Genomic DNA, 72,089 nt, shown 5'->3' with positions numbered 1-72,089 from the left:
TCCTAATTACAATCTGATGATGAATTCCTTTCAACGGCACCATTTCCAACAACATTTTTGAATCCGAGCCCATCCATCAAGCTGATAAATGTAGCGAGGTCTGTTAGACCAGAGCTTGTCCAGTCTGGTCTCTTGTCCAGTCTCTAGTGTGCTACTGCAGGAAAGCAGCTGATGGAAGACAAAATAAAACTACACACATATGTCTGGGCCTTGACTGCATGTACAAAGTCCTGCTTTGAATGCATTTGACAACATGGCTTGCCTGTGTATGGATGCTTTTTACTAGCATTTCATTAATAATGTGGTATTAATAAATTCACAGTTGAGCCTCACAACTCTGTGTTTATTGTGTGAAACTATCTATAATTAACTAACTAGCTATTTATATTGTTTTATTTCTACAATTTATCAAAAAAATACATACTATGCTTGATAACATGGCACTATATCTTATTGAATGGCTAATGTGTGACAAATGTGGCAATTAACAGTATTTCTCTCTTGTGCTGATTTTGTTGCTGTTGTCCACGCTTCGACATCTTACTGTGCTGTTTGTATTTCTTTAACAAAAGAAGAAGAATCTTCAGGAATGTACATGTAGCATTTGGTTTATCTGAAGTATTCATACATAGATGGGTGGTTTAAGTGGTACTTAAGCAAGTAATTTTCACTAGACATTAATTCAAACAACATGTAATACCCGTCTGAGATTGTGTTTAAATTCAACCTGAAGATCACACTCTGACATATGAATTGATCCATCAACATCTACAACATTTAGCATCAATCAGCTGATGTCCGAACACATTGCATGAAGCTGAAGCATGAAATTGAACCTAGATGTCATGTTCAGGACGCAGAAAAGAGTTTCCACTGAGCCGCAGCCATCTAAACGCCTGCTCGCCTGTAGTTTGTTCGTGATCATTGCTGTTAAAAGAGATTGATGGGCGTCTGTCAGCACGTCGGCCTGCCTTTCTGTCATGCCGCTGCTGCTGCTGCTGCTCACATTCCACATGTGAATCAACTCTAAATCCCCGGTAACACAGAAGCTTTGACGGCCGCTGTCATGAAAACGTGATAAACATAAAAATGTGCCAGTCTTGTGTGTGAAAGTTGTTCAGTAGTGTGTGTTTTATTGTCAGGTATGAAGAAAGTGCCTAAAGGATGGGACGGCCTGTTATCATGATTAGTCATCACAGCCAGATGTCCGTCTCTCACTCCAGCAGCATGACCTGGGAATATCACTGGTTTTATCTGACCCAGTTTACATTCCTCAACACTTAACGGTTTTGCTACCATGAATCAGCACCTACTTATTTAAATAATCGAGTCTGTCTATTTATTTTCTGATAGCATATTTTAGTGTGGGGCATGGTTTCTTCTGTCTGCAGAGAATATGTAGTACATGTCCTATGTCTCATGATGCTGCCTCCAATAAATGGAAAGAAAAGTGTTTCTTATGGGGCACTACTGCCCCCTATTGACAGAACAAGAGTTTTCTGTCTGCAACTAGTTGTTCAGTTGCTTTTCTAGGTTTTTAATGCATTTTAAATCCTTAATTGTTGTACTTTATGTGTTTTGGTTTAACAGATCAGTTCTGTATCAGTTAATGTTTTAGGTCTGCCTCATTAACTGCAATATGAATGACACACTATAGCACAGAGTGCATTACTATATAATTCAGTCGTCTATACTTTGCATCATCTGTATGTCCTATTTTTACTGTTTTGCTGAATTTCTCTGCAGTGAAAATGAAGTCTAATCTGTACCTTGTAACAAGGGAGGCCATTTAAATAAAGGTCAGGTACATTTTTCTTTTCTTTTTTTAAACAAACACAACACCCAATCATGTCATCACCTAATGCTTCTGCTCAAGTAGACCAATTTAGAAAATGAAATGTCACACTACATTAGCGCTATGAGCACTGAATGTCTGAGGAACGAGCTTGCAGCAGAATTAAGAATTACAGTCATGTTCGGGACAAAAGGTCGGCCGTGTGGGTCGGCACGTAATGAGAAAGTAAAAATGTTAAGCCTTTAAAATCACATTCAAATGAAGCTATATGAACATGTGAGATGTGAAATGCGGTGATGTAGCTGAAGCAGTTGACAAGCTTCTTTTGAACTTCTTAGTGCGTGTTTTTTGGAGGGACACTGTATTATTCAGAAGTGTTTCATTTCAATTGAAGGGCTTGTGTCTTCATGTCCTTCCTAAACCTTTTAAGACTACATCCACACTAAGAATCAGAATCAGAATCAGAAACTGTTTATTGCCAGGAATGTTTGCACAAACAAGGAATTTAGTTAGGCGGAAGGTGCATACATTAGACATAAGACGAGACAAACAACAATCAACGACAGCAACAGTGCAATGATGTCTAAATCAGATAAGGATAAAGTGCTCAGACAACAGATAACATTAATATAAGTGTATGTTAAAGTGACGTGTGTGTTTAAGTTAAGGTTAAGTGTATGTGGCATGAGTGTTTAAATATGAATTGTGCAGTGGAGTGACCGGTAAGAGGAGAGAAAGGAATAAAAATAAAAATAAATGGTCCGAAAGAACGGTCCGAGAATAGTCCTGTGATGGTAGAGTCAGTCAGTGGGGAACCCGGGCTCTATTGATGAGCCCGACTGCCGACGGGAAGAAACTGTTAGTGTGGCGTGAGGTCTTAGTCCTGATGGACCTCAGCCTCCTGCCAGAGGGGAGGGACACGAACAGGTTGTGTCCAGGGTGAGAGGGGTCAGCTGCGATCTTTCTTGCCCGCTTCAGTGTCCTGGAAGTGGACAAGACCTGGAGGGATGGCAAATTGCAGCCAATCACCCTCTCAGCAGAGCGGATGATGCGCTGCAGCCTGGCCTTGTCCTTGGCAGTGGCTGCAGCATGCTAGACGGTGATGGAGGAGCAGAGAATGGACTCAACGATGGCAGTGTAGAACTGCACCATCATTGTCTTTGGCAGGTTGAATTTCCTCAGCTGCCTCAGAAAGAACATCCTCTGCTGGGCCTTCTTTGTGATGGAGCTGATGTTCAGCTCCCACTTGAGGACTTCACAGCGTCGACGGGGGAGTCACACAGGATGAGAGGAGCGGGTGGGGCTGTATTCTTTCCACAAGTCCACAAGCATCTCCACTGTCTTCAGAGCGTTGAGCTCCAGGTTGTTCTGGCTGCATCAGGTCACCAGGTGGTCAGTCTCCCACCTGTAGGCAGACTCGTCCCCACCAGAGATGAGTCCAATGAGGGTGGTGTTATCCGCAAACTTCAGGAGCTTGACGGACTGGTGACTGGAGGTGCAGCTGTTGGTGTACAGGGAGAAGAGCAGCGGGGAAAGAACGCAGCCTTGGGGGGAACCGGTGCTGATGGTCCGAGAGCCTGAGACGTGCTTCCCCAGCTTCACGTGCTGCTTCCTGTCAGTCAGGAAGTCTGTGATCCACCTGCAGGTGGAGTCGGGCACGTGGAGCTGGGAGAGCTTGTCCTGCAGCAGAGACGGGATGATGGTGTTGAAAGCAGAGCTGAAGTCCACAAACAGGATCCTGGCGTAGGTTCCTGGGGAGTCCAGATGCTGGAGGATGTGGTGGAGGGCCATGTTAACAGCATCGTCTACAGACCTGTTGGCCCTGTAAGCGAACTGCAGAGGGTCCAGGAGTGGGTCAGTCAGGGTTTTGAGGTGGGACAGGACCAGGTGCTCAAAGGACTTCATGACCACAGAGGTCAGGGCGACGGGCCTGTAGTCATTGAGTCCTGTGATCCTGGGTTTCTTGGGGACGGGGATGATGGTGGAGGCCTTGAAGCAGGCTGGAACGTGACATGTCTCCAGGGAGGTGTTGAAGATCCCTGTGAACACTGGAGACAGCTGATCAGCACAGTGCTTCAGGGTGGAGGGGGAGACTGAGTCCGGGCCCGCTGCTTTGCGGGGGTTTTGTTTTTCTGTCTGTTGACGTCCCTCTCCAGAATAGTGAGGGTCGTCACTGGGGAGGGCGGTGGTAGAGAGGCGTGAGCCCTTGATGGACTGGGGGAGGGTGGGCTGATGGTTTGTGGCTGGCTGATGGGCCTGTGGGGGATGGCGTCAGGACTGCTCCATTGTCTATCAAAGCGACAGTAGAACTTGTTCAGCTTGTCTGCCAGCAGGCACATTTTTAAAACAATGTTTGATCATAGATCTGGTAATGAAGTCCAACTGAAAATGGTTGCCTTCAGCAAACACCTCTTATGGTTTTGGTTTCTAGACATAGATCTTTAGAAGGCATGCTGCTTTTTAAGGCAACATGCCTTCTAAAGATCCTTCTAAAAAGCCGTCAATGACACTTAAATATGAGCTTCTCAAAATACATCTCCAGAATGGATAAATCTGGAAACACCAGCTCCGAGTGGACGGGTTGAAAACACATTTTTGGAAAATAGGGACGATAATGTCAACTTGGCTTAAGTCTGTGTGACAGTAAAGTTAAACCTACAAGATTCAACATTCGGCTTCTTGGGAGCAGCGGAAACAAGCCGTGAACACAACACCTCATATAGTTTATGGGGCAAATGTAGCAAACAATAGTCTATTTAAACATCTGGAAGTAATTGGAGTAATTGGATGTTTTTGGCCAACTTCTCTGTTTTGGGTTTCTCTGACTCCTGAGGGAAATATATTGCTCATTTACTGATTTTTTTAAAAGAAACCAGTGGGCTGAAATGTGCTAAAATGCTCCTCACATTTGAGAGGAACTGCAGAGTCTGACAATAATTCTCTGTCCACTCCTTTCACATTCCTCATAGTCATTTGTTTTTGTTGCATATGCATTGTTTATGTAAATCCATGTGAACAAACACAGGACTTTCACAGAGGAGACTACTGTCTCATGTCGAACCAAAATTAATAGCAGACTTTGCACCTGTTGCATAATATTACATAATATTACATAAGAAAGTCTGCGAAGGGCGGTTGTTATTTATTTATGCTAGTTGCATTGTGACACTAGTTACATTGGTACGCTAGCCTAGTTGCATTGTTATGCAAGTTACAATGTTACGCTAGTTGCATTGTTATGCTAGTTGCATTGTTATGATAGTTACATTGGTACGCTAGCCTAGTTGCATTGTTATGCGAGTTACAATGTTACGCTAGTTGCATTGCTATGCTAGTTACAATGTTGCACTAGTTGCATTGTTATGCTAGTTACAATGTTACGCTATGCATTGTTGTGCTAGTTGCATTGGTACGCAAGCCTAGTTACATTGTTATGCTAGTTACAATGTTACGCTATGCATTGTTGTGCTAGTTGCATTGGTATGCTAGCCTAGTTACATTGTTATGCTAGTTACAAAGTTACGCTAGTTACATTGGTACGCTACTATTTGAACACAATCCATGATGTATTTTCTAATCTTAACTATGTAGTTTTGTTGCCTAAACCTAACCAATCATTTCACATTGACAACCATGTGGCATTGTGCGTTTCTGGAATCGTGATACAAGGCTGTGGAAAACATATTTTTGATTAAACGTATCTGTATTTTTTTTAGCGACTATATTGCTCAAGGAAATAAAATGTAGCCCTCAGCATCACCGGATATTAATCTACTGACACTTTTGATAGTTGATTCTGTTCACCCTCTTGTTCAGTAGTTTATCACTTAAAGCAACACTTGAAGCAGGCTGGTGGTCGTGAGACCTCCAGACTTCTCATAGACTTAGGCACATGTTTCGCTGTCGTCGTTCCTGGAATTACCGGTCTGACACGAACCCCAGTGAGACCCAGAGAGCAGGAGACGCCTCGGGCAAACGCCGGACTCCCAGAGGGATGATGCTCTCTCTCCTAAACGCCTCTGACAGGCTAGGAATAGCTCAGGTTAGGCCCTGCCCTGCGCTCTCTCTATGTCTGTCTCTCACAGTTAAATAATGGTGACATTTCTTACACGTTTTAGCTGTGATCCCTTGATCAACAGGATATTTGAAATCAGTATTCCACACACAAATTTGAAATCAGATTTCCTGAGACATGAAGTGCAAACTGTGAGGCACCGGGAAAGAGGCGTGCATTCTCGCTGAATAATCGTACAGTAAAGATTTTCCAGATTACATAACAGGTCGGTCTATTCCTGCTTTCACCATCATCACCATTATTCTGAGAATTGGGGTAGAGGTTGCCATGGGGATATTTGCCCATCGCCGTTCACCAGCACAGGTTATTGTTCCTCTTCGCTGCCTCTCTCTCTCTCTCTCTCTCTCTCTCTCTCTCTCTCTCTCTCTCTCTCTCTCTCTCTCTCTTATGGCCTCCTCTGCACTCTCATTCACCACTTGACAGACAGTGGAGAGAGTTCTGACAAAACAGACAACAAAAGGTCCAATTTGTTTAGTTTGAACACAATGAACTAATCAAGAAAAAGATGTGTCTGTATCAACTTTTGCTGCATTATTTGTGATATTTATAATTTTTTTTTTGTGAACTAAAGTTGCAATAAAGATCCAGTGAATGTATTTGTTTTAGGACATCTCAGATGACCGACTTTTCCTAAAGCACATCAACGGATCAGCAAGATTTTTTCTGCCGATTTTCACTGCTATGGATTAACCATGCAACGCCGATATAAATCCACAGCATGTACACTGCATTGAACTGTAAATGGACTGCATTAATATAGTGCTAAGCTCAAAGGTTTTTCCAATAACTCAAATTCAGCCACACACTTACTATTGGTGGCATAGCTGCCATTCAAGGCGCTGACCTGCTCACTCAAGGTCGGGGTTTGTCTTGCTCAAGCAACCCTCACAATGCTGTTAGGAAGAGCTGGGAATCAAACTACCAACGTTGTGATTAATGTATGACTCCTTCAGCAGAATGGGAAGTTCAAGAAAACCATTCTGTATTCTAATTAGGGTTTGTTAATGTATTTTTCCAAGACGTTAACAGATGCAAACAGAAATAGTGTACCTCCATAAAATGAGCTGAATTGGTTCTATCAGTGTTAATATTGAATTCAAATTGATTTTATTATGATGATGGCTTTATTTTACCACTTTGTTTACAACGTTCTGTGTGGGACATATCGCAGCCATCAGAAATATGATGTGTGGCTTTGTCATATCCCTCTGTCTCCACAATATGTATTATCCTCTCTCTAAATAAAGAAATAATGCAAAAATAAATATCATCAAAAAAGGCAAGGGGCAATAAAAATAGAAACCAAAACCATAAGATATAAAATTTAGTGAGCAGATGTGTATGCTTGAGAGAATGTGTAGTTGGACTTTAGCCCCAGATACATTACAGGTATTCTCCTCTCATGCTTGGAAAGAAAGTGATTGGCCTTCCTATAATTGGACAGAAGATTAAAAAAGAAAGAAGTCCAAAGCAGATGAGCAACAAATACACTTAAAACAATATTTGAAATGTTTAACATATTCGTGTGTGCATTTGTCCTGCTTGTAGACCCTCTACTATATAAAAATGATGATCACGCTCAAGCTCTATTATCTTTGCTGTCGGCTAATTTGAATGTGCAGAAAACTTTCAACATCAAAAAGAAAAATGCCAGTGTCGAGGTGAACTGACACTAACAGTAATCACACCTGAAACACACATTGTTCACACCTGCACGTTTGCTCTCTCACACACACACACACACACACACACACACACACACACACACACACACACACACACATGATATGCTGCTAGTGTGTTTTTGTTGGGTAATTGTTTGACTTACTTAAACTCATGTGAAATCCCCAAAATCTGCAGAAGCACACGACTCTGGCTCGCTACGCTTTCTTTTCCGGGCTGTCAAGACAATGTGAGCGGAGCGGAGAAGAAAACGTGGGTCTCTCTGCCCTCGGGCACTCAAACAGCTTCCTTCAACCTGTCGGATAGGGCTGCAGGCAAGTGTGATATCACACAGACGTGTGACACCTGAGAGCTAAAGGTGTGTTGTCTCTGCCTGCTTTGGAGCAGACTGAAATATCTAATATCTAAACAACTATTTGCAATTTTGTGCAGACATTCATGTTATCCAGAGGATGAATCTTATCCTTATCTCAGTTGTCTCCTAATACCGCCATGAAGTTGATTGAAATGTCTCAACAACTATTTGACATGACATATGGTGCACGCATCTATACCCTTCTGGATGAGCTTGAATAATGTTGGCAATCCACTGTTTTTTTCATCTACCGCAATCATTGAGTGAACCATTTTGTATGTATAAAATAATTTGGTTTATAACCAAATACCTACAAAATGAGTGACATTCCCATCAGCCTCAGCTTTGTGTTTGGCATCATACCTGCTAAATATCAGCATGTCCACGTTGTCATTTTCAGCATGAGATTTGTTTCTCAGAACTGAATTGAATAAAAAATCACCAGAAAACAGAGAAAATGTCACGCTGGTTTTAGGAGAGGCTTGGTTGTATGGGGGGGAAACTGGTTTGCATAAAATGCCGTGGAGCCCTTAAAATGAACAGAGGGGGCTTTGCTTGCACTGAGTCACTCTACATCACACCATCATTATATATCATGTCCTTTGCCTCACACTTGAACTGTCCTCAGCTCTGTTTGAAGCCAGCAGAGAGGGAAAAACACAGTCGCTGCTATAGAACCTGCGCTAAAAAATCTGGGTTATCTGTTTCCTAGCAACCATGCTAATTAAATCAGGCTTCCAGTTATTACGACTAATGATTAACACAAAAACAAATTGTAGTTGTTAAAAAATCTTTCATGCATCTATAAGTCCAGTCAGTGAACTTATTGTTCATGAATGTATCCGTGCCGATATTTACTCAACTGTTCGGTAATTGACTTTCTCACATGAAAGTAAGCTTTGACGAGAGGTACCGTGTTTATTAATCATCACTATTATTGTGCATTTGAATGAACCAACCCAATGTTTTTCTGCACTGTTGTTTTCTATGATTCCCTGTTTGCTCACAGCCTTCAGCAGCTGGGAGGAACATTTCAATTTGTGTTTATGAATGTGGAAAAGATTGCGCGACACGTTAAGAAAGTAATCTGCAGATTAAGCCATAATTTAATTAATAATTTGTTTCAGTCCTATAGTTAAAAATGAAAAGTGAAATCCTGCTATAACATTAGTGCATAAGTAATAATAATGTGATAAACCATGCAATGGTATAGGCTATAAGTCACAGGGGCCATTTTACTTTTAGTACATTTTCCTCATTAAACAGACTTTAACTTGTAACAGAGTATTTTACCTGGTGGTATTAGTACTTTTAGTTCAGTAAAGGACCTGAATACTTTCTCCACCACTGGTTAAAGGAATTGGTCACAGTCATTTGTGAACATTTTTGAAGTTCCAGATGAATATTGAACACAGACAGATTCACGAGGACATAGATCTTGAAAAGTTGAGACTGTTCTCACCAGAATGACAACAATCTTGGTTGTTTGATCCCCTTTCTTTAGCAAGTTGCATTTTCTGTGGCAAGCGACCTCTGGTGGCTTTCATAGTGTTGTCCAAGGTGGAAGTAGCGTGATGTTGACCTGCAGTTGTCCATCCCTCAACGTTGACCTTAACCAAGCAATTGTTTCTTAACTTGAACTTTATTTTAATCCTCTTTGGTACATGACATTTGACCTCTGCATTCAACACATCCTAAGCATGTGAAGCCCCAAGGGAGCAATGTTTACAGGACGACCCGCTCTACCCACCGAGCCACATCCGCCGGATTAAAAGCTGGGTCTTAGTTAGAATAATGGACCAAAAATGATAAGAAAGTGTTGTTTTAAAGTTAAATTGAATTTGTGACTGTGAACTGACTGAATTCCTCATGAGGAGACGGCCCATCCTCAAACTGCACCCTAAATGGCAGAGAGCATACATAGCATCTGTTCTTATTCAAATGAGAAACATCCAAAGTGAAGTCTTTCCAGTTCCAATGCAGAGTGGATGGATTTGCATAAACTTTCGCATAAATACAATTAGGAACAAATCCACTGTGATGCATTTTTACAAGTTAGTCTGAAAAAGTAATATTTATGCAATATCTTTTATTTTTTTAGATCCTGTAGCTCAGTTAAAATAATGTGTTCATAAATGCATTAATTGTCCAAAATAAAACATGAATCCTATTGTAGAGGCCCTTTCAAGTCTTTTTGTGCATTACATTTTATTATTCCTAATTGCGGGACAATTTGTTCATGTCCCTTTAAATCCCGTCTCTTACTTGTTCCGTTTCTCTTATATTCCTTGATAACACCAGTGAGCCACCAGTGGCCACCAGTAACACAATACCATTTTCAATAGTGGACTTTCCATGGCCATGAGGACTGGGAGGGGGAAAAAACAAGGATGACGACAATTCTTGTTCAGATTACAATAAACCAAAGCTGACAACAAACAGAGACTTTGTTCTCCTGCTTCTGCTGCCCGAAAACCGCTCATGTGCTCCTTCTTACACAAACTGCAAAGCAGATTAAACTATACTTTTACAGTCTGAATTGCAGCTGCAAGAATTAGCTATAATATAAAATGTCGCAACCCTAATTTCTTCTGCCATTTGTACTAACGAGAGATATTTTCACGCTAATAAAAACAGTTTTTAGAGAAACTCTGACTAAATGTTATTGTTAACATACTGCTGGATGTCCAAACCCAGTGGTTACGCTGCTGACAGAATACATTAGAGCTTTTATTTAGGCATTTAGGCATTAAGCCTCTGATCTCTTATTAATACGTCTAGACGTTCATTAACCCATTCGGCGAAAAAAATGAGTGAAAACACAACAAAAACCATCGCTTTCTCAGAAAAGTTACTGGAGTTTTTCTCCCTGTGTACAGTGGTTTTGTAAGGATGGCTGCTATGGTGCATTATATTGGATGTTTTCACTGTAAATGTGGCAAATATGTGAAGCATACAAATTGACCACATGCTGTTTTCCCATCAGAAGTCATCCGTACACATACAATTCCACGACTGGTACAACTCTATACCTGCTGATGGAGATCATGTGATACGATCGAAAGCTCCAGAAAGAGCATTGACTTTGTGGTGAGATCAACTGCTGTTGTCACTGTCAAGAATGAACGTTGACTTTGTTCAACATTGGCATCTCACGATAATTCAGTTATAAAGTTACAGAAGACCCATGAAAAAAACGCTTAAAATCAAAATCATTGCTCTGTAATTAAATATCATATATAAATATTCCTGACTGAATAGGAGACATGGTTAAAGTTTGGAGTGTAAAAACACACCATGTTCCTACTGAGCCTCGCCCACTTCAAGTCAGAGAGAAAAACAAGGACAAAAATATATATCGGAAAAATAGGTGTGAAATGACCAAAACCAAGGATCCCATAGTTCATAGTCAGAAGCTGATTGAGAAGATAAGTTTAAGGGCCCTTAACATGTCACAGATTTTGTGCAAATGAATGTACAATGAGGTTCCTCTGTACACACATTACTGCATTAATGGTTCAAAGAGTTAGGGATTGTTTTAATAAGCCTTGAATCAAATCAGGGAGAAAATATGAGCAACGGTCAGAGTATTCCTAAACATTCACACCTGATACAAATCAATGATCTTCCTGCTTTTCGTGTAACCCTTTGAACCAGCAGCATTGTGGTCTCAGCGCTGTATATCTACCGTAGCAGCTACTGTATTCTTCAATAACATCCGAAATACAGTCATCAGCAACGCAGACGTAGAAGAATAAACATGTTACTCATCGCTTTGCTTTCAAGTAGCAGCAATGGACGCTGTTTCCAGTCAGGCATGACTGCACAATTTTGCCTGATAACAGCATGGGTAGGATGCAGCATGGATTCAGGTTCTTTGTGGACATAGCAAAGGGATTGTGGGTAGCCCCGAAGGGAGTTACGACTTGACAAATATTTGAAGTGCAGCCCAGCTCTGTTTACCTCAGCCGAAGCTTCAGGTTGAGGCTGCTGCTATTGAATTATGCACCACAAAGGAAACGAAAATACCAGGAAGTACCAGAGTCAGAGAAATTGAAAATTTCATTTCACAGACTGTTTGATGATATACAAATGTGCGCTTGTATCTCTTATTTGCTTTATTTTACAGTCATTTGATTGAGCAATTGATTTTCAGGAAACCTGGGAGAAATCAATAATATTGATCGAAGGGGACTAAAAGACGCCTGACCTGGATTTTCTTTTCTTATTCCTGTCAAAACACATTTGTAATATACTCCATTTTTCTGTCTACGTGATGCACTTTGTGTTCCAGAAAACGTCTAAACACCGATTAAACTCACATTCATTTAACATGTATTTGCACACATCTGCATTTTTTTTTATCAAATCCACAAACATTTAAAGTACAAATGACAACAACATCTACCACATTAGAAGAAATCAGAAAATTATCCAAAAGTAAGACTTGAAGGCCAGCAAAAGAGTGAGTTAGTCCCAAAATGTGAAGTAAAACATTGTTACAAAAAAAGACACTGAGACATTCACCGAGTGCAACAGAGTACAAAATGTGTTGTTTTGGAGATTTAATATCCTTGCTTGATTTTTGCTATGGAAATATATTATTCAGTATCAGTGCATCTCTCAGGCTATTTGGATTTGTTCAGTGTTCATTAAATTACTGATGCCAGCTCTAATCAAAACAGGAAGATAAAAAAAAGCATCCGCCTTCTCAACAATCATACGCCCATTGAATGAGTCCTTAATCATGGCATTGGATCTGCACCGAGTCGTGGTTTAGTTTGATTGAGCAGACACATTTCTCACAGCATTGTAAATACGTAATAAGAAATTGATTCTCGTCCAATAAGAAAACTGCAGTGCTTCAGGCGTCAAGCTTTTGTGCAGTAAAGTGGAAAAACCTGGACCTCTAAAAAAAAAAAAGGGGGTTAAATTCACCAAAAGAACCCAAGCATCTCACCGAGCTGCTTGACACATCAATATCCTGTAAAGGGCCGGCCAACCCAAGAGGCCTTCCCTGTAATGAGTAGTGTACAGTGTTGCAGGTCAGAGCCCAGAATAGTTCACGGGTCGACGGTGGGGATGGTGCTGACCTTGTTGTTCCTGCTGATCCTCCGTTCAGGCCGTGGCCTGGGCAGTTTGGTCTGGATCAGCTCCTCGGGCGTGTTACCCAGCGGAGGCAGCAGCCTCTTCTTGCTGTGTCTGGTCTCTGGTAACCACTGAGGTGGCAGCTCGAAGGGTCCAAAACCAAACTGTGTGGAGTCCTCAGCGTCTGTCGGTGTAGCTGGTGCCACCTGAGATGAAGAGGCATACGTGCATGTGTGGACCGGAGAGGCCCGGGGTGCTGTGATTGAAGGAGGGCCGTCCTTAGTGATGACCAGCCCTCCTCCACCTGTCCCCTGCAGAGGATCCTTTTTGGTGATCACTTCCCCTCGAAAGCTCCCTAGTCTCGACCCACCCTTGAGGTCCTCTTTAGGCCCCGAGCAGCCTCCTGGTCCTTGAGAAGGGATCTCTTTCTCCGCGTCCTCTTCATCCCCTTCTTCCTCAGACGGTCTGAAGATCTGCTGCTGGCCAATGTTAAACATCTCCAGAAGCTGGCTCCCAGAGCGGCCGGCTGTCTCCAGTCCCACCGGCTCCCCGATCGCACCCTCGGCTCCTAAAGAAGCTAGACCCCCGGTGCTGACCGCGTTTCGGCGGCTGTAACGTCTGTGAATCCTGGCCAGCAGGTCCAGCCAGCTATGACGCGCTGAGCGGTTAACAGTCAGAAACAAAAGCGGGTTGGTGAGCAGGGACACCTTGGGCAGCCAGAGTGCCGTCAGGTACAGCAAGATGGGAAGCTCGGTAGTGTCTGCCAGAATGGTGCGATAAACCACCAATGCCCAATAGGGGGCGCTGCAGGCTGAGAAGGCCAGCACCACAGCCAGAAGAGTGGCGTGCAGCTCAGATTCTCTCTGGGACACATACGGGATGGAGATACTGGTCTGGGGAGTCCGCAGCGCCGCGATTATCACCTTCTTCTTCTGGCTGGCACTGAGCGCTCTGCGGATCAGCAGCATGAAGAGGAAGACCAGAGCGAGGGGGAGGATCACCGTGGTGATGTTGTAGATCAACACGTAAACCATGTGGCCCAGGGAGCGGGCGGTGTCATCGGAGCAGGACGAGGTGACGTACACATCCGTTACATTGGTCACAGCGAACACGGGGAGGCTCGCCACCGTCGCGTGAATCCAGATATAGATGACCAGATCTCGGGATCTTGCATCTGAGATCTTCCTCTCCAACGGGTACAGCACAGAGTAGTATCTAGAGACACAAACACACAGAGGGACTTATTTATGGGCCTTTTCACAGCAGAAATGTTGACAGGTCACAGCAGAAAAAGACCAGGTATTAAATAAAATAGTGAGGGCTTCAGTTTCAGACTCCTTGTATTGTGCATCCTGACTCACTATCACACAATCATGTCTTATTGAGACACTTGATTACAACTCAGCCATTATTATATTTATTTAAAATACCTGTGCTTCTCTCTCGATGACAAACCTCCATGTGAAAAATGCCGATAGTTTAACTAGGGTGTTGCCTGAATGCAATCATGCTGATTCAGCTTATGAAGATCTCTCATTAGATGATTTAGGTGAAAATACAAATGAAATTCAAAGTGAAAGCACCTGAAATGCCCAGATCCATAAGAGAATCCTGCTCTGAAAATGCATGTCCACTATTTTTTAGTGGGTGTGCGGTAAATCATGTAAGTTAGGAAAAACTGAAGCTCACACTGCAGTAGAGCTTCAAGTGGTTTTGCTGGAAAGAGAGTACAAATATAAAATGCATGCACCGGTTATATAAGCTGAGATGCGGACAAAAAGGAAAGAGGCTCAGTTATTTTTCATCCAATCTGTTGACATCAAATGTATCCTTTAGCCTCTTAAAGTAACACCATAAATATGTTATTTCAGAGGTTTATTAATTAATATGATTTGTCACTGTACATTACTATAAAGAATGAATATATTAAATAAAAGACAAATCTGCCATTTTTTAAGCTATCAAATGCTAGCCAATGTGAGTGTGCTAATAACAATCCGCCCAAAAAATGTAATTAATAAAAAACAAATATCTTTGATAATTGTTTGTTGACTGAATTAAACTTCTGATTAAATGCCGTAACCCCCCAAAAAATGACTGCAACATAAAAACCTGTAAGCTGGTTATTAAATAGGGGGTAAATGGAAACTGGATGGAAATTGGAATGGGATGAACAGACTTATTCTCCATTTATCCGTGGTATATTAACTAGTGCAGAAACTGAAATCATGTTTTTTATAGCACACCTACAAACCAGAGCTTCTGTCCGTCTTTCGCATAACATTATATGCAGATTCTCTATCATCCTGTTGTTAATAAACTAAACAAATCAGGTGAAGGACTTGCTTATTTGTCTAGAATGTCTATTCATCATGTACGAGGGTGTGTGTGTGTTAATCAGACGATAACTGCTGCAGTCTCGGCCCATCTGTACATACGCAGCCTCAAATGCCCTCCTTGAAAATTAATCATTTATTGGTTCTATAGCATTCTGACTGTATTAGTTGCTATGGAGGCAAAATCATCTTTGTAGCAGTGAAAGTAAGGCTGAGGCGAAGCTGCATGCATGATCTGACTATGATCGTATTTAAAACATTAATGATACTCAAACTTACATGCATTATACTGTCGTCGGTTGGGTGATGATGCCCTTCATTGTTTTTAAATCATGGAGTATGAGGCTTGTTACATGCTGAAGTCATCCAATATACATTTTTTGGACGTACATAATATCTAGTCTGATACAGTTTTAAGAAAATGCGGGATTTTACACGCTGGTGTTTTGAATGAAAAAGCCAGAATGACAGGAACTTCAATTTGCAGCAGGGATTTCATAGGTTAACGTAATGTTTTTAATGCTAACATGATAGTACTACCTTAGTGTGGTCTGTGTTGGTGGCATCACTGCTATAAGCTGTCGAAGCCGAGAGACGCAAGGATGAGTGCCACATAACTAACATGATTTTTTGGGTTATAAGTCAACTTTTTGTGGTGCTAGCATGTTCCCAGCTGGCTAGCGTGTTAGCACATAGCTACAGCAGTTAGCCAGCAAGCTAATATCTCTCTTCATTTGATGGGTTGAGTCACATAAGAAGTTTACATTCTGTGATTTCATATATTGTGTTTTTGAGACAGATTCTTTCTTCTTCTTTTTTACATAAGATTCTAAAGTTTTAGACAATAATGAGATACATTTAATAATAGGAATTACTATTCTCAATTTAAATAGCTTGCGATATAGAAAAGGTTTAAAAATGTTAGACATTTTCAAGGGGGGACACAATATATAGAAAGTGTTAATGAACTCGAAATGTATAAACAAAATGTGAATTAAAAAAATGCTTTTTATACAGTTTGGTTAGTGGTTAACCATGTCTTTTCATCATGTTTCTAATCTTACATTTTTTGCTATTAGGAGCAATAGAAATAGCAACAGTGCTGGTCGAATTATTATTTCTAATACTGTCAGTATTGAAAAATACTGTACTGTAGTACTGTACGTTTAAGTAGTAAAGGCATGCAGTAAAGGCATGATCAGCATTGGCGTCAGCATGTGTGTGTGTGTGTGTGTGTGTGTGTGTGTGTGTGTGTGTGTGTGTGTGTGTGTGTGTGTGTGTGTGTGTGTGTGTGTGTGTGTGTGTGTGTGTGTGTGGGTGCGCAGTCGTCTCAGGCTGCTTTCGGCTGCAGTCTTTAGCGCTGCAGGGAGGCCTGGGACACGGCCGCTCAGCGTGCCGTTCACATGCTCCATCGACCCCACCCTCTCGTCATCGCAACAGGGTGTAGATGGAGACGGAAAATACTTTCTCCCCTACAACAGAACAATCTTCCAGAGTTTAGTTTCATGTTGCTCCACTTCTGCAGCGAGGATGTTTGTACTTCCAAGTCAGGAAGAGAATGTCTCGGCCCAAGCAATATATTGATAAACGGATCAGAGAATCGATTTCGTCTCGCCACAATAATCTATGACTGTATCATCTCGGTCTACTTTGATCACTGTGTAGATCACTGACCTGTCGAGTGCGATGGCACTGAAGCTGAGCACAGTGACCGAGCAGAAGAGCTTATGGAGGAACTTGATGGCCTTGCAGAGCAGCAGAGTGTGGAGCCACCAGCAGCAGCGAGGGCTGGCTCCGAGCGCCACGTCGAAGGGAACGCACGCCAGGCCGGCGCAGATACCCGAGTACGCCAGGTTCTTTATGAATCGGTTGGTCACCGATTTAAAGACGTTTGTGCAGCAGGTGCACCACAACACCGAGGCATTTCCTGTGGGGAGGAGGGAACAATTCATCAGAATAATCAGTTTGTCTTGTGATTTCTAAACCTTTGTGTTGTCATTTGTTGTCTGTTTGTCTAGTTTTAGGTTTCCTTTTTACTACTAAAAGGTTTACCAAAAAAGCTTTTCAACAAGCCAACACAAGCCACATATATCTTATTTATATAAGATGACGGCACGCAACCAAAGAGATTATCTTGGCAGAGCAGTTCAGTTATTTTGAGACTTTTTAATGATAAGGGAATGCTAACTTAGCTGTTATTATATATCATTTCATGTTATTATTATTAATAGCTAATAGTTAGCTTTTCACTGTGTAAAGAGACCAACATCTATATTGATTCTAATATCATTGGCACCTTAGTTCTATTGTCATCACCTCTATAACTGAATGTAACTAAAGGAGGAAACCCTTCAAAATTGGAGGAACCCTCCCTGAACTTTGGTGTGAATGCATCTTTTAACAACGAAAACCTTCATAAAGGTTTGAGTCCTTGAATCTTTTCTGTATCCTCTTGTCATGCTTGTTAAGGTTCAGGTTCTTCTGAGCACTTCATTTTCCTCCCACAGTTCAGAGAGGAAATAGTAGGGTCGTCTGGAGACTCTAAATTGCCCATTGGTATGAAAGACGGGTGTGTGTCCGACTAATCTATGTGAGCTAGCATAGATGGATTGATGGTTTAGCTCCAAGTCTTCCTCACGTCCATCCAGAGACTGTGATAGAATAAATTAAGGAGTGAAAGGATTGGATAAACGAGGAGTGAGAAGTAAAGCTTTAACAACATAATATAATATATGCATTGGTTCAAAGCTCTGCATCTTACACTATGCAAAATTATTGAATGTATGAACTGGTGCATCTTTAAGGCCTAAACTAACAATAAAAGAAATGTACGGCCAGGCAAGACAATGATAATACATATTCAGGGTGGTTTAACAATTACCAATACAAATAATAATAATAATTGCAAGTGAAAACACAATTTCTTCTCTGCTCGTTGCAAGAGGAGTTTGTTTATATTGAACTGTGCAGATCTGCATCTCATTGCAGATGGAAACACCTGTGGACATATAAATGTCCAGATCACAATCAGTTTGAACACATGCGCTCTTTTTAAAAAAACACATGAGGTGCAGCATGTACTGATGCTAGTCTTTTGAGTATCTCTTTAAAAGATAAATAAAGAGTGTTTCAGTCTTAAATTGAGGTTTTGCGGACACTGATTTGTAACAATTGCAAGAACAACTGAAATAAATGTTTGATTATCTGCCGCATTTTTGCACTCAACACTACAAACTACTGCAGATAAAATAAAAATGTTGCAGCTCTTTTCAGGGTGAATAAATCAATTAGACATAAACTGAGTGAGACAGCACATGACCAGGTGCAAGGGGGTAAACTGTAACATTATATGTAAAGATCCATCCCTTATTTGGAGCAATGAGACCGTAATGATTGTTAATAAGGTTCTAAAAAGGTGAACTTCATACTTCCTGCGGCGCACTGACTGATGTCAGGTCACACAGGGATATGTGTGGTACCAGCCTCTCCAAAGGTAATTACCCAGAGTGTTGGCTGTGCTCTCATTTTGAGAGACGGAGCAAGATGTTCTCTGGTGAGGAAAACTGCGTTATTTAGTTATAACAAAGGTTATTCGTTTCAGATGTCTTTAAATGTTCAGGACACAGTCAGAAACTCAAACACTCATCATAAATTGCAAGACAATAAATGTGGTTACTACAGTTTACAGAGATATAAAAGCTATAAAAGCCAGGTTAGCTATAAAAATCTATTACGGTGGATGAGGTTGTTGAAACTTAGCCCTAGAGGATTTAGATGGAGCTGGAAGAAGCTGTCTTTGAGGGAACATAGTGTGCTTGACTGCTAGTGTCTAACTGTTAGATTTCAGAGGAGCACACGGTAGTAGTATTTCGGGGAATCCCTAATGTAGCGGTAATTAATGCTCAGCCTCTGCATTCTGTGAGGCTAATTCAAATGGGATCGGGAAATTAGCACACATCTTTTCAAATGCATCGCTCCATAAAAGAGGATGTTTACATCCCAGTCCTGCATGGACAGACTTCCCTGTATTGATATTGTAACTTATGTGAATTGTGGCTAATGATTAAGGCAATGATAACCTGTGATAACCAAAAGAACCAGTCGAGAAATATGGACAACACAACACACCCTCCAAAGTAAATGACAAAACAACCCATTCATGTGTTACCCGATGTGCACCCCTATTGTCAAGATTGTTTGCCAGTGCAGCTTCAAAACCAGCACAAATGACTATTTTACAAGAACTTGAGTAGGGAAAGACCGTAGCCATGGTTATAAGAAACCAATGTTGACAGCAGTCTTCTGTGTCAAACACGTTTTGCATCCATTCGATCTTCGTTTTGTAGACATTTGGCGCTTCAGAGCACCAAATGATAATATCAGACAATTCTGCTGAACCCCAGATGGCTTTCAATGGCAAATGTTTTGAAAATTCTCGCCTTCTATTTTTATAACTGTGCATGTTTTATGTGAGGGAGACATATGGATGGGTATGGCATGATTAGAGGAAGGCAACAAAAACACTTAGTTAAGGTTGAGAAAAGATTGTGGATACGGTAAATAACCGAGACTACGATCTTGTAGCCATGCTAGCAGCTCTGTGAAGCTGTATAGGAACAGTGGAGCTGAATGCAGACGCTGAGTCTAAGTGAGAGTCTAACTTTGGTACATCTGCAATGGTGTGATGTCACACCCTCCAAGTGATTGCAATGCAACGGATATACTTTACGTGGGATCACAGTTCCAACACGGTAGTTAAGTTTAGAAGAACATGCCCTGTTACGCACATCAAACAGGACTGAACTTTGAAATTCAAAGTGTGAAACATCCTTAACACTCTGAACACCTTCTTCTATCCCTGTGGCGTTACAATGGCTTTAGTTTCAATGAGAGACTTATTAATGAATGGTAACCAACAGAAAACAAATGTCAGATTCCAACTAACAAGTAATTGCATTATATCCTTAAGCATTAAGTATACATTATGCCATTTTTGTGTGTGATAGTACATGTTGTTGTCGAGACAAACATTGAGTAAGACTTTGAGTGCTTTTTGAAAACATCTATTGAAATCTTTTTTTATTTGTGTCACAGATTTTAAGTCCTGGGTTGCAAAGGGCTTCGCATAACTTTAACTAACTATTCAAATATGTCCTTGTTAGTGCCTTCATGCAGACAACATTGGGACATTTACTCTTAGTGTGCACTGTCTGTAAAATCACTTTGTCCCTTTGTGCCTGAAATACTCACTTTGCACTTGAGAAACACCTTGGCAACCATATTCAATGGGGAGAAAGAGCTGGCACTAAACACGATTGTTTTTCCCCACTTAATAAATGGCAGTCCAATAGGCAGTGATGTGAAAAACTCATAATACTTTATAAAAAATGTGTTTGTCTGCTTCAAACACATGGAAGTGTGGTGTGTGATCTCTGCATTGGTGGTAATAAGCTGCTGTTATCGACTCATCCAGGTGTCAAAGATAGTAGCGTGAGCTGTTAAAACTCAAAGTGTGAAACATCATTAACACTTTATTCTATCCCTGTGGTGTTATAATTACTTTAGTTTCAATGAGAGACTTATATATGAATGGTAACCAACAGAAGAAATGGAGAGCCAGATATCCACATACTGTCATTCCTCACAGACATGATTACATTCGGTCAAATTAGATGCACTGTGATCTGAAAAATCATAATTGCCTGATAATTTATAGACTAGTTACATGTTTTGGGAAATATATGTATATATATGTGCTTTATTTCTAAAAGTGAAAGGAGAAGATCAAGATGACTCATGGCTGTGTGTTAAGTAAAGAGGAGGATGTTAGCCTAGCTTAGCATAGAGACTGGAGGCAGGGGGAAACAGCTAGCCTCGCTCTCTCCAAAGCTAAATAGAAAGTAAATTAGTCTATACTTTTTAACCTGGAGTTTTAGAGATGCCCGTGAGTGTGGAATGATCATAAAATGTAGAGTAAGATTATTGTTTTGGTCCAATTGAATGAGTTGCCATAGTGAGTCCTTTTATGTGTAGTTACATGTAACAGGAGGTCACTTTTTTTCTTTTCACCTCCACACATCTCTGGGAGATGTCACAGACAGGGACCGACATAAAGCATTTATTTATAGCCTACAATTTATTTTTGCATGCCCCTGCATCCTGTATCAAATGTGTACGAAGCATGGCCTGATTTGTATTCATGCATCATACACTGATGCAGGAAAATTTGCGTCATATTTCAGTCATCTTCTCCCCATCAGGAGAACAAAATTGCCTACATGAAGAAACCAACATATCTAGCACATCCATGATAATAAGTGCTGTCTGAGGATGTATCCTAAGATACAACAAAACCCTTTTTGATATCTTGAAAAGTGGCATGAAAATCCCAAACCTCAAAGAGAGCCCTCTGGACTATCGTCACTTTTATTATTCATTGCTGCTCATGAAATTGCTTTGATTTATTATTGCTGTAAAGGTGAAATGCAACGACTCTCCAAATAGTGGCTGCTTGAATCGTGACTCTTCCTATGATTGGTTAAGGTATTTAATGCATTTCATCTTTAACGTTAGTTTGCTTTCTACAATTAATGCTCACACATTTTGTGTCACTGAAAAGGTATCGCTCACCTTTTTCACTTCACTTGCCTGAGACCATTATTTAAACAAGTAGTCATATTAGTGGCATTCTTTGTTTAGACTTTACAAATATTTGAGGAACTTATCAGTCTGTATTGCTGTCCGCTACAGTGTCCTTCTTAGGGCTACCACTTGAAGTGCCAAAGTCAAACATTATTTCATTCTACAAACACTGGCTTTGACATTTGCTACAAAACACTGAACTCACTGTTATCGTCACTCGAGAATCCTTTGATAAAATGTTCAAGGGTTATGCCTGTGTTTATTACATGCTTTATTTATATCCTGCAGCGGTGCGTTCAAGCACTGCGGGACCCTCTGCCTTTAAGACATCAGCCTATTTAAAGAGCAATGTACTGGATTTCCTTCATATTTTACATTTTGCACATATACATTGTGTAATAACACACAAAAGGAAAATAGACATATATCCTACGTTTTCCAAGCCATATACACAACATACAGATGAAAAATATTTCGATTATTTTTTTGCCTTTTTTGGAGTCCGTTTCATCACAGTGAGCCATTTGTGCACCCTGTGATTCAGTCCATACTTTTCCAAACAGCAGTAGCAATCATGGCTGAGCGTGTTTTGAGCAGCGAGAAGACAGAATGTTAAAGCCACATTTGTGACAAATAACACATTCATATGCGGCCCCCTTTTAGGGAGGAGGATTATGTTTTTTGGCTGCCGAAGAGATGGAGTTGATGTCAAACTGTGCGAGACTGATGTGTTCGTGCAGTCCATCAATTCGCACGGCTCCTTCCTCACTTCCAGCAGCAGCAGCAGCAACAGCAGCCGGTGCTTGTACTGGCAGAAGCAGGAATATTTTTAACGGAGCCATTGCAGATTCGGCTTGAAAGAAGCTCAAAATGTGTGCGGTACAGGTTTCGCCAATTTCCTGGTGAACTAGGTGCCTAACACCTGTCCGGTTTAACACAACAGCTTGCACCAACGTGCACCAAATACACTTCAGGAAGTTTTGTTTAAGTCCATGCTTGATTCTTGAATGTTTTAATTACCATATTAATCCTCTGTTTATTTTTAGAACACAAATGTTCTAAAAAATACTCAAGACCCGTTGTGTGTTTTGACTTTATTTTCAAAACAGCAACACACATTCGAATAAAAAAAATGTGAAGGACGTGCCCAGTGAGTTTGACCTGGTACAGCTTGAACCATGTATTATCAAAAGGGAGTGTTCCTATCGAGTAGAGATGAGCACACCATGCCCCACATCACGGCAGGAAAAATACTAAGTGGGAACATTTTAGGGATGACTGACACTGAGATTTAAAGAGTTTTGAGAGAGCACATCCTGGCTTTTTCCAAGTTGAAGGAGCTTTTGGGTTATGATGTTTACCATTGAACAATAGGAATAGTAACACTATCACTGAGACACTCTTTAGTACAACGCTGTGGCTAAATGAGATTGTTTGCACTTTGACCAATAGATTGAGAAATGCCAGCAAATTTGATGAGTAATTACTGTTTTTTTGTTTTTCTCACTGGCAACATCTTCACATCTTTCTATTCTTGTGTTTTTGGTCACGGTTTCCACTCGTTTAAGTCCCAGTATGTGTTTCAGGTTTAAGATCTACCTGCATGTGGTGTTATTTAGAAGACACAGTTGACACAGCTGTATACAATCCAATTCAGCTTTTATGACAGTGACCTTTTCAAATGTTGGTATAGAAAACACCATGCTGCTGCTTCATATTAAAGTCTTTCATGTGTTGACGATTGGGCAACTTTTGGAAGAGTTGTTCGGTGCTGCACATTTTATATTTAAATCAAATCAAACTGAGTCTCAAGGGAAACAAAATGAAGCCAAAGGGAATGTTTTAATGTTGCAATTCCATAAATAAAAAAAGGAGAGTAAGGTTTCCACGTCTGCAGAATTCTGGGTGGGTTTTGTCGGGGTCTTTCTAATACATGTATTTTGCATGAGGCGACTTACCGAGCAGCGAACCTATGAGGATGAACACCTGGATGGCGGTGGTGAAGTCCCGGTAGGCTTGCTCTCGGATGAGGCGCTGCTGCTCATCCAGCCCGGTCCCCTCGCGCGGCGGGCTGCTGTCCCACCACGTCGGCGGACTCGACGCGTTCAGGAGACCCATCCAGTGGTGGGCTGCTGTGGAATTGGCGGCACCATCTCCCACCATCGCAGCCCGGCTCCCACTATCCATCTCGTTTTCACCCCGCGGATCCTTTAAAAAAAATGTTTTTTAAGAAGGCTGGCGGGATGTCAGCAGCCCGCATTGGAGTGGCATTTCTGTGGAGATGATGATGCCTTGCCAAAAACAAAAAAGGGTGGTGGTGGTGGGAGGGAGGGGGTCTACAAAACACAGCTCGCAGGCAGAGATGTCAGTGAAGTCGACAATGCGTGCAGCTGCCAGCAACGAGATGATCTTTTGTCACTGCATATGTCTGACACATCAGGAAAAAGCATGGTTGAGCAATGCCGATCGAAAGCACGAAGGGAAATAACATATTTTTTTAAAAACCTATGCTGCATGACCCGTAATCCCCCAATGCGGATGCATGGCAGAAATCAGTCAGTGAGTGAAATCCGTGCGCAGTGAGGTTAGCTGGATGCTGCTCTGTGACACCCGGCGCACCGACAACCACGCCGGGTTGCGAAAGGGTCCGTTCCGGTGAAAACACGAGCACCACCTCTAGTCGTCCGGAAGAAGGAGAAACACAAACAATAGTGTGTGTTCTAGTGGTGCTGCTGAATATCTCGCAGCGTGAGGTGCAAGAGGAGGAGCCCCCTTTCGATGCTCCAGCAGGACCGAGGAACTCCACTGAATCTTATGAATGACACGCGCGGGAGTGCAGCCGAAATGACACACTGATCAATAATGCCGTTATGTCAAGATGGTTGAACTTTTTTATTTTCCAGACAGACCGAATTTCGTCATGTTGAAAAAAATAAATGCATCAAAGAGACTTGGGTTAAACAATTTACACGGGTTAGGTATGCACTTTCTAATAATGAGGCACACACCATCAATGTGTGTTTGCCAACCCTTTACAAGGTTGTTTTCAGATGTACAAAGAGACCCAGACATTATGGGGTTGAACCTCAACAACAACAACCCATGGTGTTGCCTTGCTCACTGTCCTCTCACAGGAACTTGTGAAATTCCTCTTTGGTTTGCTGAAAATACCAAAATAGGAGAGGACGTAGCTTCGGAAAGCAAACCAGTATTTTTTTTAATTAATAACAGTGAGTTTTTCTATTTTGTGTAAGCTGGCAGGGGATCCCTGAGAAGCAGATTGAGATAAAAAATAAACATCCATACGTAGAAACACCCCCCAAAAAAGACTAGAATTAGAAAAACTCTTCTGAAAATGAAGCAGATTTAAGAATCTCAACTCATTCTTTAGTAATAATGCTTATTATAGTGATAAAAAAAAAAAAACATCCTCCGCATTTCAATTTCAGGAGTTCATCACAGTAGCGATGTCTGTCTGACACATGAAGTCTTTCCCTCCATGGTGTGATTGAGATGTCATACAAGATGCTGTGAAGACTGTGTTCGTTCAGGTGGATGTAACTGAGAGAGACGTCTTTGTCTCCAACTTCAGAATCAGACTCCCTTCTTTGATGCAGGCTACATTGTTAATACAATCCCGAAAAGAAAAGCTTACATCATCAAAGTACATTCACCTGCCTTTGAAACCGACCAAAGCCCTTCATGTAAAATTCCAACGTTTTGAACTTTCACATGGGAATAAAGGCACAGCAATGGGATTAATGTTAATTCCAAATATGTGTTTTTGTTTCATATTCTATCACAATGTATTGTATGTGATCAAATATATATCACATGATGTGCAAGAGACATTAAAGATACACTGTCGCCACATATCAACATTTCACAATTGACTATTTCTGGGAGACTAATGAATGTCACAGTTTGGTGTAAGAGGCGTTGGATACAGGGTGAAACAATGAGATGATGCTAATCGGCTGAGTGTAACACTGTAATTCATATAGATCAACACGTTAACTTCCTCATCGAAGCACAATAACCAAAGAACAGTAAGTGGGTCTTCTGCAGTTAAGATGAAGTTTTACTTTCATATCAATAGCTTGGCAATATGGTTGACATCAATCTACTTATATTAATATGATTGTTTTTCTTCTGATATCACTATATTACAGTCAAACAGTCATATAATGTTTAATGCAAAGTGCTAACATAAATTGATAACATTGTCACAAAAATCAAATCCATCCAAATCAATCCAATCAAAGTGAATCGACTATCACATTAAATTATTATTCAGCTCTTTTCCATCGAAACCCAAATAATCAATCTTTTATCATTTAGGATAATAATGCTGCATTTGACAGAAAGAAGGAGTGTTATGTGTATATATATATAAAGGGTTGTTTTCACAGCAAACATGTTGGCGTGTCTCTGAAGGAAAAGCACAGCTGTAATTACAAACAGTAGTGATGGCTACATGCCATTTAGCTGCATCAGAGTCCTGTTACTGTGCAGTTTACCGCTATGAAAATATCTGCTGTGAAAAGAAAGTATTTTGAAGCTTATTGGGGGGGGGGGAGCCAGTTGGAACCTAAAGTATGCCGAGTTTGTTTCAGCTCAAGAAGAATCCAACTCTTCAACATAGGAACACTCAAACAGTATAATGTAATACCCCTTTGAAATCCTCCTCCATAAGAACCTAAAGGCAAGGTTAAGCATGGCTAATGACGGCCATTCTTGGATGCATGCTTGACACACTTGATGCAGCATTGCTTGCTAAGTGCCCTTGTTGTCCAAGTGGCTCTTGAAGAACTCCTGAACTCTTTCCCACAGGTCCACCTGAGCCTCGGCGTGAGCCTTTGGTTCCCCACCAAACACTACCTCAGACCCGACTGCTCCGTGAAACCCAGACGGACAATGAGGCATGTGAGGGACTTCCAAAAAGTGTCCAGCTTTAGGGTATGTCACCACCTGAAAATGCTCTTTGCCATGATTTCTCAGTGTTGCAGCAGCCTGCTTGGCAAAAAAAACACTGTTCCAGTTGTGGTCGTCTTCAGAGACAGCAAACAGGAAGTGGCAGCTGGCACGTTCAATTGGAATCAAGGACGCCCTGTTCTTTTCCAAGGAAGGGTCGGGCAAGGCATCGCGTACATCTAAAAGCCCAGCCTCTGTGATTTTGATATTCTTAATGAAAGGGGTCAGCGGAGCTAAAACGGTGTCTCTGTAGTGTAAAGGAATCACTGTGTTTGCACTGCAGCTATTTATGCAGACGGTCGCTGAGATCCCAGAGAGGAATGAAGACATGGACAACGCCACACCGCCACTGTGGGAAATTGATATGATACCAATTCCAGGACCTTTGACCTGCGTAGAAAGGTATTGGGGTTGATAATCAAGTTTAGAATATTGTATGCCTGCTACTATGTCCCATTTCAAAAGAATAGTAAATAACAACCATGCCTCAATTTGACATGAAACCAGAGCACAAACAAACTTGGGTTGTAACTCACGATAATTTTCATTACTTTTTAATCTTCAGATTACTTTCCCAATTAATCAATTAGTTGTTTCATCGAAAATAATGTCCAAAAATACTGATAAATGTTACCTGGCCAAACGGTCGAAAAATTTAAACATATTGAGTTCATTCTCATATAACAAATTGTCATAATAAGAAGCTGGAACTAGAAAATCAGTTATAATGTTCCGTCAGCTGACTCATCAACTAATTGTTTTCCCTCTAGAATTATCTTTGTGCCATCAGAATAGTAGCCAGTAGATGGCAACATTGTCACAGTTAATTAGAATATGGGCATATTTATATATATGTTATTAATTCATTGGACACATTTTTTACAATAAGTAAAGATATAATGGATATTCAAAAATGTTCAATCCTCAACACTAACCTCTTGCTGATTCCTCAGATATGTTACAGCCTCTTCAAAGTACTCCAGATCCAACTTTTTAGGATTCTTTGGTAAATCCTCGTAGCCCATATAGGCCAGTGCCAGGACAACAAAACCTTTATTTGCCAGGAGGCTGGCTCTGGGCTCAGTAAGACGTCCCCCAAATGTGTACAAATCCACTATTCCTGGGAATGGACCCTTTCCTGGAGAAAAAAAAAGGAGAGGTAAAGTTAAGAAGAACACTGACATCTCTCAGCTATCATCTTCAGGACACAACTAACCTGGTGGTACGAAGAGGACTCCTCGTATCCTTCCCTCTCGCACAGGTACTCTCTTCATCCCCTCCGTCATGTATCCTCTCTCGTTGGTTTCATAGGCTAACACCTCACCCGTCTCTCCACTCAGTGCTTCTATCTCCACCACTGTTGGGCTGATGACATTCTTCTTCAGGAGTTTACTGTGTGGAGTCTCCGGCGCCATGGCCCAAAACAAACCCATGGACTCCACTCCGGTGTAACTTCCCCCCAGAGAGGGAGCACGGCTGACATCCACCTGGCCAGTTTCGTCTGCTTTGTACAGGGCAGAGGCCTTGAAAATCACGCCTCGGTCATCCACTAGTTTGGATCTCAATGTAACTTGTTTGTGAGGAGCGAGTCCCTCTACTTTTACCTGCACCAGTTTATCGAACAGACAACGAACGCTGGGGAGAATTCTCAGGCGTATCTGCGAGGAAGTCATTTCAGCTTTTCCAGATGGGAGCAGTGGCTCACTGTAATGGTTTGAGTGGCCTTTCCCTTTACTCCGGCCTTTATTCTACTCTTGTTGGTGCATCTATGTTGTCACTGCATCTGTCAAGGCAAACAAGAATGAAATGAATGTCATAGTTTTCACATAACATGTACCTCTGTGTGCATGAGCTCTGTCAAATATCATCTCATTCATTAACCATCGAGTATCAAACCAGTTTAACTGAGAAACGTTGCCGTGTGGATTTTCACAAATCATCAATTGTCTTCTTATTGAAGTATTTTAACATGTATTTTATACTGCACAGTGCTATTCTATATGTACAAATTAATGTATTATTTTATCCAAGGCTTTTTTTGTTTACTTAATTATTGGGACGCAAAAGCTATATTTATATTCATCTCAGGCACCTCTGCCTATGAATTGAAAGGCATGGATCTTCAGTAGATCATCTCACATGCCACCAACCTTGTTTTACATTTTAAATTCACACTGTGGTGCCTTGAACCTGGGCACATACATAATGCACTGCAAGACCAAGCGTTTGGTTTAGGAACTGTGTACTTCTCTGTTAATGAATGGATTTTCTATGTTGTGTTCACACTGCCATGGCCTTCATGCAATCATGATATTTAACATGATATATGCTGCATTGAATAGATTGACAAGTAATTTAGGGGCAAGTAGAAATGTGTCCCAGTTCACAAGGCCATAAGTGAAATGCATGTAAACACACACGTGAAACTCCATGACAGAAAGTCGCCCAAGAAGAAAAAGACTGACGTAATATAACGCTAAACAACTCGCTGTGGCCTGGGATCGAAAGAAATGCTGAGAGGGGTTTTTAGTTGATGAAGAATATTTCATTAAAGAACACGGCAGCATCCAGCTGGGTGAAAGGTCACGATCACACAACTCACTAGTCTCCAAATGTGGAAAGAACCTGCGACGTGTAGTTTGTAAACAAATCATTAAAGCTAAACGTTAACTTTAACATGATGGATAAAGTCCACCTGTAGCTAACTGTATGTCGTTACCTGCAGGTTAGTTAGCAATACATTACTTTACAGCTTTGAGCTTGAGAATGTTTTTGTATTTTAGTTTACCACCTTTTTTAGAAAAAACAACTGGCTATCCATAGACTAGTTTGGGTCATACAGTAAATACCAACAGATATATTATCTCCAATCAAACGGAAAATGACTGAATAGCATATGTTACCTGAACAACTACGAAGCAGTTTGTACGCAGAAGAAATCGAAATTACCCTGAAGAGGAAGACAACTGGACGCAACCACTTTGCAAAATAAGGATCAACCGGTTTTTGGATCAGCTGCCTGTGGTGTCAGTTTATTTGTTTATTGAGTTCACCACGTTGTGTGTCCATACATTCTTCGAATTATAATTTAAAGTAGTATAAAGACACACAAATAGAGAGACATCTGTGGCACTGCGACAAAGAAAGCAAGGAGACTACCCCTGTGGAATGTAACCGTCCATATATTTGTCAGTTGACGCTCATTAATGCAGCGCGAGCGAGATATTTTGAAGTTATTGTGTTTTTATCAAAGACAACACCAGGGGTAACATTTTAATTTTAAGAAATTGTTATTATTTGCCAAATAATATAATCGACTCAGGAACCTATACGTGTTTGTAGGGAGATGAAGCAGCCACTAGATGTCAGCATTGGTACAGAGTGAACAGCTTTAAAGGTTAAGACGTCCTTCCTGTCCAAGACGTTTCATTCCTGACACACTACATGGTATGTGGAGCGTGCCCTTGTGTTGTAAACAGTGAGACAAGAACATTAGCCTACGTGATAGGAAACCATTTACAGCACATGTTCCCCCAATAGAATATATTATCTGATTAGTTGAACCACCTTGTCGCATATATTTTCATATTAATGAGCAAGATGGCAGGACACTGGGTTTAGGAGACTCTTGTTTATCTCCAGGGTAGACCTGTGGGTGTCTTGTCAGAGACTCTTTACAGGACTCAATGGCATGTCAAGGTGTTTAGCAGGAGTTTATCTGGTTAATCAATGACTGACCAGTGTGCCAGGGATTCAAACCCTCCGGGATCACGAAGAGACAATAGACAAGGAGACGGAAATAAGACGGAAATAAGACAGGAGGAAATGTGTGACACTCATGTTTGTGCCAATTAAATCAAATGTTATGTTATGGTTTTAAACTGTTAGTGTTTTTGGACATTGAGGCATTGTAGCACCTTTCAACCCTAGAATGCATCTTTTCATTTAGAGTAGCACATCTGTAGTCATTGCTCATGAATGTCCTAACCCACAACCGTTGCATGATACGATTCACATGACTGGAGTGGACCTTCGCACCATTCATGCAATAACTTCATAACAAGTACAGAGTACTTGTAAAAGTAGGAGGACAACACATGTACAATGCAAATTGAATAACCATACGAATATTATGAATACCTTAAGAAAATGCAACGAGCCATTAAACTAGAATATTTGCTAAATAATATGACTGTAGTGTCATACAGGCTCCTAATGCTTTCAATGTGAAATTAAAATCACTAAGAGCATAAATTACAGTTTATTGTATGATATGTATGAAATTATTCTCACATTGACAAGTTTGTTTTATATCTTCCAAGTCAACATTTCTCTATAATAAACCTTATTTTGACGCCATAGCTTCCCATATTTCATGGATCCAGAAAATTAATAACACATTGATTTCCTTCTAACAGACTTTATATGTGGAAGACATGATTGATTCAATATAATTTTAGCTGTAGCTGCTGACAGAAATGTTTCCAAATACTTTATGAACTCTCTTTGGGTATAGGACTAAATAAGTGACGACCTTTTTTGATGTTTCTTTGCAGTGATGCAAGGTTTTGCAAGGTTGCAGTGCAGTGACTTGCGGTTAGGAGGAATGAGAGATCTCACTTTCTTTCCCCTCTGAGTGAAGGCAAGTCAATTCCCACCCATTAATTCTCTTGTGTCTTTTAACTGCAAGCACATTGTGTAACTGAATTACAGTAATGTATGTCATGTGATGGAATATACGCATACTTTATAAGAACATTAAGCTCACTATTTATTCATCATCTTTTGTATTGAGAATAGTCATCGAGCTAGTCATCTAAATGTGTATTTAGTGCATATGCACACCGTGATGATGCACTCTCTCCAGCACTCACCGCTACAAAGAAAAAACATATGAAATGCTCTAATGAAATAGCCTAGCAAAAGCTACAGCCAAATTAAAATATATTTTAGAAATAAAGGAGATATTGCAATGACAGTAAGAACCTTTCAGGTGGTATAACTAGCTGTAGGTGTTTCCAGATATGTATTTCAGACAAAGCAGGTGCAGCAAAACACATCACAGTATGTTGTAGCTCAAGATGCAAACATCAAAGCAGCAAAAAGTAAAACACACAACTATTGAGATGTGGAATATTATTTTGTGTTTTATTCATTAAATGTGTATGTCAAAACAAGTAAATAGGCCCACATTGCATAATGAAATTATTACTAGAGGATCATATTCTATAATGACACATGCCCCGTAATGCAATAAGTTTTTAGATAGAAGATATTTGAAGTTTGTATTGTTCTTTTTTGTGTATCTCTTGATTTCTTTTGTCTCCCCCATATCGCCCACCAAACGCTGGGCTTTTATTTTGAAGTCGACCCTTGTGGTAGGCTTGACAGATTAGGATCCGCCCTTTTAACGAGGTAGCCATGGAGACCGCGCGAGAGCGAGGCAGCTGGTAGAGTTCTCACCGCGAGCGTTTCCGCTCACCTAAAATAAGGAGCTGGCGAGTCGAGGAGGACAAGGAACAACGCGGAACAGTACTGACGGAACTAGACGACGAAAACACTATTTGTTTAAAATATTATTTAGCCACATTCTGCTTTTTGGGTGTGTCCATTTTTTACAACCGTTAATGCATCGAGTGTGAAGCAGTGAGAGGAGGGCTCGCCGCTGTTAACCTTTACACTGGTGAGTCTTCCTGTGTTTCGCAAGCTAAGCACACATAGGCCACTATGAGATCTCTTGTCTGTCTATTTCCTCCCCGTTTGTATTTGTTGAGTGTATTATCAAAAACAGGGGGAAACGTTTCCCACGCTAGAGCAACATTTCATTATTTCCTCAAGGAGAAAAGTGAGTTGTCAATTGTGTTCTTCTCAACTAACGTAGCTGTTAACTAGCTTAAGTGTGTCGTTAGTTAAGCTAGCTGTGGTCAGGGACACACGACCATAAGCTGTTCGTGAACGCTATGATACGTGTTGTTTCTGTCGGGTTACGTATTCTGTCGGCTTTAATTGTTTATCAGATAACACACCCTTCCTTGAAAAAGTACTTAGCGAGACTATGCAATTGTAAACCGGCTCGAGTAGGCAGTTGGTCCAGTCTGTTAGCGTTACTGTGTTGTTGTTGTGTTTTTACATAATGTAGACAATATTACGGAGTACAGATACAAAACGTTGTCGAACAAAAGGTGTTCGGGATTATTTATGGTGTGAGACTAGCTGAGACAAAGGCCTAACAAATGTATGTGTCGCCACTTTGTTAGAATGAGTTTGCCTTGGTTTTGTCTTTGTTTTTGTCCTCGCTCTCTCTCTCTCTCTGTGTGTGTGTGTGTGTGTGTGTGTGTGTGTGTGTGTGTGTGTGTGTGTGTGTGTGTGTGTGTGTGGTGTCCTGGCAGCCCACAGTCTTTGTTTAAATAGCTCGCTGTACAGTTGCACGTGTCGAAGCGTGTGACTCTGCTTTACAGCTGCCATGGAGGCAGTTGACCACGTTTCATACAGTTGCACAGATTTATAATTGAGTTTTAGGGTCTGTCTTGCTCTGATATACCCAACATTGTAATCTCCCACTGCCTCGCCTATGTCCCAATACGAGTTTGAGTGGTTCTTGTTTGCTGGGCAGGTTAAGCAATGACAGGCCACAGCAAAGAGCAGGGAAGTCCAAAGGTGAGCTGTTAATTATAATTTATAATGGGGAACAAAGATGACATGTACATTTCAAAAGACGTATGAAGCCATGGAGAGGAAGGCAGGACTATGCTTCCCTCTTAGAATATAGTTTGGTGTCCTGTGCCTAAAAATGTTTTGATATAATCGTTGTGCCTCACATGTAGTTGTGAGACCTGGTCGGGAGGAGATGATACTGTATTTGCCACACTCTTTATACTGCAGTAACTATCCCTACTTTATGGTTAGATTGGATGTTAGTCCGTTTTTGGCTTGATATGATGGGGTTAGCAAAAAACAAACAATCCTGCTTGGCTATTTTATCCATCTATAAAGGTATATTTATTAACCATTATGCAGGATTTTACCTTACTGCCCACCCCCCAAAGGTGCTGGAAAATATTTCCCCACAATTATAAAACCCAATGTTAGTAAACGTTTTCCAGACAGTTGTAACAATCTCACTGCAAAGAAAAGACAGTTTGTTGAGCGGGACAATGTTCAACGATCAAAGCTAAACGCTGACCAAACAGGACGTTGTTTGCACTTAGTCATTGATCCACTTTGTGCCTTATGTCAATACATTTTTTGACGGCAACTTTTAATCTATTTGGCAATTGTAATTGTTTCCATTATTTCTTGATATTTTATCATTTGTTTTAATCCTATCCTATATTTAAAGGCATCTTATTTTGCTGGGCAGTGTGAGTTCAATTTCCACAGCCTGATTCAAACCTAAATGTGTTTGATTCAAACTTATGTTTCTCACTGCAGAACTTACAAGAGGTGACTCTTTTTAAAAAGTGTCAGAATCGCTCATTTGACTCTCATTGTTCAGATGGACTTGTTTTGTTCTCACATTGTACACACTTTGGCTTTCACAGAGGAACTAGCAGATAGATAATGGGCAGCTTTAATGGCTCTCAATTTAAAACGCATTGTGTGACTGCAGTGAGATTGTTACAACTCCCAGTCCAGCATTCAGAGGCCTTTTCTGTTTGACAACATAGCTGAGAGAAAACATCTTGCGTGTAAAGAGAAGAACACAGCGTTTGGCTTCAATCCCATTCTCAGCTTTCCCCACCTTTCCCCACTGTCAACATAACATGACAGTGTCCCTCTTGTTTCATCTTACTTCTCTTCTTCTTTTTCTTTTCTACGCCTTTCACTCTGTTTTTGTCCACTTCCTTGCGGCAGTACAGAGGGATGCTTGGTCGCTGTGGGGCTTAACACTACATACATTTCTTTTTTAACAAAGGGCCCTTTCTGTGCTGCCATGCAGAGCCCCATCTCTGGGCTCCCTCCACAGGCCCAAGCGGGCAGTAGCATTCGTGTCTATCGGGTGGAAATCTCCTCCCGGCTGTTTCTTTGGCACACTGAGTGCTCTCTGTTCCCGGACACATGCCTGCGCTGCTGCTCTCCTTGGCTCCCTTTGCATTCCAGGAGCCTCGGGCAGCTGAAAAACTGCAGGAGCAGCCTGCTGGCTGGCTGGTTGTCTCACTGGTGTCTGAAGTGGAAAGTTGCATAGTTTTTCCCCAAGTAGAGGCCTAAACAAACAAAGTGTTTATGCTATAAAAACCTCCAATTTCTTAATGAAATGAACCCAAACATGGCCTACACAACTGACAAATAGCATTGCTATTTTTAGCAATGTCATTCAGGCCCGCAACTAACAATTATTTACATTATTGATTAGGCAACTTATTCAATTTACTTTAATTATTTGGCTAACTGTTAAAACCCTAAGATATTCAGTGTATGCAACAGAGAAAGATGCACATCCGCTGTTCTGTCCTGTTCCGTGTATGAAACAAGGGAGTTGTCTTGTACTTTTGTATGAGTAAGTGTTTGACTTTCTTGCAAAATCGGTGTCTATGGGCTGACATGTACGTGTCATTTCATAAAAAATAAATAAATAATTCTGTTGAGTCAGTCTAGATACATTTTTGCTTTCTGCTAGTTGTATTAATTTCAGTAGATGCTTCAAGTTTGATAAGCTGTATATCATATTCTGTTCACTATCCTGTTCCAGTGACACTAATATAACGGTGAGTAGTCATATGGCAATGATGGCTTAGATGTCAGCCATTTAGAATGGCTTTTGAAATGATACTGATGGCTATTTAAACGCGCACCATTTGACTGTACATACAGCATTGGTACCGCAGGCTGTAAATCGATGCAGCTCCTGACAGGAAGTTTGTTCATGTGGTTTGACTCGAATATTTTTTCCAGGAAACACAAACTAAGTCTCTTGAAGTTTAAAATAGCAGCACCTCCTTGAATGTGATCTGTCAAGCTCAACGTCTTTGGCAGTGTCTGACAGGAAACTAACACAGTTGAAAGTAAAAAGTTGACATCCATACTTGGAAGTATTTTGATGCTTTTGCTGTCAAACTGCTTGCTGTGTTATTACTCAATTAATGAGCATACAGTCAGTGCATTAAAATATCTGAAAAATAATCCTTTCAGGCTCCAAGCTGTCTTGTTCCAGCTAATTGGAATGCTGTATTTTATTGTACCATAGCACAGAGTTAATGACTTTGTCCTTTCTCAGACGCTGTTGTGTAAAAGCAATTGGGCTAATTCTGCTTAAGTTTTCACTTTGCAAACATACTGGCCGGTCAATACAGTGCCCTCAGCTCCCTCAGGAGGTCAACCCTGTATTATAAATGCCATCCCAAGTGGTTATTTACATCCCAACAAGTACCTTTTAAACAAAACACGTGCTATCTTTTGTCCTGCCTTTGACTTTTGTTTGTCCTCGATATTTATAAGCCGTTCGTCTGGCATATCATCATCTGAGTTACCGCAGGGTCTCTCTGTAGGCCTTCGCAGCAGTGCTCTGATCCCAACATGGACAAATGAGAAAGTGTCTGTGGATCAAATGGCTGGCACAGGCCCCATGTATGTGTTTTTGACTGTGTGCCCCTTGGCTCATTGCAGAACCCAAACTGTCCTGCCAAATTTGGTTTGCGTCACTCTTTCCCAGTGGCATCGGCCACATGCAGGTATGCCTCGCCATCCTACTTCAGAGAGATGGCAGGCAGAAGGGGGCCTTGCTGTGGGTGTGGTTGTGGGTGTGGGAACATTTGTGCCAATTTAAAGTATCTTGATCATTTAAAATCCAACCTAGTGCAGGACACGCCAATGTGAAAGCACAGGTAGGTACAAAAACATCCATGAATGTGTATGTCTGTTTACACTTACTTCTCTCATCACTGTAGTTCCGGGTCATCGGTAGCAGTGGCCACGCAGCAGATCTGCAATCAAATTCACAGCTCTCTAAGTGCAGCCATGCCATTATCGTAGCCATTAGCTCAGCAGCCTTGAGTAACTGTAATGGGCCCTCTGCCCTCTCTTGAGGATATGCTGCCTGCCAGCAAAGCTAGTTCCCTGCAAACGCAACTACTGATACTTCATCCCGATCTCTCTGTAGAAACATAATCAAGACTGCGCACCTGCATCCCATTTATGTAATGATGGCGTAAGTATCAGTGTCCCCCCAATCAATCAACCAACAAACGCTTTTAGGATTTAACAAAAAAAAGTTGGTCTCATGGAGAGAGATTTGTGATGAGTGTTGATGTCTGTTTTTCCTCCCATAAAGGTGTCTTGCAGTAACTCTTTCTCTGCACTGAACAGACTTAACATTTAAAGCTTTTTTTGCAGACGTTTACAACGGATCCCACCACCTACTAGTTAAGAACTTCGACAAATGTAACAATAACATTGTGCCAGTCAGTAATGAAAAAAAATGCATATTTGGCTGATATTGTGTGAAATTGTCTCCAAAAGATATGTCACATTTATCCTCAGCTTATATGGTATGCTGCTAGCCTTATGAGCAGCTGAAGAATACAGGACATATTTCAGAAAGTAGCACCTGATGAAGTTATCTTCAAATAAGTTATCCATCACACTCTAATGCTCATAACAGTGTGCAGCATATGGCAGCGTTGCATCACAGCAGAGCAGATGGTGGTATGGCATCTATTTATCATTCAACTGTACTGTTTCCTCTTTATTGAAATGCTTTAATAATTACATTTGAGGACTGCCTGCTACAAACTTTAAGTTTATGTACATTTATAAAAGCATTAATAGACCTATAAATGAACTAACATATCTTCAAAGTTCTGCCGATGGCCAGTGCCGCCCAAACACAATGGAGTTTTATTGAAGTTACTTATTCAACGTTGATTTTTGTACTGACTCTCTTACACACTTTTAGCCTCTCTACCCTAATGCTCCTACCTCCTCAGCAGCAGGGATCTGTTTCCCAGTTACATCATCTACAACAGACCGTAATGGCTGGTTTATTTAGTTAGATCTTGTGGCAGAGATCAGAGGAACTCCCCTGCTGTTGCTGCCACTGATGGATTTATAAAAAAGAGCGCCGGGAATTGCCGTTTGTCTGCCTGTTGGTGTTTTGAATTGAAGGATGCTGTTTAAAGAACTAAAGTATAAGACTAGGAAATGCACGTGGAGTAATTCTTGCCGTTGTTATTATCAGGAAGCCAACCGTTACTTGATGACACGCAGAAAAGGCCTTGTCTCTGTCACTCTCTCGCTAAAGCTCTCACTCTATTCCCTCCCATCTCTCTGTGTTGCTTTTGGTTACATAATCCTTGCTGAATGTTGATAGTAATCCGCGTCCTCCCCCTCCATCCCTTCCTCTCTATGTGGCCTGGACAGGTTAAGCCGTAGAGGACTCTCTCTCGCTGGTCGCCGGAGGAAAAGATGTGCGATGGAATGGTAGCGTTTCAGACGAGAGCCCTGTCCTCCTCCTCTTCCTCAACCTCCTCCTTTCTAGCCCACAGGCTGGCTGCCTCCGCACTTCTCCTCCTCTTCACCCTGCTCCCCAATGGTCACGCATCAGGTAAGATAAAGACATACAAACGCACACATTTTCTCTCTCTCTCCATCTCCGCGTTCATGTGATACATGTTGACTAAACTGCCATCTTCGCCCTTCTCTTGTGAATCCCCCCCCCCTCGTCTTGCAGGTCAGTTAGATTAAATTGGCTTCCTTTACCCTTGGGTCTGTGAGGTTGCGCTGCCTTCGAGCGGCAGCTGAGAGCCCAATCCCTCCCACTCTGTGAATCCATTCACTGCCCTAATGAGTCACAACCGTTCCTTCCACTATTGAGTGAAATAGAGAGATGGTGTTGTCTGCGGTCACATTACTGTCATAAGGTTTTAATCAGCGATGACATTTAGTGTCCTCTGAGAGCTTTTACCATGGCTAGCAAATATAGTGGTGCAACGGATCATAAAACTCACGGGTTGGATTGAATCACAGATCGGATCAGCACAAAAGACAAAAGGGAGCAAATAACTTTTAGCGATCCCTGATCAGGTTTTTTTTTTGCCGCGATACTAATTACTGATCAGTGATGATCCATATTGTATAGTGAACACATGATAACGTTATAATTTACCTTGGCCCAATTCTCATTTTCACTGAACAGAGCCTGAACAGATCATATGGTAACCGTGGCTCTCGCCCTGTCATTTTAAACACGGATTGGTTGTTTACGATGTAACATTATCACAGCCCGGTGACTAGAAAAGTATAAATTATGTCCTGATCACATATTTTACTGAAAATTGAAGGATTACAGTAAAAAGTAAAACTTTATGCCACACCGGAAGGGTTAACTTCAAACTGTGTAATTAATCCGCGGCTCACATGGTACCATGAGGGGGATCCGTACGGATCACGGGTCAGCAGGGGTCCGTTACACCACTTACTAGCAAGCTTTGTTTATTGCCCCACAACCTTCTGATCAGGTTTTGATCTTAGATTATTATCTTTGAATTTCAGGTATCAGGTTTTCAAATTGATTTGATTGTTGGAGGGGAATTTGGTTCACAAGTTAAAGTAACCAAAGGCAGATCACAGCCACCACAGGACCTACAGAGCTAGTGTCCTCTTCTTAAGGAATACAATGTTGGTAGCATGTACTCGTTGATCCCCTTCACTTGTGCCAGCTTTCCTTTCACTTCAGCTATCCAATGTTCCAGTCACACAGCTTGTGAAATGTGCCAGATGTCCTTGCCACAGAGTGCAGGCAGACTGTGTATATGTGTGAATAAGTAACTGTGTGCGAGGGGTGGTTTAAGGCTTTGGGACGATTTTAGAGCTTTAATTGATTAACTTTCTTTAATGCCTTTAAATAAAGGAATGTGTGTGTGTGATAAATGGCAAAGGAAGGATTAGAGGTATGTGAGAGATGAGCGGATGGACAGGGGGAGGGCACTGCTGATCCCAAGTGTTCTCTCTCTCTCTCTCTCTCTCTCTCTCTCTCTCTCTCTCTCTCTCTTTCTCTCTCTCTCTCTCTCTCTCTCTCAAACTCTTATGTAATGCACATGATTCATGTGGAGCCCAGAGGGACTGGTATCCCGCTCACGTTCTGCATCCAACACACTCGCACACATTCACCAGCCCACGTGCTCTGTGTACTGTATATGTGTGCTCCACATACTGTGATTACTTATGGATGGTATACATATTGCATACAGTAATATGTTGTATTCAGTGTCAGAAGACAGACCCTGTATCGACCATGTTCATGACAGTTGGCGCAATACATAGGAACACATTTTTTGTTTAGGATTTCTTTTCAGTACCCATGATGCACCTGTGCCTTTAAGACTGCTAGTCAACTGATGGAAAAGGACAGGAGGTTCTCTAGGACTATTTCCACTGGCATGTTTAAATGAAATGCTTGAATGAATCTGCCTGGATAACACACAGAATCAAGTTGACCTTTTTAATTATTACATATTTTATTTCGTTTTCTTATTGATACCTGTACTATTTATGTTGTAATTAACCTAGATTTTAAGCATTTAATGGATAATTTGAGGCGGTGCTTTGAGTGAGCTGAACAATACAAAGGTTAGCTTTGGGTGTTGTCTTGAGGTGTATTTGTAACATAACTTCCTTATAGTGCACAAGGCCGCATTCGGGCTGACTCGCAGTTCAACAATTATGGGTCTTAAAATGGTGCCACGCTTTTGATATTTGCTCTCCTGTATTAAATTAATATATGTTTTAATATTTTTAAAAACATGTAAATATTTAAAACCTCTTCCCTAATCTGTTAATTGTGATTAAGTACATAATTTCAGATATCCGATGAGGGAATTTTCAATTCGGGCACTGTAGTGTGAACCTAAATATTTAATCCCACATCACAAGCTACACTTGCATTGAGAAATGGAAGATTTGGAGTCACAGGAAAAAAAGAACGCAAATAAAAGAATGACACTTATTGCTTATTGATAAGAATACATGAATATAAACAGCATGCATGGGCTGTATGAACAGATTAAACTAGAGCAATTTCAATACTAAAACAACCAAGAAAGAAATTGCAGCATTTACATCAAGGAAGTATGAAATACAATCTATAATTCAAAATGTTACCATAAAGGCGAGGTACTCATTTTAAAGGTTTAAAGTCGTCATGCTATTATTTCTTCTGTTCACCGGCCTCCCTCTCGCTCCTGCGTGGCATACATAATTTAAATAGGTGATCCCTTGACGTGTTCCAGGGATGGCGATTGCTCTGGACATTTTCATGAATATAAAATTTCATCACTGCTGACAGGCTTATTCCAGACTCATACAAATAGCAGTGTGCTGTATGAATAGAAATGGATACTTAGAATATATCCTGTGCAGCATTTACATACAAGAGCAAAAGCTCTAAACACCAGAGACGTCACAGAGCGGCATCACACTTCTATTGTAGATTTTATTTAGGTGATTGACCTTGTTAAGTAACGGGAAATAAGATGGAGAGCAACGGTTGAGGGACTGTTCGCTCCCAATTTTGGTTTCTCCAACAGAGAAAGGAAAAGCTTTGAGCTCCCGCATTTTATCTTTAGAAAAGCTAGGACGACAATTTATTGTACCTTAATATGCTCAGTTAGATAGTCACAAAGCCTTTTGAATCCGAGGTATTTTTAGAAGCAATCAGTCCAAGCCAAGTCTTTTTGATCTGTTGTTCAGCTGTTCATTGTAAACAAGATTAGCTGCTTAGCTAATGTAAATGGCTACCTCAAATTTGTGCTTGTGATTACCATGTATGATTACATTCGTGTTAATGATTTATTGTTCCAAAAGTAGCAACATGCTGAACAAAACATCCTCTGCATTCAAGCAGAGTGCCAGTAAACAAACACAGCAACAAAGCTGCACTCTGGGTTTTGTGTATGCACAAGATAAATGGCATCAGTCTGGAGGATTTTCAGGGCACAGTGCAAACATTAGTTGTTTCATGTCTTTTCTGAGTCTATCTGACATCCCACTAATGTTGGCTGCATAGAGCTCTGTTCCTAATATGGTGTCAATTCCTTACAGTGAGCCTTTGTGGTTTGTTTCAGGGGGAGCGGACCTAGACAGTGAGTCAGAACTGACAGTAATAATGATGGGTACTCAGAGCGCCAAAAGGGTCTATTCACATAGATCACATGGCGTGTTTTCTGCTCTAACAGAGTTATATGTCAGGAGGAAAAAATACTCGGACCATCCTTGTGGGTCCACTTAAACAGATAAACGATACCGCCTAAAAACCCATTGTCTTCTAGAGTTGAGTTAAAGCTGTACAGGAAAGTGCCGGCGAGGACCAGAAGACTCTCACAAACAAGCCTGCTGTGTACGCTGTGTGGCGGTGACGTTTATGTATGTCCATGTGTGAGAACGGGAAATGGCTTTCTCCCGGTCTGGAATAAAAGTGGAGTCATAGAGGGTAAAGTCAAGAGCAGGGGGAGGAGAGCAAGAGAAGGAGCAGAGAGCTGCCCTTATTTCCTCTGGGACTTATGTTTGTTTTCGACAATCGATTGTTGTCCATTCTTGGCTTGAGTTGAATACACTTTTCTCCACCTGATGAAGGCCTATTATACAGTCGGATCCCTTTTTTGTTTTGGCAGGTTTTGCATCACGGGGTGTAGGTCCATGAGGGTGTTTTCTCAAAAGTCGAGTTCAAGGAAAAAGACTCCACAACTCCTTTTTTTTCTTTTTTAATAACAGAGTAGACTCCAGTGGCTAGCATAGCGTCATTGCTCTGACCAGAGAGGAAAATATCTGAATGAGCCGTGCCCTACTTCATGCGTCTTCAAACAGCTGTATATTATTTGAAACTTGTTGCTTTCTGCAGTCAAACAAAATGGTGTGTGTGTGTGTGTGAGAGAGAGTCTGCCGGCACACTGTTGATTTCCAGCCCTCGCACAAAGTTTGCTAGATGTGCTGTGTATCCAAACAGTGCAGCCCGAGGGAGGGAAACAATGGGTCCTGTGCAATTAACTGTTCGGAATAGTCCCCTGAAGTCCTGTTAGCAAGGCAGTTTGAAGGCAGGCTGGAGTAAAGCAATTCGTCGCTGGCTACTGACTCCCTTCTGAAATGTGAGAACAAAGAGGTCTTTTAAGGGGGGGGGGGGGGGGGGGGGGCACAGGCCAAACCGCAGCAAGCTGCAGCTCCACTAGATCACCAGTCTGCAATTAGGTGTGTGTGTGTGTGTGTGTGTGTGTGTGTGTGTGTGTGTGTGTGTGTGTGTGTGTGTGTGTGTGTGTGTGTGTGTGTGTGTGTGTGTGTGTGTGTGTGTGTGTGTGTGTGTGTGTGTGTGTGTGGCACTGCACAGACACTTTTCGAAGAGGTCAGTGTTCTTCTGTCTCACTCTCCAGCCTTTAGCTAGGTGAGACCAGAGCCCATTAGCAGCAGTCTGGTTGAATCCATCAGCCTTTCTCTTTCATTACCTGTGTGTTTATCACTTGAGCCATGTCCAGACCGCAGTGTGGACAGGCGACACAAGACCATTTAATTTACTTTATACAGTTGACCAGGCAGTTTGATTACTCGCTGAAGATCCCAGATGGCCAAGATTAGTGTGAGCTTCACAGCGCCGCCACTTCACCTGATAACACTAGGCTTATCATAGGATGTGATTTTCTTTTTTTTTTTTTTAACTCATTTCATTTGATTTTTAATGTTTGGGGTGATGACATTTCATGTCGGGTACACATATTTTTGGTTGTGTTAATTGTATGTGCAGTGTGGTGACCTCCATCTTGTTTTTTCTCCTCTGACGGGTGATGTATTGTAAAGGTTAATGAATGTCAAAGTAGGAAGTGGTGGCACCAGGCACACCAGCGGTTGAATCTGATAACATACAAGCTTTTATAACCACTCTCTTACTAGTTATTTGTCATGCTAATGCAGTGAATGTAATGACAAAACAAGGCTGCTATTATTAAAAAAATACGCCATGCTACTTTGCATTGTTTAAAGCTTCGTTTTTTTTAAAGCCTCTCTGCAGAACTTGAAGATTATTTTGAAGCTACATTAAGGCTGGGGAGAGGAGAGGCAGTTTGTAAATTGTTTTTCAGTGAAATGTGTGTGGTTGTCTGAAGCAGCAGGCAGTCGTAATGATTTCCAAAGGGCCTCATCTGAGGGACCAGCCTGCTGAGTAGAGGACATCTATGACTAATGAGCTGCTAAATATATCCCCAAGCCTCTCCTGTCTTCTGTTGTATTTGCTTCTGTTCTTTCATACAGTCTTTTATTCATTCTTTTTGTTTAGTTTTTTTCTTCCTTCTTTCATTCTGTTCTGGACCATCTTTGTACTTTCTTTTTTGATTTTTGTATTCGCATTGACAAGCTGTCTTCTTTATATCTCGTGAAAGACATATTCATGTTAATCTCTTTTTTCATTTTCACTTAAAAAAAAACAACAACCTCTGTTCTGTCTCTCATTTTCTTCGTTTTCTCTTTATTTGTTTTTTTCCCCGCTCCTCTTTCATGTGTGTTTTTCTGGCCCACTGAAAGAGTGTGGGCTGATTTTGTTTTTTTATAACGCCGTTATTCAACAGCAGCATCCTGTTCAAACAAGTTCATCATCTTACACATAAGGCACCAAGCATCCCACACACATGCTGCACAGTGTTTGAGGCAACCACACTGTGTCAGACTATGAGCAACCAGGTCGTGACGCAGGCCCGGCATGAATGGTTTTCTATACAACAGTACGGAAGTGCAATTGGTGATATCCTGATGACAATTTTGTGCATTCAGCGAACCATTTTCTGTGGCATTTCTCATTTTCCTTCAATATGACTGGGAATATGTAAAAACGTAAGCCGACAAAAGGCACAGAAAGACATTCTTATAGATCAAGGTGATAGCATTTCTTCGCTACGCTTGGTGACAAATAAAGCTGCTCTTACTGTAGCTGCTTCACAATAAAGCTTTCATGCCGTTTCTATGCTTTTAATGTGAAGCGGCAGTACATTTTGGTTTGCAGTAGCACTATCCTAACACAGACATTACAACTTCAAATCGCAGAAATGTGCTTTATAGCTCCTTACCGTGCTTTCCTTTTAGCGGCCTGCCTCGCCATCAATTTAGCACAACAACTCGATCAAGAGCAGCAACGGACGGTCATGTTTAGACCGACTCTTCTGCTAGGAATGCACATTGAAGTACAGAGTGGAGCTGCATATGAACCTGCCTCAACATGCCTCAGCTGTACCGAGACATTGTAAATGTGGCAATACAGTACTGCATCATGCACGGGCCCTTCGTCTGTTGACTCAGCTTTCAGCTTCTAACTTTAGCTTTGTCAGAAACTCTCGTCAAAACTTCTTCTAGTTTACTTGCTAATTAGTGTATAAAGAACATGTAGGCTACTCAAACACAGTCGGTCTCAGGCTGCAAAATAAAGTAAACTTCTGGATCTGACAGACTTGCTGATTTTGAGCTGAGGGGAAGGGCTGGGCTATACATGTGCTATCCTGCTGCATTCATGTTTCTTGTTATGATGGGTGGATGTTGTGTACAGATGTTTCTCTTTAACGGAGTGCATTTCATCAGAAACGGCTTCATCATTGCTGTCTGATTCGGAAGTTAGCATTGCACGGGTTCCCGCGACACAAAGCCGATGACATTTTTCCTTTTGGATTGTGGTTTATTGCAGAAAATCTGCTTTGTGGCAATCACAAGTTTGTGATACTTACACATTTTGGTCAGCAAGATAATCGTCACAAATAAATATCACTTTATCATTTCTGAAGCGGGAACACAATTGGCAGAATTAAAAAGCCAACGAGCCTGTAAAGGGATTCAACGCTTTCCTTAAAGACACTTGTGCTGTGCATAGTTACTGAATCGTAGGCTGGAGTCTGGCTCCTCACTTAAAGCGTGACATCTCTACTTTCTGCACCACCCTTTTGACACTGTCAGAATTCAGTTTCTATTGTGACTCCAGGATACATACATGATTCCTCCTGCGATGTCCAAACCTCTCATTAGTTTCTGTTTTGTTCTGTCTAGTCCCATCTCTCAATCTGAAACCAGTCCATTAGATGGAGTATTGAGATGTTTAGGGGCCAGTTGGCTTGGCTCCACTCTAATGCCCTCTGTCCTTATTACATCATCTGTAAACAGCACTCTGTAACAAGCAGCAGCCAAATGGCCAAGGTATTTGTCCAGGCTTCCATTTGGGTAATTGTGTCAGGATTTACGAGAAGCCTGCATATGTCTTACCTATATTTATTCGCATATCTATTTCTATGGATCGGCAGATTTAAAAAGATAAGCTTTGAATGTGTACTCAATTTAAAAAAAAATGGACACCACAAGCTATCAGAGTCCCAAGTCATCTGTGTCTGACCAACAGCCCAAATAATCAGTTAACAATGGGGAAAGCTGCAATCTGCTAGTATTTTGTGTTTTTATTGTTAATTGACTGAACCAATTATCAAAACTGTATTTCATAAATTATCTGTTGAAATGCTAATCCTTTCAGCACTACAAGTAATGACTTTCTTTTACACATGTTCTCTTTCACAGCTTGTGTTTGTGTGTCAGATGAAGCCATTGTTTTTAACCGTAAATGGGCTTGAGTCATTATTTGTAACTACATTTCACAGTTGAAAATGGCGTGTGCCGTATTTGTTGACTTGAAGAATTCTAAGTTCCAACATTTATTTCAGTATGTGTTAGTCAACAACTATATTTATTTATTGTGCTGTGTGCTTCCTTTCACACTTGCACTCTTCCAAGTTAATGAGGCATGTCTGTGACGTTACCGTGCTCTTTCACGCTGTTAGCAGGTCCATCCAGGCTTTGGATGATGGAGTTTTATATCTGCGTTTAAGTGAAGTTTAGCCGGCGATATAACCGGTACTTTGTATGTTCCCCATAGTGATGATCAGTAGTTCCTTCCTACTGACAGAAAAATTATAAAAATATTAGATAACGTGAATTTCCTTAGCAGAATTGTTTTGCTCATGTATTGTAAAAATGTGAGGGGTTGAGTTGACGAGACTTGAAGCTTTGTCCAACTTGTCTCGACGTAGCTTGTTTAGGCTGATGTAGTTTCCCAGGAACTTGATCTTTTTTGGGGAAAGGTTTTGTCTCTGCCACATGCCAGGTAGAGGCTGTTGTTAATCCCACCATGTCCACTGTTTTCAGCAGAACTAACATAGAGATACAAGTAGGTGGGTATGTTCACGTCCAAGTCCTTTTTAATATTTAGCATCTTAAACGCTTGCTCGTTAACGCTGATGTGTGAGTTTACATTGCTGGCTGCTGCTTTGTGCTGTTCACATGCTCACGTTGGTATTCATTAGGAGCAGCTGTTGCTACAGCCAGAGCAAACAAAGATTCAGAAACGGATCTAAAGTATATAACTGATACTATCAACGTAGGCACACCTGCAGTAACCTTTTACTTTCTACTAAACACCCAGCATGTTGGCGTGTAAGACCCCTCTGTTGACAACAAACAGCATCCCACTTCTCTCAGCGGAGTAGTCTGCATGTGTTAAGGAGGTTATTCACTGGCTGCCATTTGTTCACCCTCTTGCTGACTTGCTCGAGCAGTTGCTCTATTGAAGTTCAGTTGGACTGTATTAGGGTGATGATAGCTGCAACAGTGACTGCATTGTTAAATCATGGGAGATGTAATGCAAAGCGTGGGACGAAGTCTCAGTTTTCACTTTCTTCCCTGCCTGCCTCTTTGTCTCATACGGGGATAAATCACCACAGCCACGTATCCTTATTCCTGTTATAAATCTTCCTGCTCTCTGCAATATGACTGCTCCATTTAAAGTTGCTTTTCACCCCCAGCCTTCGTGTTGCCTGTAGGACAGTGTGTGCTGTGCCTTTGCAGTGAACACAGCGCAAGCATGCAGGTAGAGATACGGTTTACCAGAAAAGAAACACCAGCTGCAGGCTAAGCCTGTTCTTACTGCAGTTTAAAAAAAAAATATCCATACTATTACAACTATGGACAGACTTAAACGGCCCTCCTCTCAGTGGTACTACCACTATATCATTGAGCAGGTTTGGGATTATCTCCCTGACTTTCACCTTCAACAAATGTCTCAGCTCTTCTACATCTGCTGGCTGGCTGGCTGGCTCGTCCAGGCTACTGAAATATGATCAGCTCACGGTTGCATTGACAGTTTTCTAGGGTAGGAGTGTGTGCGTGTGTGTCTGAACACATGCGCGTGCTTGTAGGAGGGGTCCCACACACTCTTTTGTTTCCCTCTGAAAGCTGAGAAGAAGGAATGTCTGCCTCCCAGCTGTCCTCAGCAGTGAGGGTGATAGAGGAGAGAAGGGGGAGCTCACTATTCACCTTTGCTAACATCCACCCATCTGTTACTCGAGGGCAGTTTCTCTCTCTCACTGTGTGTGTGTGTGTGTGCGTGTGCGTGCTTGGGTCTTAGGGGTTGGAAAGAGGGTCACACAATGGTGACCCCCCCCCCCCCCCCGGCCCACTTTGGCCTCTCATACATATTTAACCCTTCAAATGCAAAGTTGTCTGTTGTCCTACTCGGAGGCACGCTGCTTAAATCTGTCACTGTGCCCCGTCCCTCAGCGAGCGAGGACAATGGGGTGTATTGGCAGCACACGTGGCTTTCTAAATGCATTGCAGCAGCAGGGGAGGAATGGGTGGGGAGAGTGAGGATGTTTCTGTCTGTTTAGAGACTTCCTCCACCTTGGGTGTATGCACTGTGTGTGTGTGTGCGTGTGCATCTGTTGCAGCTGCAGGAAGAAACGAGCAGATGACTAAGTTCTCTGGAAATTCTCTTTTGGGAGCCCACAGCTGCTTGAGTCAGACCAGAAATCCAGTTTACTGTAGAAATGACATGGTCACTGCTCTGTCTAACCCCTAACCATTTGCACACGCATTAACACAGATAGGATGTCTGTGAGCAACACAACCCCGCTGTTTTACAACAGCAGCTTGGGACACTTGCAACCCACACTAAGCATAGTGGGGAAGCTGTCCGCCTGTATCTGTGTGTACTCGGGCTGTTGTATAAATGTGGCGGCACCTCCCTCACACTGCCTCCCTGTTCTTCATCCTCGTCCACCTCCTCCCCCAATCTTCCTCAGTTGGGTCCCTCCACCAGCCCCCAGAGGCCCTGGAGATGGAACGGCACTTTTTGAAAAAGAAAAAGGAGGAGGGGAAAAAAAGGGATGTCATGCTTTGTGGTTTCAGCTTTGTTCTGCATTTTTTCCTACAGTAATAAAAGTCCACTTTTTTTCTTCACATTTTCTTTCCCATAACCTTTACCCTTGTTCAACAAAATCTGCTTCAGTTTTCCACATGAGTCCGTTACCAGCTGTTCTATGAGAGGATAGAATATGAAAGCAGAAATTAGTTGGGCTAGTGTGTGTGTGCGCCTGTGTGTGTTTCTGTGTCAGTGTTGCAGCGCGACGACTTCTCCCTCGCTCACTGTAGAATATGACACTGCTACTATCGCTCACCCAGACATTAAGCGTTCTATGTTACGGTCCTGTATCACTTCATACTGTGTGAAGTGTCTCTCACTGAAAGCTCATCTGTGATGTTTATATTTGTGCGAAAGAACGAAAGTGAGTGCGGGAAACTTGCTCTTATTCAGTATCACATTTTGCAGTCGTACTATGACTCGCCTAATAATTTATAGTTTCACTGTCACTGGAATTGAAGTCAGATTTAAAGTATGACACCTGAAGTTTTCCAAACTTAAACTGTCTTCTATCAGACTACACACCAATCTAGTCACCGAGACTAGAGACGTAGAGACCCTCTTAATCCAGATGTGTCATTTGCGCCACCTTACAAACAACCTCATTGACCTCTTATAAAAATTTTAGAGCTAAGAAGATGAATCAGTAAATGTATTGAATAATAATCAATGAATTAAATAAATGTGATTTCTTCAAATGTCCAAACCCCAAATAGTTCAATATCATAAATCTGAAACTAATCTATTAAATCTATCTTTTTACCAGTGAATAATTTCTGTTTGTTTTGTTGATTTGCTACTGTGCTTCATTTGTTGCATGCTATTCCCCTCTCTCATCTCCCCGTTTCCTGTCCTCAACTACACTGTCAGCTGTCCAATAAAGGCACAAATATTTTTAGAAAAACACGACCTTGTGAGCCACTACTATCCACTGATGGCAGCAATGAGTTGTGACCCCTCCTTTTGCTTTCCAACGCTACCTCTCTTGTGGGCTCTGCTGCAATGTACTGCACTCTAATAATAACAGCTTGGCTAAAAATCCCATGGATTAGCGGGAGAGACGGGAACGTGGCACAAAAACACCCTCAACCCAAAAATGACAGCAACATCATCAAAAACAACAGAGGACTTGGTGAGAGGCTTACAAAGGAACAAAACATATTTGCCTGGCCAAAGAGAGCATCATCATCCTCTTGGTCTTTAGCTTTAATCCAACACACAACTCCCCCTTTAGCATACATTTCTCTCTCACACACGTACACACACACACACACGTACGTACACACAAATTCCCCTGCTTCTTGACACACTTGAACACACACACACTGGAAAACACACCCTCTTTTATGGCCTATTGTTCTGTGGAGCAGCCAAACAGCTGGCTGCAGAAGTCATCAGTATCTGATCTGCTTAAGAGCGCTCCCAGCTTGTAATAGAGGATAATTACAATTTTAATTTGCCTGAGCAAAGAGGGCTAAAAGCCTTGTGTCTGCCTCCCACCCGTGTTTTCCTCAATCCACCCCCCTCGCAGCTCTTAGCGGGCGAGTGCCATCCGTAACAGATGGGGAAAGGGAGATATTCACAGCCAGGCAGGCACATCAGAGCAAGGCATGGGATTTTAACGCCCCCCCTTAGCCTGAGTCTCCTCCAGCGCAGCCTCAAGGCGCTGGATGTTGGAATTAGCAATCAGCCTCATGGGCGCTCTGTCCTGGCCCAGTCCTCCCACACTGTATGCAGGTTCTCTCCAAACGTTTAACAATTAAGCTCTTTGATCAGCAGAAGATTTCTAATAGTTTGACCTTTTTTATATGTCCACTTCATTTAACTCTATATGGAAAATGACAAATCTGAGGGACTGTTCGAGTCTTCAGTCACAAATTCAAATCACGAATTACAAATTTGCCTCTGAGGGCTTTACAATCTGTACACATACGACGTCCCTGTCCTGGGACTTCACATCGGATCAGGAAAAACTCTCCCCTAAAAAAAATAGAAAAAAAACTTTCACGGGGGAAAAAAAGGGAAGAAACCTTCGGCAGAGCGACGGAGGAGGATCCCTCTTCCCGGATGGACAGAAGCAATATATGTCATGTAGAGAATGAACAATGTAACAGAGTTACAGTACATTCAACGTATATGACATTCGTTGAATGACAATTATTCATATAATGAGTAGTAGGCATGGACCATGGGAAACATGGGATGATCTCTGACACGTCTTGAAATGCAAATCTACTTGAATACATTGAATTCATTTATGCTTTTCTCACACGCCTTTTTCCTCTAGCTTTCATACGGTGCTTGTGACTTTGTGTTTTAGTCATTATTGTTTTCTACGTTTCTCAAGCAAACATCAGACCAGTGGGAGAACAGCTTGTGTTTAACTGTGACTCATTCCCTTCCTCTTAAGCACAAAACGTGGCGTGCCGAAATCCACTCTGGCATTGCTTTGTGCTTTTAATCAGGTTTTTTTGAGAGGGCGAGTGACAACCAGGTTATTAATCTTAACCGCTCCACCATCTCTGAAAACTGAACCAGCATTCCTTGCGCTAGCCCATCCCACAGTGTGGTATGTTCTGTGTCTGACGGCTGCCTCCTCTTCCCATTGTTGTTGTACAGAGCCTCTCCCTCACTCGCAGAAGTATTGGTCGACTTGCCACGACATGCCTCGTTTTTCCTTGTAACTGCTCGGGGCCACAGCGCTCCTTGATGCTAGCGGTGGCTCTGCCTCTCTTTCTGCCTGTGCATTTGATGATGGCTACCTTGTCCTGTCAGTATCTTTCTCTCTTTTTTTGATTCTCGATTACGCCACTCGCTACTTGGTAACCTCACCCTTCTCTTTCCTGCTAATTTTCAAAAGTAGTGTCATTTTATGTTTTAATAAATTCATATATCCGTTTTATATTCCTGCTCTAAGTGAGACAGCTCTGACATCTTTTGACAAGTGTAATCCCATGGGAGAGTGATTTTAAGTTTAAATTCTTCTCTGCTCCAAGAACCACTTGTGTCTTTATCTTTCCATATTTTGTCTTCAATTCCTTTTGTTAAGATGATTTAGGAATGAGTTATATTTTCACGGGATGTAGTGTGCAAGTCTGTGCGCTTATTTATGCTTATCTCGTTATATTTTGTTGTTGGTTGCAACTAAAATGCCAAACACAGTTTAGGGCTGCAACTAATGATGTTTTCAGTATTATGTTTTCTTCAGCCAACATTTCAAAACTCAACAGTTTACTAATATCTGGGACAAAGAAAAGCAGAAATGATCACATTTGAGAAGCTGGAACCAGAATATGTTTGGCATTTTTGCTTGGAAAATGATTATAAAAATAGTTGTAAGTTGTTTTTCTGTTGATTTAAAGCATTGAGTAATTGACTAATGTAACATGGAATTAGGACCAGCATAGTAACTGATATAATAGTGTCTTATCAATCAGCTAATGTCAGTCTGTGTTGTTATTACTGCTGCCAATATTTAGCTGAATATGTCGGCTGTTGTATTCTTTTTTTTTTTTAAGTGTTCAAATGAATTACCAACCTTGTTATATTGGTTTAAAAACCGTAAAAGTTAAAGATACAGTATGATTAAAAACATACATTAGTTACATTATCCAATATGGGATGAAAAATATCAGATATTGGTCAAAATCATACCGGTACACTGTGCTCTTCCACATACTGTAATTAACTACCTGGCTGTGTGTGTTTCACGGCAGGTAAAGGCTTGTAGTGGAATGTCTTAATGCCGCCTAACCACCGGTACTAGTGGAAGTTCAGTAGAGCCAAATGGCATTTGGAAAACTGCGATGTGGAACTGGTTGGTTTGTACAGGCAGCACAAGGCTTTCCTGGCATGAGAAAGAGAGTCTGGTTTGTTTTAGATTTAAAATGGACATTTTACTGGCTTCAATGTTCGTTTAGACTGACCTGTGTTCATTGACATCTGCGACTTGATCTGTCTATAAGAATTAACCCGAAAGAGGGTTAAGTTCAACTGTAAGCGCTAATGTAAGGCAGTTCCTTATAGAATGCTGCAGGAAAAACTGGCCTGTCCAATTTTGTATTTCTGCAACTAATGCAAATCTTGGCTCTTTGAGTGAAAGCCAGATTACGTATGTTCTTCCACCTAGAGCCCAGTGTCCAGTCTCTCGGATCCCTCATTGTTATTTATTATCATACAGTGTTTACTCTGGTCTGACGTCTGTGTGGAAGAGGCCTTTGTTTTTTCCAACGTTGTAAACCAAAGCATAGTATTTGTTATTTAAAAACACTTTTGTATAGCTGTTGATGTGAAAATGAATATAAGTACATGCCTTTTATTTCGGACCCAATCCTGCAGATAAGAAAAGCTTTCAAAGTCGGTTAATGAATGCCGTTAACACTCATCTGTCTTCTGCAGTTGTTGACTGCCTCCTGCGCACCACAAAAGATCACAACAAAGTGGCTGTTGGTGAGCAGCTATTGTCCCAAACTGCCCCCGAAGGCCTTTTTGTCCCCTGCTGCTTACAACCATGGGTCATCAATTTATCACCTTTTCCACCTCTATTAACACCATCTCCTCCTCAGAGGGCCTTTAGTCGCCCTCAAGCAGCTCCGCGAACAACTGCTCAGGTCACGGTGTCCAGTGGCATCCAGCAATGTGTGTGTGCAGATAGTGTTTCTGCATGTGAGCGATGGAGCGTGGATGTGTTTGAGTGAGAAAGATTAAGACTGTGTGCATGTTGTTGTATCTTATTTAACAAACCGTCGGCTTGTGTTTGAGTCATTAAACCAGATTGTTTGATGTGGCTGTAATCAATATCAATACAGTTGATCTGCAAATGGGGCTCTACATCTCACTGCTAAATCGCTGAACTACTAAATATAATTCTTTGCTTTACAGGGCTTCAAAGTAGTTGCTGTAATTTCGTTTTTAAAGGGTGAAAGGCTACATGTTCTTTATTCAATCTTGTAATCGTGTAACCACTAGCTTGAGTTGAAATGATTAGTCGATTTAATTAACTTAGTCGAGCTATGAAAAATGAAGCTGCATTTTGAATCAATGGTTTATGTTTAAGTACTTTAAATGACAAAAACTCTTTGTTCCCAGCTTCTCAAAGGTGACTTTTCTCAGCTTGTCTTTTTTATGATGGTTAATAAAAGTAATTTGTCGTCTGGGTAATGACCCCTTTTCACTACTTTCTGACATTTTATAGACCAAACAATGACTCGATGAATCAAGAAGATATAATGAGAAATACTAATTAGTTGTAGCCATATAACGAAGTATCTTGTGAGAGAGAAAGATCCAGTTTGAGTAAAACCAACCGACTATCTTCAGGAGTAGTCGTAACATAACTGTTAGTTTTATCGTATACCTGTAGAAAGCAGTGTTGGCATATCTTGAGCACACAGCAAGTACCCAGATGAATTCAATATCGCACCCTTTGGTGTCGCACAACCGAGTCCTAGGAGTGTCTTTGTGGGTGTTGAATGTGTTTGCGTGTTTGTGTGTTGGGATGAGTAGGCGCTCGCGCATTTGAGTGTTTGCTTTTAATCTTGTGCTGCCAGCTTAGAGCGACATTTCTTCCCGGAGATTAGAGGATGTTAGAGGCACTGCTGTGGAAATAGTTTCTCTTTCGATCTCTAAACGCATACAGACGCAAGATAAAGTGGCTGTTTGCAGTGTTGCTGTGTTTGTTTATGTCAAGCAAGCGATAAGGCCCTGCAATAGACCATGGCTAATATGATTTTATAAATACTCTGACAAAGGATTAAATAATGAGCCACACTGATGACCACTAGTGTTGATGTGTTAATAGTGTTCTATATTGTAGGGATGTTTTAAATGTACTTCTATCCGGGCCTTGTTACTGAGAGAAATCACTGTTCGTTAATTGTTTAATTCAGTGTGATTAATCAGATAAGATGTACCCATAAATCTTATTATGACACACGTATTATATTATTTAAATTATGTCTCATATGGTTTTTAGGTGTTGACCACTTTTCCTTTCATGGCGATTTTTGTCATCCGATCATGCCAGGACGCATTAACGGTCTTTACACTCTAAGATCAGGTCTTTCTTGCATTGAGATCCGATTAGCCGGACCACATGCTGAGGTAGCTTTGCTCGCATTGGAGAGTTATGGACAGCATATGGGCACAATCCGGACAATTTATTTAAACGTAGGTCTCCAGCCCTGCACAGGAGTTCCTCTCCCTAGCGAGAGCAAAGGGAAGATAGCAGGAAACCGGGGCTGGAGCACAGCCGAGTCCCGTTAAGTCACTGCTCGTGAAATCCCTGATTTTGCTGTTTCAAAATAAAAGCTTTAAATTACAAAATAGTGGAAGACTTTAATTTTTCGGAAAATATGTTTATCGCTTTGTTATCAGCCTTTCTGCAATAATACAAGTCTACGAATATTGCAGAGTGGAAGAGTAAGCAGCAAAATTAACGGGGAACTTTTATTGTGTAGAATGTATAGGAAATTAAATGTGTTAATCACTAAATTAGCAGAGTTTGGTTTGTATGGCTATTTCTTTTTTTATAAAACAAGTCTTCTAAAACAGCAGAGAAGAAGAGGAAGTAACAAACATAAGGAAGTATTTATACAAATTGAAATGTGTTTATCCAGCCACTCCTTTGACCACAAAATATGTCAGATCGCTATCTGATGGGCTGGTCGCATTGAAGTTCATCCGATCACAAAAGTCGCAGAAAAATGTAACCATGGACTAATTATTGGAAACGTTTCCACTGAAGCCCAAAGTCTTGCATAACTACTTCACAAAGGATCCAGATCAGTAGTAATACAATCGGCATGTGTGTTGACCATTCTCTAAGATCGGTATTACTGAAAGTAAAGTAAAGCTGTCATGTTCAAGTTTACACAGATGTTGCAATGTTATGTCAGGCCTGCTAGATTTAGATGCTCTGCTCTCTCCAGATTGCGTGCGTGTGTTTGTGCGCAGTGTTTAGATAATTGACTCTTATACTGAGACGAAACGCACACTCTGACACGAGAAGCTGGCGTGACATTGCAACATCATAGATTGAGCGTGGGAAGGTGGATCAAAGCACAATTATCTTTAGGTCTTCTGCCTCATACGGTCTTTATTGGCTGGCTGAGAGCCTTTAGTCTCTCATTAGAGCAAAGTAAATGAGCCCGGCTGAAGATCCTGTCCCACCGCCGGACAAATAGACCCACTGCTGGCCCGGGATGAAGACACTTTAATGAGCAGGAGATAATGGCGAGAAACTAGATCTATATGAAGCTCCGTGTGACATTTCCTTTCACTGTGGGAACTTCAGGTATTCTAAGCTGCTCCGCATAGCTGTCTCCACCTAACTTGTCACGTTGGTGCTTCTCTCTTGTAAAATGCGGCCTAGTTTCAAGTGACAAGACTTCTGAGTTTTAAGTATCAGCTCAACCTGTCAACTTGACAGAGATTCCCTGTGAAAAGTGGTTTGACCCAGTGGCAGCTGCCTGCAGGAGAGACCAGCTGACTGTTATGATAGGGGAGCGTAGTGAGAACAGCACAATACTCCAGCAGCACCACATTACTGTGATACTGACATCATCAAGGTTCTCCATTACACTGTGATGGAGCCTGCACCATTAGTGATCGTAGAAATGGTTTATTTAATGTAACATTGGTACATTATTCTTCAAAGAACCAGGCCACATGTGAGACAAATTGTCCTTCTACCCCCAGCAGGCCTGTAATACATTTAAATCCCCGCATAAATTGTTTCATATCCTGTCTACAGGCAGTTTCTAACGCTACTTGGTTTACTTGCATGCTTTATAATTACCTTGTTACCTCAAATATTCAGATATGGTTCAGGATAACGATGTTGCTTCTGGTAGATGATCAGAAGTCCAGCCTATTCAGAAACCTAAAGGGTCTTCTGTCAGCCGGCTCTTTCTTATTCTTGTCCCTTGTTTCTGTGTCCTCCTTTTTTAGGTTGTGCGCGGCCCCCCGGCGTGCAGCACGGAGACTTGCTAAACCAGACCGAAGCCAACCGTGGCTCGTTCCCCCCCGGCACCCTGCTGACTTATGGCTGCGAGCCGGGCTACACCGCAGATGGAACCACCACCATCATTTGTACCAGCTCTGGAGCCTGGTCCCATCAACCTCCACACTGTATCAGAAGCAGCGGTGAGCAAGTCTCAACAATACATTCATGAAACAAAGCTCACAAGAACATCATTTTGGATGTTCTTGGTCTGTTTTGCAGCTTTTTAAGAGGTCATGGAAAAGCTGGAAAAGTCATGGAATTTTAAAATGGTTATTTCCAGGCCTGGAAAAGACCTTGAAAAAAATAAAATCTCAAAGGTTTTTGAAAAAGTCATGGAAATGTGTTATATTCATATGTTCATGATGTTCATTTATGCTGAGTTTAAAATAATTGATATGCTTTTAAAAGAAAGATGCTCAAAATATAAGCTCGCATACATACAGGTATCTGTATGAATGTTTATTATTGTAATCAAACTATTGTCTCTCATTCATTTGTGTCATTTAAGGTATACTGTATGCTTTGGAATTCTCATTGTTTGTTTAAATACTACATGTTCTCACTTTTTCATGTAAAAGTTTTCAATTTGTCTGTCTATGGAGAACATGTATTATAACTGTAATTTTTTTGTCGCTATGAAAACATTTCATGGTTAAATTCATGGGATGATGGCCTTAACATTGTTCTCACTTCCTCAAAAGACAGCGTTGTTAATATCTGAGGTCATTCATGTGTGCTTAACACACATGAATGACTGCATGGAAATATCACATCAGTTCAATGTCACATTGAATAGTATCATAACAGCAATAGTGAGCGATGTCCTTGAGCTCCAGCAGGGAACACTGGGACATTTCACTCAATGTCAGCATTTAAACCACAGGAATCAAACCTGACCACAGGTAGAAATAACGGCAAGCCCGCTTTCACACCCAAAGCCACGCTTATTAAAACGTCTACCGCCTCCCTCCGTTTCTTCTCAGTGTGTTCACCCCCCACTGAGCCAGAGAACGGAGGCTACCGCTGTCACCCGTCTCCCTGCCACCGCCTCAGCCAGAAGACCGTCATCGAATACTTCTGTGACGAGGGATACGCTCTGAAGGGAGACTACAAGTTCCTCACCTGCCAGAACGGCGAGTGGGACGGCCCCATGCAGATCAGCTGCCGACTCACACAAGGTCCGCCACCTCAGCTGACCTTTCCCTTTCATGTATTATGTCTCTGTGCGCACACAAATACAGACATTGTAAATGACGATATGTGAACCACTTTTTCACTTTCACTCTCTGTCTCTTCTTGATCCCGTCAGACAAGGAGCCAAGCTCCCCGCTGGGTATACCTGCTCTGTCCATTGTGGCGTCCACAGCCAGCTCTGTGGCGCTCATCCTGCTGTTAGTGGTGCTGTTTGTTCTTGTACAGCCAAAACTCAAGTCCTTCCATCACAACAGGTAAGATTGTGTTCTCACCCCAAATATATACCAAATGTCACCATATCTGGGTTCACTCAAAATGTCACAATCACATGGTATAATAACCCATTCGGTCACTTGCCAGCAGTTGTTGGTGCCGCTTTTTACAAGGAAAGGCATGACATTATTTTGGGTGCTTTGGCTTCTCAGTTCTGTCAGGTCACTTTTAATTGTAGGTGCCATGCAAGTCACAGTCACAGTAACTCCACTCAGCATGGCTTTACGTAACCATGTACTTACCGTGTGCCTGCAATTTATTTCAAGTTTAAAGCGCTTCTTTCAAGCTGTTGAATGGCCAATCTAGACCATTGCTTTGCTTAATAATAGAGTAGAAAGTCTTTAGAGAGTGAGATTGACGACAAAAATGGTGCAGACATCCTGCCTGCAAAACATCCTCTGACTTCTAGTGTTGGTTGACTTGAATGGACTCCATTTTGAGATTGTTCCTCAGGAAGCTGGCATTTCCCCACATCACATAACATCGTCATATTGTTTGTCATGAATCGATTGCCCCATTTGACCTTCAGCCAGAAATGCAAATGGTGCTTTGTGTGCATTTTACTTTCCAATTTTCTTTACTTAAGAGGGTTAACATGTTGAAAAGGGTTTTTTTTTTTTTACACAACCAGAAACTCTATATTTCGTTATTTCTGTTTGCTCAGGAAGAATGCTGCCCTTTTTAAAATCAGGTGCCGTAAAACCACCTCCCTGTATGTGACAAAGTGACACAGCAGATTTGGCTTTCATTCCTTCTGTGGACACACCTATTGTTCAAGTTTGGTTGAAACTAGTTACATAAAAAAAAAGTTCTCTACAAGACCTGGCAACTCGTTTTACAAGTTGGCATTTCTTAAATACTTGAGAAATGAAAGTATAAGTACAAAGTAGGAGGTAACCCCATCACTGTCGGTAACCGCCTCTGTGATAAAAACAGCCACAAAGATCTGATCTAACGCTCATTGGCGTCTTGTTGATTGTGTTGTGGACCCGAGAGCTTAGGGCAGTCTGCTATAAAGGGATTGTGCAGTCAACGCTAATCACCTCCTCTCAACGGTTCTACCGCGACACGCAACACACGCCACACACGCGACTGCATCACGCCAATCAAGCCGTGTTCACGCTCGTCCTTCTGTCGGTCTCACTCTTTCTCCGTCTCACCCTCAGGAGGGAGCAGGGCATCTCGGGCCAGTCCAGCTCCATCATGGTTGAGGGCGTCCAGGTGGCACTGCCCTCCTACGAAGAGGCCGTGTATGGAAGCGGTGGACCCGGCGGTGCTTCTGGTCCTCCCCCTTCTCCGGCTCCTCCTCCGGCTCCCGCAGAGTCTCGAGTCCCGATCGTGCTCTCTGAGGGTCTTCCTCAGGGAGCCACGGGGGGCCAAGGCGCCAGCAGAACACGCCACAACAGAGACTTAGACTTCTGTCTCCCATCCACGTCCTCCTCCTCATCCTTCTCCTCCCGCCGTCATGCAGAGACGGTGCTGGTTCATCAGGCCCCCTCTTCCTCCTCCTCTTCATCATCATGGGCTAGAGAGCACCCTGGGGGTGCATGCGCAGGGCCCCTACCTCTCCGTAGAGACTCTGAGAGTAGCGACCAGCACAGTCTGCTTTCTGTCACCTCTATAGATGAGTTTTCTGATGGTAAGAGAAAATGGTTCCACACATTTATTTAATTAAGAGATAACTCTCTATTAGATTACGTTCATGATTCATAATGAAATTACACATTTTAGATGATTTTCTTTTCTAAGCATGCATGCAGGGCTACAACAGTGAGAAATGTTTGGACTCTACTAAAGTTGATAGAGAATAGTGTTACAAATGGCTCATGAGAAACCTGTTTAATACAATCTGTTCATTTTATTGGTTAAGATCTCAATCAGAGAATCAGTACGGCAGCCAAAGCAGTGACACGGCAATCACATCGATGACCTAAACATGACATCCAGTTACACGGAAATGTTTTTGCTGATGTCATGGATTACATGACTGTGTTGGGTAAACTGCTGACTCTAGAACCATTTCTCTATTCTGACATGTATGTTTGGTTCTCCTGCAGATATTCCCCTGCTGAAGGAAGCATGAAGCCTCCCAGCCTGCTGTCAGCAGCGGAGGCCTGATTTCTCTATCGCTCACTGCTGACCAGGACTGACAGTTGCTGTCACCCTATTTCCCCCGACTCCCCTCAGCAGAGAAAAAGACTAGAACTGTTCCCCATTGCCCACGCAACCTCTTCTGCCATCACCACCCATGCAGAGCAAAGCCAACAACCAATACCCGCAACGATGGAGCACCACTGGACGCAGCTACTGGATCAAAAGACCAAGACAATCCGGACAAATAAAGCGGTGCCAGCTCAACATAAATCCTGTAGATCCGATGTACTGTGTATGTAAAACATACATACTGAGTCACGGTGTGTGTGCTTTCTGCTGTGTACCTCCTCCCAGGTGCAGGTCTCTATAAAAAACAATCCTCACAGAGGCTTCATCGGAGAAGGCCATAGTAATCGAGACACGTCGACTCTGTCTGGGATTACTGCGGATAAAAAACGTATGGCGTTCGTTCCTGGCGCTCAGAATCGTCTTCCCGCTGTACTTGAAATGTTGTGAGTGACGGCTGGGTTTTTGTGGCCCGCTTTGTGAATGCTGCATGTTGTTTTTAGTTATTGCTGTCACAGCACGGTGGCACTCTGAATGAAGCATGAAGCCTCCTCTCTCTCTCTTTCTCTCTCTCTCTTTCTCTCTCTTTCTCTCTTTCCGAGTATCAGGGCGGCGTCTAGCATATGGATTAGTGGGATTGAGAACCACTTCACGAGAGCTAAAAAGGGTGCAGCGTTTTACGAAGTACCGTATCACAACTATAAAAATACCTTCTCCCTTTCTTTTCTGTTGCCAGCTGCACCCACTATCTGGAAGGTGCTCCTTCTGTCGCATGAGTGGGATTGATTGGTGTTTTGGTTCCAGGACTGTGCCGTGTATCTCCCTTGTAGGAGGAGGAGGAGGAGGAGGAGACATCATTTCACAGTTTGTGTAAAAGCTGAGGAGAGGTTGTCTTTCAATGTGGTGATTGGGCAAATGACTAAACTTTAGGGTTGTGCGTGTCTAGTTTTCTTCCCTTTTTATTTATTGGAGTGTTGCTCAGTTTGCTTTGAGTTGCTGATTGTGTGTGTGTGTGTGTGCGTGCGTGTGCGTGCGTGTGTGTGTGTGTGTGTGTGTGTATGCGTCAGTCAGCCAGGCAAGAGAGGACATGTCCTCATATGGTAGGCCTCATTTCAGACCAGACTGGCTTCACAATGTCCCCGTCTCTCACCAGAGGAAAATGTCCCTCCCAGCATTGAATAAGTCACATGAACAAACTAGCCTCACTTCAGGCAACGAGTCCACTACACAATGTGTGTATTATTCATCCACTCCCAAGCTAGAATATTTATCATTTTCTGCTGAATGGCTGGAAAACCACGAGTCCCCCGAGAGGAACTGGCTCCCGTCCACCTTCACGCCGAATCGAAGACTCTCCACTTTAGTGAGTTACAGACACGACTGCAACTGGTTGCAGTGGAACGCTATAGTTTGGTGATATAGCGCCCCGGCCTCGCCACGTACACTCACTCCCCCTCCTAATGCCGAGTGCAAATTTATGAGCGAATCACGGTGTGTCGTCTGAAATCATCCTCTGTTCTCATCTCCAGTTGAAAAAGCTTTGGTGGTTGAGCTGGTAACCCTGGAAACAGCATGACTCCGAAGGATCCTGAGAAATACTTTTCAGGCTTCAGAGGAAAAACTCAAACAAACGCGTCTGAATTTCTATTCTGATTTAGTTTGGCATTTGTGGCCGTCTGTCATCGTCAACGGCTGCATCATTAATGCAAACAGAATGTTGCCTTAGACTTGTACATTGTCTTTTCTTTCTTTTTTTGTATAATCTCAAGCCTCCTCGCTGGTTGCTTTCCAATACTGCAACGGATTCTGTTTTCCCAATGGCCTTACTCTGTTCTTTTCTATTCTATGCATACAACTGTCTTTGTGTATTTATCAGTTTACTTGTGTTGTGGACACGACTGAAAGAATGTCCATTCTTCTCTGTCCTCCCCTAGCTTTTACAGCTACTGTGATGATGATGATGATGATGATGATGATGAACCTATAAGCACCTATATTTCACTATTCGTTTGCTTCTTTGCTACAAGGCATTACAATATTATGGGATTGAAAAGAAAAAACTCAAATTAACTTTGCATTCAGAAGCACTGTTGTACGGTGTTGCGTGCCTGAAGATTACAGGTTTAAAAAACTACACATCTTGATTCTTAGTTTCAAATGCTTTCAGCTTTGATTTTTCCTCTGTACATGGCAGTGGGTGTGGAGATAGTAATTTAATATTTGTATAAAGTTTAATTTAATTTTACAGTGTGTGTATATAACTTTCTAATTAAAGCTTTCTTTTGAATGTGGAAGATGAGGCGTCATTATTTAGGCTGTTGTCCTGCACTGTCATTCTCTCTCTCTCTCTCTCTCTCTCTCTCTCTCTCTCTCTCTCTCTCTCTCTCTCTCTCTCTCTCTCTCTCTCTCTCTCTAACGGACATAAAGTACACATTTTCAGACTTTTCAAAATTAGGTCTGATGTCAAGACATTTCCAGTACCTACCATCCATGGTTCCCTTTGAATTAGATCCTGGAAGAGTTCAACCTTTTGCACATGAAAATCCTGCTTGTGTTCAATATCAGCTTTAATAAATACAATGTAATATCTCTAAAGCTCTTCCTAGTGTGCCTCAGGTAGCATCAGTCGCATAATTGTACCTCATGATAGTTTTACCAACTATATATCCACTATATACCCTGGGTGGGGTGGTGCTCCATCTGCTCCATCAATTCAAAATCAATCTTTCACCAGTCTAAAGGGAAATTGTCTTGGTCTGATTCATAACTGCTTCGCCTTGATTATTCTGCTGCGTTTGATTTGACTGCATAATGTCTGTGGAGCTTTAAAGCCATAGCACATTTTAAATGACTTATTACAATCAATTCTGTATGAAATTATGAAGAAGAAGAAGAGAACGGTTATTACTGGCATAACTTGGTTGTTTACTATTTGTCCTGCTGTTCTACTGTATTCGACTCCGGCTCCCTTTCAGCTATAGCTCTCTGTACAATAATACTGTGTCTGAGTGACACCTAGTGGTCAGAATTAGCAACGGCACCCACAGCGTCATCCTCAATCAGCAACCCGAAATATATAAAAGGATCTGGGGAATATATTAATATATTACGCATAGGCTGCATTTAACATTTAATATTTAACCCAAAGTCTGATGGACAGCCTTCACCCTAGAAAGATAATGCTGCCCATCTTTGCTTACTGTTTTCAGACAGATATGTCACTCACTCATCCTTTAAAAGAAGATGTACTCTATTAAAGGTAAACGTATGGAGTCCTTATATTAAAAAACACGTGCAGTTTACTGAACTACTTTTTTTGTTCTTTTGTATGTGAGCTATGTTTTTGACAAGGTACAAACATTGACAGTTACATGAAGATTACAATAACTGTTTATTATCATGTTACTTTATGATCATCGTTGTTTGCATTTTTGTTAATACATTTCAACTGTATGAAATAAAAGGGAATACCTAATTTTTAATGTTGGACAATAATTTGTGTCTTTCATAGTTATCTTGATGAGAATACATTTGCTTCTTTGTTAATGCGAAGCTATTTGGAAAAAAGAATGGCGATATGCTGGGAGGGGGTGCAAAAGCTTAAGGTTATTTAGTTTTATTGATTTTTCAGAATTATCCATTTCATTTGATTATATTGAGCCCAAAAAAATCATAATTGTAATACCTTGCCACACGAAAGAACAATAACAAACAAAAAGGTACATTGCACTGTATGAGTTAACTACTTCCAGAAGGTGGCGGTAATCCTCAAAGAAGGAGACGAAGAAGAAGATGGCGTAGAAGAAGAAGAAAAGCAGGAGGACCCTCCTGCGTTTACGTGCCCCCTCCCTGAACAACAGAGGCTCCATTTTGTTTGATTTTTTTGCGGTCACTGTCGACAGCCTGCAAGGAAACACCACCAGGACCACTTCAAGCGTACGTGTACACATTTTAAAACGCAGCGCCACTGCGCCATGCAGTTACCGTTTTGCTAAAAATGAACGTTATCTGTGGCGCGTGAGCATCGTGAGCTAAAAGCAGCGCGTGTCTGTGGTGAAATGCGGTCGCGAGGCCCCGCAGTTGTTCTTGTCTGGCTCTAGCGCTTCTCACCAAACTGACACACGGGGTCGTGTTTTGGGTCGTTTGTCCTCCTCAACGGTCGCTGACGTCACCCCGCGGGACCACAATGTGAGTTAACCGTTACGTATGTTTGCAGATACACGTTTTCAACGACGTCGACGATGAGCGGGTGTCGTATCTTCATCGGCCGTCTGAGCCCCTCGGCCAGAGAGAAGGATGTGGAGCGGTTCTTCAAAGGATACGGCCGCATCCGAGATATCGACCTCAAGAGAGGCTTCGGGTTTGTGGTGAGTCTGGGAAACTACGTGGGAAATGTTGTCCAGTGTCGCTCAACGGGCCCAAAACGCAGCCGTTTGTTCTGCGTTGAGCAGCGGCGTTATGTTTGTTTATTTATTTTATCCAATCATTGTTAAGTTTAACCACATTTCTCTCCGTATTCTGCCGAATGACACACCCACACGTTAAATGAACCGGTGACCATGTTGCTGGAGACTAAATCTGGGTCTCAGTCACGTGATATTTCTCTTTTTGTATTGTATTTGTGAAATAGATCAATTCTACTTTTCACCCTAAAAGCTACATTCAATAACCTGCAATGACCAAATGAAAACAGTTTTTTTTTTTATGTATGGACAATCAGCAAGTTATTCCTCACTTGCGTTTATATATTTGTACCATTTGATTCTAGTCACTTGCAAATGGGCTCAAATGTCAATCTTCTTACTTTATTTCTGGAACCCTCAATGTAGATATTTGGATGGACGCTATTGTGCCAAAGGATGATGCACACAGTAGCTAGACAAGCTCCCCACAGCTTGTATATGATTAAATAAGAGAGGCTCTACTGCCATATTTAAAATAATGTTGCATCGTTCTCCTCGCACACTAAAAAAGATATAGCACTGGTTGAAGAAAAAAAGCAGAACGGTCAAGAAGTGTTGTTGTAGTAAATGTTGTATTCTGTTTGTTGCAGGAGTTTGATGACCCCAGAGACGCTGAAGATGCTGTTTATGAACTTGATGGCAAAGAGCTGTGCAATGAAAGGTAGGAATTTGTGGATAAATGTCATTTCTATGCATTTCTTTCTCCTCTTGCTCTTACCTGTTTTCCACTGTAATTGTTTTCTTCTTCCAAAAACAAAGCCCAAACAAAAAGCATTTCCTGTTATTTCAGGGTGACTATTGAGCATGCTCGTGTCCGTCTGCGTGGCGGTCGTGGCAGAGGAGGTGGAGGTGGCGGCGGTGGAGGTGGCAGTGCAGGAGGGCGTTTCTCTGATCGTTATGGCCGGGGCTCCCAGAACAGTCGGAGGTAAAGTTTCACACGGGTCACCTGCTTTATGATGGCAGGCAGATACGTTTTCCTAGATGTCATTCAAATAAGGACCATGTGTGCAAGTACGTTGTTTAAACGGCTGACTAAATAAAGTTTTGTATTTTTAACAGTTTAGTCTAGTTTACAAGTTATTGGCTGTAATGTTGATTATTTAGTTGTTGCAGCCTTTGTTTATAATCGCTAATGTCAGAGCTTTACTTTTTTGTTTAAGTGAACCAGTTTAATTCAGATTTAATTCATTACCTCCAGACTGGTAATGTCTTAATATCCACTATGAATTATCCTTTCTGTGCTAATTCTCTGTTCGTATTGGTCAATTGATTGAGTCTTTTTCCCATTTTCAGCCGAAACCCTCCTCCGATGCGCACTGAGAACCGCCTGATCGTAGAGAACTTGTCTTCTCGCGTCAGCTGGCAGGTTAGTTTCGCAACATTTTCATACACCGCTAGTCTCTACAAGCTGCAACACCACAAATGTTATTGCCAACAGTCTGCCTCCAACAATACACACATGCAATTGTAGATTTACATGCTGCTAAAAAAATATATAGAATCTCTGGAATCAAATTGATAATTTGCTAAACTTGCTAATATGTTTAAACAGAAACTAAATTGTTTTTTAAAAATGTATTTTTTTATTAAATCTACGTATCATGCAGCTGTGTAATAAGTCAAATAGCAGTAACAATAAGAAAACAATTAATTTGTTCCTTTTTTTCAAAATTTTAACCAATTCTTCACCCCTTTATTTGCCAGCCTGACTGTTGTGTCATATGGAAGAGCTCGCTTAAGGTGGAGTTAACCCCTTCAGGGTCCTTCTGTCTGGGTTGAGCCTCTGGTGTCAGCCAGTCTGTCCTACTCCTAGTTGACGCCTGCTGGTCATGTGAGCGATCGCTCCACACTAGAGGCGCTGTCGGCCCCTTCGCCCCGCTCGCAACGCCTCCTGTTGAAGGCAGGGGGATGACTGGTGTGAGGCTGAGAGCGAGAGAGAGGAAACAGAGGGTTGGAAGAGAGAAAGGAGAGGAGAGAGCGAGAGTCGATGGTGGTGCCGTATTGATCGATGGTTCGTTAATTTGAGGGGCTTCGGTCGATCGATATCCCCCTCCCTTCCCCCTCTGGTGTTCCCGCACATCGCGAGAGAGAGAGTGTGAAATCCTCCCAGGTGGCCATGGATATAATCTGCTGTTATCCCGAGGTTATGGTGGGCTCGGAGAGCCTGCGGCCCAGGGGTTTCGCTCTCAGGTAGTAGTTTCCTCTCTTCCACCCTGTTCACTCTCTTTACTGAGGCAGGGTGCCGAGACGGGGCGGTCCCGGCATGGAGCCCTGTGCCCTCCTTGCCAGGGAAAATGGGGCTCTTTGTGCCAAAGGCTGCCCAAGTGGCGCCACTGCAGCTCAGTTCATGCAGATGGTGTTCATGTCTCTGTAGTTGTGATGAGTCCAAGAATCTCAAAGCTTTTTGCAAATACTTTAACCTGTTAGCTAAAGTTAGCGTTTGTAAAAAATAGTTTGAAATCTAAATTGGCAAACATTTAATCTTGACTAGGCTTTTGTATGTATAGATGTTTGTGTATTTTATTTAACTAAAACGGACACTTTTGAATTATTAAACAGCCACCGAGGTTCTTGGACTCCTCCTTCTTATTTGCAGTAGCCTGTGTAGTCCTCTCAGAAAATCTAACCATCTCTCTTTTTGGGTAAAATCTGTCCTGTTATGTGTTTCTGGCTGTGCTTGTGTCCTGAGCCTCTCCAAAAGTTGACTGACGTTTACATGTGTAGGACCTGAAAGATTTCATGAGACAAGCTGGAGAGGTGACATTTGCAGACGCACACCGGCCCAAGCTCAACGAAGGGTAAGACCATTCAATGTCAAGCTTACGGTTGCAATTTGAAGAAAATTGCTATCCACTTCATCTAAGATTGTACTTAATACTGTTTCATGTTGTTTTTACAGGGTTGTTGAGTTTGCTTCTGGCAGCGATCTGAAAAACGCCATGGACAAACTGTCTGGAAAGGAAATCAATGGCAGGAAAATCAAGCTCATTGAAGCAACCAGGAAGAGGTGAGCGGCTTTCTCTTTCACCCACGATTGGCTGCACACAGCACTGCACTTTCTCCTCATTTTTCTTTTTACTTGCAATGAGAACAAGCTATGCTGAGGAAGGTGTGAAGAACATGGTTTATTACAGTAAATGGATTTAATAGAGCTGGGCTGAAATGAGATGAGACTATTTTATCACACATGAGACGTGCCAAAAGAAAGCTAAGAAATCTTGGAAATTATAGTTTATATTTATATATTACAACACATTGATGCTATATTTATTAATTGTAGAAACACTTTAGCAAAATAAATCCAGTCGTGCAACACGATGTGTGTTTTTGTATGTTGTGAAAATATAAAATCATTCTAATGTTGTTCTTCTCTCATTCCCCAGGTCAAGAAGTCGTTCCCGGTCTGGGAGTTCCTCTCGCTCACGGTCCCGTTCCCGTTCTCGTGGTCGCTCTCCATCTCGCTCCCCCAGACGTTCCCGCAGCCCCGCCCACAAGGCCCACAACCGCTCCCGATCCCGCTCTCGCTCTCGTTCCCGTTCTCGCTCACGGTCCCGCTCCCCCAGTAGGTCCCCTGTCGGCGGCGCCTGCTCTCCAAACTCCAAATCCAAGGAGCCCCCCAAACGGCCGTCCAAGACGAGCAAGGCTGGAACCCCGCCCTCCCCTCCGCCCGTCCAGAGAGGCTCTCGTTCTCGTTCTCGTTCTCGTTCCCGTTCCCGCTCTCGTTCCCGCTCTCGTTCCCGCTCCCGCTCCCGTTCCCGTTCCCGCTCTCGCTCTACTGACAGCCAGCGCTAAGCACTGCATCCAAGTTAAATAGGAATAACAGTAGAAACGACTTGATTCTGCAGGATCTGGAGCTCCTGCACACGGAGACGAGAGCTTTGCTCAAGTTAGTTTTTGCCTGTCTGGATTACCATAATTATACTGACTCTTTTCACAGTTAAAACACCAACACATTGTCGGACAGGAACAATTATACTCATTCATATATTTAATTGCAATTATAGGGCGATACAATTGAATACTGTAAACATCACTGTTACTCAGTGCTGCTGTTTGTGGCCCTCGTCACCCGTATGTACGTTCACACCCAGTTCAAGTGAACCGGCGTCAAGTTTCACTGTTACTGGGTCTGTAAACCTAGTAATCTACATTCTGAAGGGACTCTGTATTTTTTGGGCAGTACAAAGCTTTTGATAAGTCGTGTGACCACTTTCTTAACTTTTTTTTTTTTTTAAATGTTTTTGCAATTCGGTTGCTAGTCAGTTGGAGAGCTTTTAATCAATTTCCAAATTTTTGTCCTTCGCCTTCATTTTTTTTGTCTTCTACCTACTTGTAGCTACGACAGCTGGTGTGTGTGTGCGTGCGTGTGTGTGCGCGTGTGTGTGTGTGTGTGTGTGGGTGATTTTTCTTTTCTCAAAATTTAGAGTTGTATTATTGGCATTACGCAGTATCAAGAACACTGTACAGATGCACACACAATCCAACAGTTAAACACCTGTGCCGTAAATGAACTGTTAATGTGATGGATCTTACATTTTCTTGTCGTTGACTGTTTACTTTTATTTTGTTGGGAGGTGTAAAACTACTTCGAGGATAAGGTCAACACTTTAATTTCAACACTTTTAAAACGATGTTTTTTAAAGAACCATTTATTCTAGCATTGTTATTGCATTTTTTTTTTTTTTTTGATTTAGGGTTTTGTGTACAGCATTGCTGACTTTTGTTTTACATAAGTGTAAAATGTAATTCCAAGAATGCGTGTGTCTGATGTTACCATGGTTTAAATGAACATGTAGACAAAAAAAATGCAACATTTTTGTACGTAAGGATTTTATTTTCAGTGAAAAATGATGGATGTTTCTATGGTCTAGGAATACGGTGGACTGAAACAATAAAAACAATTTTAACTAAATTATTCTTTTGTTCATCAGTGCTTTTAATGAAAATTATACAAATATATGAATTATACATTAATTACATGAAGACTCCTCCATCCGAGGCCTCTTGGTCTTCAGCGATCTCTGGCTGATACTTCTCTGTAGGTCAGGCAGAGGATAGATGCAAACTGGTTTACTAAATCAAGCTTTATACTCAGCCAATGCCGAACAGCTGATTCTGCTGTTGCTAGTGACTCTTATTTGGTGGATGATTTGAAGTCGATCAGTAACGAGCTTCTGGTACCCCAAAGGTGATTCTTTGGAGGCAATCTCAATGCAAAGAGATATCGAGATGAGATTCTGCAACCAGCAGCAATCCCATTGCTCCCAGTCTGATACCGAACTCCATCCTCCAAGATGTTAGCGCTCTCCCCCACAGAGCGGATTCATCAGAGACGACCTGCAGAGTTTGGGAATAGAGAGAATGGAACGGCCTCCAGCAGCACTTGTTGATCAGCTTGGAGGTGCTGTCCGTGCTAGAGTGACCAACACAACCACGTTGGCCGACTTGTGACGCATCCGGCTAGAGTAGTGGAATGCCATCCCGCAGCAGTGTTCACCAGGCTGCTGTGCATGGCTGTGTGTGGTTCTTCCACACTACTGAGGCTCCTGACTGTGTTAAATGAATACAATGCAAAATTGCCAATATGTCTCTTTCCTCCTCGTTACTGATCGACTTCAATCATCCACCAAACAAGAGTCACCAGCAACAACAGAATCAGCTGTTTGGCATTGGCAGAGAAGATTTGGCCATTTTTCATGGCGCAACCCACACACTCAGCTCTGCTGCTCATCCAGCAAATGCATGTTCTACACAAATGGGGCACAATTTAAAAGGGAAAGGCTTTCCAACGGTATAAAAGTTATTGCCAAGAAGCATTGTTACAATAGAGAAAGGATCTACCAAACACAAATTTCCAAAGTTTTTGTTCGCCGTTTACTGAATGGATCGGCACCACATGTTGTCCAGACACTGTTAGCCCTGTTACAGTAACTACTTATACTGTATTATTCCAGGAGTAATTGCAATAAACAATATTATTGTCATTTTAAGACCATTTCATTCCACTGATATAATATAATTGTATTATTAAAAAGCAATTCACTTTTAATCGGTACGAATATTCAGGAATTAGAATGTGAATGAAAAGAAAATGACGCAACCAAAACAATAAATATAATGGTAACAATAATGTGGAATGTCTGCCCAAACATTACAGTGGCAGAGAAAGCCCTGCCGATTGTTCTGGCACCACGTTGAAGATACAATTATTGAGGTCATGTCCATTTATCTTACAATAAGTCAATAACGTAAAATCAGAATTATTTCCTCTATTTTCTTTGGAATTTCTTTTTTTTTTCTGGTATATATACATATATATATACATGTATATATATATATATATATTCATTGCCCCTTAATACAGTGGTTTAAGGACAGTACATCCCATACAATGTATTAATAGTAATAATGCATTTTATTTGTATAAGAAATATGTATTATTTTTAATTATCTGGTATTACTAAATTAATTTATTATTCTATACATTCCTCTATTCCCAGTTGTTCTACATGAAGTGATGTGACTGTATTCTGTCCACCTCCATTAATACAGTGCTGTTGCTCACTTAGGTGAATGACATCTATTCATAGGGTGTTTTTTTTTGCATCAACCAATTCATCATTTATTCTATAAAATCAGTGCCAAGGTGTCTGAAAAGAAAGTTTCTCAGAACCCAAAGTGAGGATTGCTTGATTTATCAGACCAACTGTTCAAAACCAAAACATATTATATTTACATTGGGGTTTTTTGCTTCAGAAAACACTTGGAATGAAATGAACCCAAACAATTATGTTAACCCGTTATGTTAACCCGTTAAAAAGCCCGTGGTCAGTCTCACCTTTCTCTTTGAAGAGGGG

General features: G+C 41.7%; 4 protein-coding genes across 4 annotated transcripts; 2 read left to right on the top strand and 2 right to left on the bottom strand.

Moving 5' to 3' along the window:
• Positions 1-12,971: 12,971 nt before the first annotated feature.
• On the bottom strand, positions 12,972-24,161 carry gpr176 (G protein-coupled receptor 176; the record flags this gene model as incomplete). Its single annotated transcript, XM_079216355.1, has 3 exons — positions 12,972-14,211; positions 17,007-17,259; positions 23,933-24,161. The coding sequence occupies 3 exons, from the start codon at positions 24,159-24,161 to the stop codon at positions 12,972-12,974; spliced, it is 1,722 nt and encodes a 573-aa protein (XP_079072481.1).
• A 2,589-nt stretch (positions 24,162-26,750) lies between these two features.
• On the bottom strand, positions 26,751-28,621 carry LOC306733496 (acyl-coenzyme A thioesterase 1-like; the record flags this gene model as incomplete). Its single annotated transcript, XM_079214745.1, has 3 exons — positions 26,751-27,338; positions 27,884-28,086; positions 28,165-28,621. 3 exons carry the CDS (start codon positions 28,619-28,621, stop codon positions 26,751-26,753), a joined length of 1,248 nt encoding a protein of 415 aa, XP_079070871.1.
• Positions 28,622-32,539: 3,918 nt separating this feature from the next.
• Positions 32,540-63,054, top strand: susd6 (sushi domain containing 6). The gene is made up of 7 exons (XM_079215484.1): positions 32,540-32,631; positions 38,304-38,487; positions 57,088-57,282; positions 58,126-58,320; positions 58,452-58,590; positions 59,776-60,248; positions 60,667-63,054. The coding sequence occupies exons 2-7, from the start codon at positions 38,349-38,351 to the stop codon at positions 60,690-60,692; spliced, it is 1,167 nt and encodes a 388-aa protein (XP_079071610.1). The 5' UTR covers positions 32,540-32,631; positions 38,304-38,348; the 3' UTR covers positions 60,693-63,054.
• A 1,613-nt stretch (positions 63,055-64,667) lies between these two features.
• On the top strand, positions 64,668-70,138 carry srsf5b (serine and arginine rich splicing factor 5b). Its single transcript, XM_079216330.1, has 8 exons — positions 64,668-64,705; positions 64,986-65,136; positions 65,823-65,893; positions 66,023-66,157; positions 66,526-66,598; positions 67,957-68,030; positions 68,132-68,239; positions 68,616-70,138. Exons 2-8 carry the CDS (start codon positions 65,011-65,013, stop codon positions 69,022-69,024), a joined length of 996 nt encoding a protein of 331 aa, XP_079072456.1. The 5' UTR covers positions 64,668-64,705; positions 64,986-65,010; the 3' UTR covers positions 69,025-70,138.
• The last annotated feature ends 1,951 nt before the right edge of the window (positions 70,139-72,089 follow it).

The sequence above is a fragment of the Taurulus bubalis genome (assembly GCF_910589615.1).
Source record: "Taurulus bubalis genome assembly, chromosome: 3".
Taxonomy (NCBI): domain Eukaryota; kingdom Metazoa; phylum Chordata; class Actinopteri; order Perciformes; family Cottidae; genus Taurulus; species Taurulus bubalis.
Note: the sequence above shows the minus strand (reverse complement) of the source record. Positions and strands in the feature narration are given on the sequence as shown.

What these genes read in the sequence shown, in the direction of transcription:
- susd6 (XM_079215484.1), top strand. Translation starts at nt 38,349, where the DNA reads ATGTGCGATGGAATGGTAGCGTTTCAGACGAGAGCCCTGTCCTCCTCC. An exon ending in CCCCAATGGTCACGCATCAG is followed by an intron (nt 38,488 to 57,087) that starts GTAAGATAAAGA and finishes CTCCTTTTTTAG; the next exon opens with GTTGTGCGCGGCCCCCCGGC. An exon ending in ACACTGTATCAGAAGCAGCG is followed by an intron (nt 57,283 to 58,125) that starts GTGAGCAAGTCT and finishes GTTTCTTCTCAG; the next exon opens with TGTGTTCACCCCCCACTGAG.
- srsf5b (XM_079216330.1), top strand. Translation starts at nt 65,011, where the DNA reads ATGAGCGGGTGTCGTATCTTCATCGGCCGTCTGAGCCCCTCGGCCAGA. An exon ending in AAAGAGCTGTGCAATGAAAG is followed by an intron (nt 65,894 to 66,022) that starts GTAGGAATTTGT and finishes CTGTTATTTCAG; the next exon opens with GGTGACTATTGAGCATGCTC. An exon ending in CTTCTCGCGTCAGCTGGCAG is followed by an intron (nt 66,599 to 67,956) that starts GTTAGTTTCGCA and finishes TTACATGTGTAG; the next exon opens with GACCTGAAAGATTTCATGAG.